The sequence below is a fragment of the Varanus komodoensis genome, unplaced genomic scaffold (genome assembly GCF_004798865.1).
Source record: "Varanus komodoensis strain SLA01 unplaced genomic scaffold, ASM479886v1 scaffold6_1, whole genome shotgun sequence".
In the NCBI taxonomy this organism is placed as follows: domain Eukaryota; kingdom Metazoa; phylum Chordata; class Lepidosauria; order Squamata; family Varanidae; genus Varanus; species Varanus komodoensis.
In genome coordinates this window covers 5,217,312-5,289,400 of record NW_025336345.1, presented here as the reverse complement: position 1 = coordinate 5,289,400, position 72,089 = coordinate 5,217,312, and the positions used below count along the sequence as shown (strand labels likewise).

Here is a 72,089-nt window from a genome sequence, read left to right as displayed (position 1 = left end):
TTCCTCGTGGCCCATGGTAAGGTTGAAAGGCGAGTGGAGCTGAATCGCTGGCAAGTTGATGGCAGAGGGTGCTGTCTGAGAACTGTCCACAAGAGGGTTATGCAACATGCAGAACGAAAATATTGGCTATATTATTTGATGTTTAACCTGCCCCATTCACCCAGATTCTACCTGTAAAGAAAACACACCTTCCAAATTGCTACCTCCTGTGCTGTTGTGGCCACCGCCGCCGCCACCTTCTGGGTCTACTATGGATGAGCAGTAGACTTCACAGTGTATACAGGGGTGATCCTCTGCAAACACGCCTCCACTTAGGCCAGTGTGAGTTTCATTAACTGCTTTGGGAGAGAGCCAGTGGCAGCGGTGCAGATGGGCTGCCTGACTCAAGAAGCAACAGTCTGTCTGGGGTCCTACCTTTTCAAAGGGAAGTTACTCTTAGGACGCTGCTGATGAATCAACATCTGCCTGCATCTACAGGGACTCATGCTAGAGGCCATTTTTATGGCGACTTTCAGTCCTTGTCCAAGTGCTCAAGGAGAATGAGGTGGCAATTCAGAGGGGTAGGAGAAGGGCAGGGCTGCACCCTTGCTGGAGCTGCACCTGGAAAACTCTGTGCACAGACCCAGATGCATTATTGTTACTCGGTCATGAACTAATGCTTTGCCTATGTTCAGGGGTACTCAGTGGTGCAGTGATGCTGGATCACACAGGGTCGAAATGCTGGGCGTTTTTGATCAGCAGGAATGCTCATGTGATTTGACCCTACCCTTCACCCCTCCCCTGAGATGTTCTAAAGCTAGCTGCCGATCCCACTGTGGCTGGGGCTGAAAAGGACTTTTCTCAGCAACCATTAATAGTTGTAAGCTATCTCTGCGGTAATGCAAGGTATTCTGAGGTGGCTTAGCATTGGATGAGCAACCCAAATCAAATAATACAACAAAAGTCCCGTACTTGGTAAAGATGAGAACTGCTCCAAGTGGTGTGTTGACAGGATTCCGCACCACTGCCTGCATCTCTGGCCTCTCCTTGGCAGCCTGGCCACGGGAACGGTCCTGACAGGCACCTGCACTTCAGCATGTGCACTGCTCTGTTGGCGGCACTCCTCTTCATTAATGCTTCACATACACCAAGGCTAAGCCTTGTGTTAATTGAGCCCTGGAATTTTTCAATTTACATCTCAATAGGACATATTTCCCACTCCCCATTAATTCCATTGCTCTTTAAGGGCCTGGAGTACACGCTTGGCAGAGTAGACAGGAGAACTCATATAGCCTATATCTATCCATCACCACCACCACCACCACATTTATAGCCATCTTTCTTCCTCTTGCAAGGAACCTAAGGCAGCTTACAAAGCAGCTTCCTCTCCCCTTTATCTTTGCAGCAGCGACCTTTTGTGGTATGTTGGTCTGAGAGTCTGACGAGCCCAAAGCCATCCAGTGAGCTGCATGACTGAGTGGCGACTAGAAGCCGGATCTCCCACATCCCTGGTCTAACTCTGACTCTTAACCATGTCACAACATTGGCTCTAGTTGTTTTCATGGAAAAAACCTTTGGAATTCCTTATAAGAACCTGCTGAAAGATCTTCACACCTCATAAAAGAGTGTCAATTACATAAAGTGAACATTAAATAGGATGTTGCTCCCTCCCTCCTCCCCAGTTGTACCGACGTGCAGTTTACATCTGAAGGCTTCTCGGCAAAATTACAGAATCTGTTTCTTCTGTCAGTGTTGTGCTTAATGCTAGCATTGATCTCATGCCAGTAGCTCAATATCCTTTGCTGGTGGACTGGAAATGAGAGAAACGTTGTTTCAAGGCGGAAGAGCTGCATGCCTGTTCAACATGTTAAAATAATAAGGGAGGACTTGTGTACGCCAGCACTGGAGAGAGGAAATGCACGGTCTTCCAATAACAACGCTTCCTTTAGAAAAGGCAGGGGAATTTTCTTGATGGGCTTTGTTTGCTCATTTTGTTGGTTCATGACTGCAGGAGGGCACTCATTCTTCCATGGTGCTGTTGAGAAAGCAAACAAAGTTAAACATTTATTGATTTAGGACAGTTACCACCCACTCTTCTTCCAGCATGGAACTCCAAGGTGACATCCCAGCCCTGTGCGAACACTAACCAGACTTGGACACGCTTAGTTTCAGCCAGATCCTGTGTCCAGCCCATGTCCTCGGCTTTGGAAACAAGGTGGAGGGAGAAAGGAGTGGATGGGGTCACTTTTCTTATTGCTGGCGATGTCGCAGGCCCTGTTCAAGAGGTGCCAGTGAGAATGCACACAACCGTCTTCCACACTGCTCACAGTTGCAGTGTCTGCAGTAAAGGGCTGTGTGCGCATGACTCACACACTGCCAGTGACAGAACACTGCAGTGTCTGTGTGAGAACAATACACTGTACTTCCCACAGACGCACCACCTTGGAGAAAGGAATCCAGCCCCCCGGCCCACATGAATACTGCCTGTACATGGACAAGCACCAAAAATCTGTGGAGTCCCCGATTCCAGCCACAGTGTGCATGAAAGTTAGCATGGATGATCCACTAGGGGGCCCCTTACACCACAGCTGACGAATGCAGGGCCACTCAGGTTGGCACATGCGTCTTGCCATCCACTGGTAAGCCGCTCAGTCTCCCAGCATGTGCTCTCCTCGGAAGGAGCAGGCCTCTGCAGCTGTCTTCCTAGAGCACTACCGGCATCTTGCATGGCAAGCAGGCAGGGGTGCCACCAGTGATGCTGTCTGAGATCCCAGCCTGGCTTCATCTGTATTCAGCAGCAGCATCTCTGACCTTCCCTGGGGTCAGGTATGATGGCAGGCGTTTGGCATCAATGTATAAAAACCCAGCCTCGGCAGTTGCAGCTGCACTGCATTCGGGAATGCTGTTGCAGGCTTCCCTTCCCCAGCCCAGGGCCCTCCAGATACGTTTTTAATGTATAAAAACCCAGCCTCACCAATTGCAGCTGCAGCCAGCAGACCCTTGCATAATGGGAGTTGTAGTCCAGTACGGATTAGGGAAGGCTATTTCAAGGTGTATCAAACCATAAATCAGGAGTGGGAAGTTATGACCCGCCAAAGGTTGTTGGATTCAATTCCCATCAGCCCTAGGCAACATGGTGCATTGTGAAGGATGATGGGAGCTACACCCCAACATCTAGAGGTCCAGAGGTTGCATTCCATTAGGCCTAAAACATTGTAAAAGATACAAAGTGATGAGCAGGCGGTTCAGGCACTAGGGAATCCAGCAGCCTTCTCCAACCTTGTGCTTTCCAGACATGTTGAACATCATCCCCAGCTAGCATGGCCATTGGATTAGAGAGTTATAGTTCAGCTCATCTGGAGAACATTAGCTTGGGCAGAGTTGTCATACAGAATGACTGACCATTTTCATATGGCTGTGTGTGTGTGTGTGTGAGAGAGAGAGTGAGGGAGGGGGGAGACAGACAGACTGACTGACTGACTGAATTTTATTGGTTAATAGAAGTTTGTCCTTGACTTCAGTTGGACTAGAAACCTTATTTCCCACCTCTTACACAGTGGCTACCACTATTGTCTCTCTCTCTCTCCTATTCATGTTCCCTCCCTCCCTCTCTCCTTTACTGAGGAGGCCCAAACAATGTTCTGTGCCTTGGGGCGCATGACGCTGTTAGCCTGTTAGAGAGCAGCAGTTCTGGCCAGTGCCTGAAGCCTCCTGTAGCTGCTCTGAGTTTCCCAAGGAAGAGCAGTCAGGTGAACTGACCGACATAATAAAATGGTGGCCACTCTTCCATGCTTCATGTCTCTCCGATGGGCATCGGATTCCACTCTGGTTGTACTTCCTGACCAGAACTGCTTAACCCTTAACAAACTAGTAGCATCTTGCACTCTACCACATAGACCATTGTTTGCAATCCCCCACACAAGGAAGGACGGACAGACGGACGGAAGGAGACAATAACTAGGATGGGTAGTTGTGTTATGTGAACCCAGACAAGAATAGTAGCTGCTACACCAGAAACAAGGAAAATGGTCCTAATTCAACAGAAGCCATGGACAAACTTCTGCCCACTGATAAAGTTGTATAAAACCTGTCAGGAAACTGGGAAGGGAAGGAGTGGGGAGGGGAAACTAGCAGCAGAAAAGCCCAGGTACAGGAAGGGTTTTACACATTGCCACTTTGCTGGAAGCTGCCCCCTCTCAACTTTGCTTTTCCCTACAAGAAGCTGTCAGCTGTATTTAAACACATGCCTTTGCATTGAAGGTGGAGAAGAGCTGGCCCTCTGGATGTTGCTGGACTGACTGCAGTGCTCATCAGTGCTTCCCAGCGTAGCCAAGAGGGCGAAGGTGGTGCGAGTTGCATTCCAATAATTTCCAGAGGGCCACACACTCCCACCCCTGCATTTTTATGTATTCTGTAGTTGGGCCCTAGGCTAGCATTTTCCTCTGCTGCTCACTAAGTCATTCCGTTGCTATAGGATGTTGTTATTGCAGGCTCTGATGTATCTCCATCAGGGTCTTAATGAAGGTGGCCCAAGAACAGGTGGAACCCAAGCCAGATTCCAGTCAGTTTCCCTGTGTTGTCCCTCCTTCCTAGTTCTGATGCTTCCAGCAGGTATGTTTTGGTGTCATCCCAGGTTTGCCGTACTTTCTGCAGTTTACACTGTACTTTGCACAGCAGCAATGCCTGAAAGACCTATGGTGTGTAGCTCTTGAAAAAGGAAAAAGAAAATCCTCACAAGACAGTTCCTGCTCCAAACAGCTTACAAACTTTGCTAAGATCTGTTTTCATGACTATGCTAAGCCATGGATTCTCTGCACGAGTCTGAGCAAGTTATACTGTAATCCTGTGGATTTATTCAAATGAGTCCCACTTAATTCAGTGGAGTTTATTCCCAAGTAAGTAAACTCAGACTGGCAGCTTGGATTGTAGCCCTTGTTCATGTACACTCAGAGGTAAGCCCCACTGAGTGCAGCCCCACTGAGTTCTCCCAGACCCAAAGAAACTTGCATACGATTGCACTGAGTCTCTTCTTGATCTGTCATACATTATATTCCCAAACTTGGTGCTCTCCTGATATTTTGGACTTCAACTCCCATGCTGGCCCAAGCCAGCATGGCCAGGAGGGATGCTGGGAGTTTTAGTCCAGAACATCTGGAAGACACTAAGTTGAAAAAAGCTGCATTGCAGTCTTAACTGTCATTGACTCGGAGGGAACCATAGATCTCCGAGAGGGACCAATCATTCTTCAAAGAATTCTCAGCCCATTAAACTACACTTCCCAAGTTCCTTCAGGGAAAACCATGAAAATCAAACTGGAATAAAAATGGCATAGTTTGTAATGCAGATATGCAATGAGCCTCCTTTCTTCATCTGCATAATACAGATTAACCATTTCATAGGATTAAGAGTGTATTTTAGTTTGAATACAAAAAGCCCACAGCAACTAGCAACGATGAAACACTAGAAAAAGGTGCAGAGCTACATGCAAATCTTCCATCTCTGGGAACCTAAGGCTGCAAACCTGTACACACTGAGTAGAAGTCTCATTCAATCCTCTGGGGATTGCTTCTGAGCAGACATGTCCCTTGTGCCTGCTCTGGACTGTACCACTTCAAAAGGCTGATGACAGAACGTTTTTCCATGCTTGAGGGGAAAAGTTCTAGCATAGCCGGTTTCTTCATATGCTTGTCTGCGGCATGAAAGTAGGAGCATGTGATCCCTTGTGAACTCACACACACAGTTGGAGGTTATATAATGCAGGCAACCTCTGGCACCCCTAAGCCTAAACTGTAGCAGTCAGAGAGATGCTTGCCATACCAAAAAGAATACTGACAGTTGTATACGGAATGTATCTTACCAACATTTCAGTTTCAATGTCGAACACTTCCTCTTTGTGCCTTCTATTCCTGGCTGTGCTGTTAATCTTTCTCCTGTGTTGACATGGAATAATTAGAGTGGCTGTGGGCCCTCAGTATGGCTTGGCCCCATTTCTGCTGGTTCTGGCACTCGGCGAGTGGGCTCTCCCATCCAAGCGCTCCAGAAACAGGTGGGGAGCCCAGAAGAGGCAGGGCTTGAGTTCCAACAACAAACAAGCACCAGTGGGGGCAAAGTCAGGTGCAAGGGCAAAGTTCGGTTGCATTTACATTATTTGTAAGTGTATCCTAAGCTGCATGATAGATAAAAGGAAGTAATTCTTTATACAGCATATAGTTAAATTATGGAATTCACTGCCGCACAAATGGTGGCCACCAGTTGAAACAGCTTTGAATGGGGATTGGGCAGATTCATGGAGGAAAAGTCTATCCATGGCTATTAGTCTTTATGGCTATGGACTACCTCTGGTCTTAGAGGCAATATGCTTGTGTACACCAGTTGCTGGGGAAAAGTTGTGCTCATATCCTGTGTATTCTGTGGGTAGCAGACTTGGGCCACTGCATGAAGAGAATCCTGGGGTAAATGGATCGCTGGTCTGATCCAGCAGAGCTGTTATGTTTGTATGCTTTACAAAGGTTTTTTGCCTGGAAAATAAGGGCATATACTCCTACATTGTAAATGTGGCCAGTAAATAATATTTGACCCCCCCCTCATTTTTCCCATGTGCCTTTGCTTGTTTTCTTATGAAACATGGAACATTGGATGATGAAATACTTTCTTTAGGGATGGGGAGTAAGGTATTTAAGACAAAACATTCTATATTGCTATCCGGTCTTTACTGCCCCCAAATGGTTTCTAAATGGTACGTAAAAGGAAAATGAAGACTGGAAATGCAACATTACTTGCAGTTTTGAAGCCGTGAAGGAAAAATGGGTTCTGAATCTTTCCTGTAAAATTTCTGACATTTTTTCCCCTACCAGCCCTTATTAAAATCATTGTTCCAATGTATCTTGTATTGATAGGGATTTAGGAAGGCTCAATCCTACTCAGTTTCCCAATATGTGACTAGAGATACCCTATTGTAGCATATGAAGAAAACATGTGTTCTTGATCATTAAGGTTCTTCTCTAGAGAGTCCCGTGTTGTGGGGCCTGTTCTGTTTGATGCTGTAGCAGTCAGCAAATGTAGTTTTAAAAATTAAGTGAGAGAAACACTTCGGGTTATCATGTCACTGCCCCCACAAAGGATGGAACAGTGTGTGAATGATCCCACTTACATGTCTTTCTTTGGCACTCACAGCCAGTTTTCAATACATGCCCCAATTTGAACTCATTGTTAGGGAATGCTACCTCCACTTTAAAATGCATATCCACTGCCACCAAAATGAATTCCCTGTATCAAAAACAAAAAACAAAAACCCCTCAGTAGTCTGGCTCCTATTGACACTGCCATTGGAAACCACCTTTCAGGATGAACAATTAAGGGCAAAAGTCCTGTTGACTGCTCTCTTGACACATGTTAGCCCAAAGCTCAGATGCTTGTGAGCATCCAGGGCAGAGCAGTGGAGCAATTCCTACCTCCCTGCTCCTCCTGCTCAGCATTTGAGCAAGACAGGCATTTTGGTTGTCAGGCTGAGCTGCTTCAGTGGAGGTGGGTGGGATGGGGGAAGGATGCTGGGGCATTGTGCAGTTACTTTGTATCCCAGCAGTGCCAATCTTCTCCTACCACCTGTAATATCCCCTATAAACCTGTGCTCCAAATTTAATTCCTCAGCCTTGGAGAGGCAGCCAGTGCAGTTCTTTCTTTGCAAGGTGGTAGGAAACATAGAAACAGTGAGTCAGAAGGGGTCTTCCGGGCCATCTAGTCTGACCCCCAGCTCCAGCCAGCTCTGCTCATGACATGCCTACTATGTCCATGTCCAGCCTATCCTTGAACACCCTCACTGATGGGGCTTCAACCACCTCCTGTGGAAGCCCATTCCGTACCCTCGGGATCCTCTCAGGAAGTACTTCCTGGCATCCAAATTGAACCTTGGTTTCTTGAGCTTGGCTCCATTGGAGCGTCCTGCCTTCCTTTACAGTGGAGAACAGGTCTCTACCCACCTGTGTGTGACACCTGCTCACATATTCTATGTTGCCAACAGATCCCCTCAGAGTCTCCTCTTCTCCAGGCTGAAAATACACCGTTCCCTCAATTTCACTTCATATGGCTTTCCCTGCAATCCGGCCACCATCCTTGTGGCCCTACGCTGCACCAATTCCAACCTGGCTATATCCTTTCCGTAATGTGGAGCCCAGAAATGAACACCATACTCCAGTTGCGGGTGCACCAGAGTTGCACAGAGTGGCAATATCATCTCTCTCAATCTAGAAGCCATGCTTCTGGCTATGCAACCAAGGGAGGGGGATTGGAGTGTGAATTCCTAGCTCTGAGTTCAGGGCTGTTTCTGACTTCATAACTGGGAATATGAGTTATCCTATCCCCACTCCCCCATCCCTGAATATGACTACAGACTGCAGGATTTTCAAGATGCTTGTTAAGAGGTTTATTTACCAAAGGGAATAAAGCACCGTTTTATTGTTTAAAGTTTCTTAAATAAGTTTTCATAGTCTTAATAGACAAGAGACTCTTCCTCAGCTAAGTGAGCTCTCAACAGTTTTTCCTTCAGACCAGATTTCCCTAAACTCCACCCCAGGCAGTTCTTCGCAAGCAGGACAAGAAGCTTCACAACATCTTTCCTCTGTCTCCTGGTCTTCCTGTTTCTTCTGACTTCTAAGATGACTGCAATGCTTCAGGGACTATCTGTTGCATTCCCTCTCATCAGATATAAGAAAATGTATTATGTTTAACTTGGTTTGCTCATAGCATTATCAGGCTTGGTATATTAAATAGCTAAGCATTGTTTATTGAGAAAATTTTAACAAATTTACTGAGTTCATTTTAAAATGCTTTCAATTTTAATTAGGATTTTACCAGCAAATCCAAGTTTCTGCCAGTGGAAGGAAATGTCCTGTATAACAGGACTTCTGTGTCCTCGGACTGACCAGCTGCCAGTGGGTCTTCCAAACCTCCAAAACACATTCGGAGGGTGCATGGGACTGCAATGCAGAGGAGTGGACACCAAAAGAGCCCTTCCGCAAACAGTGTTCTTCTGCTGGCAAAATGATCTGGAGGCAGCTGTTCCCAAAGTAACAAAGTGATATTTGTAAAAAGTACAGAAGAAAGCATCACATCCTTTTTAATACCTTCCAGATTTCTGGGTTTTTTTTCAACCTCCCACCAAAAAAAATCCCCCCCCCCCATTCCAGGCATTTTACACCTCTGGTTCTGAGTCCTGGGCTTTACAGGACTCCTTACAGTTCATGGATTATTTGATCAGGGAGCTGAACATGCTCATAGTTCAGTTTACCTAGTCTGCAGTAGGAAACAGAAGCTGGTGGAACTGGCATAAGATATAGGGGTCTGGCTGCCAGGAGTCCTACTTCAAGAGATGCATGTTCACACTTCAGATTGGCCAAAAGCCAAGGAGGATGGAGCTCCTCTGCTTTTAAGAGAATTTTCAGTAGGTGAGTATTTTGTCCCCTTGAGAGACGTGTTGCTAATACCATGGTTCCCTGCCTCATCTTTTAAACTTACAGGAGCCCTACCTTCCTTTGCTTTTGAGCACCTGACTCTTTAGTTCTTACTGCAGACATCCTTGCCTTTTCTTGGTGGTTTTGTGGCTCCGTGGTATGATGGCTGCATTTAATGGCAGTTTCTGTATCACAGGAACAGCTCTCACTTCAAATGGCCCTCATGGCAATCCACACTTCCCCATCATTCCCAGAGGAAGCCAGTTCAATCTCATCTAGCTGGGGAGGTGCTTGAAACAGCACTCCCAGCTGCAAGCTGTACCACAGAAGAAAACAACAGGGTATCTAAACATGTAAGAAATTCTGTCAATAAAGTCCTGCAAAGCATCCTTGTCAGGGAGTGGGACCCATTTGTCATTGGAAACACACAAGGGCCCATTTTCTTAGGTGTTCCCCAGACAGAGTCACATGACCTGGAGTGCCCCAGTCTCCAGCCCTTGCCTCCTTCATGGTGTTCACATCCTGAGGGCACGTGTCTTGAATCTCCTCCCACATTTCTTGAGAAGGTAATTTGAGTAGAATTGACCAGAATGAACAGGATGAATGAAAACCGAGCGGCATGAATATGTACCAAACCTCATGTAATTTTTAGTGTGTAAGAAAATCATCTTCTCCAAGAGGTGTCTTTGCCTAAGGGGACAGGGAGAAATGGACTGGGATTGAGGGGTATTAGCTGAATTGATTCTTGGCGTTGTCTGCTGTCTTGCATGCCCCTCCCCCTGGGTCCAAAACGGCACATATCTGGCTTTTAAAATCCTTCATCCTCTCTTTCCCTTTAGGAAGCAGAACTCGGGAAGGCGTTGTGCAAGGTGTGGCCTCAGGTACTGGCTTTTGGTTGCATTCCTCTCCCCGTGGGCTGGCTTTGTCTGATCAGTGAGTAGGTGGCTAAAGAGATCACAGGTTAGTAGGACAGTGATGTCACTAAAACCTCTTATATAACTGCACCCAGGACAAAGCCTTCCAGCTGCTTCTCCTGCATCTGCAGAGTCAGCTGAAGGGATTGGCTAAGATGCAGCCCCAGCTTTTGGGAGGCAGCCATAAGAACCTGAAAAGTTTGGTGCAATTGAGCTAGCAAAATATCAGGGTGAGGAAAGGAATTGGTTTTCCTAAATGCATGGTGACTAGATGGAGAGTGAAGCCCCAGGAAAGGGTGACTGCATGAAATACAAAGGTAAATAGCAGAAGAAGCTTATCTGATCAGTCTTCCCGCTACAATAGCCACTAGTCGCTGCAGCCTTCCAGACCCTTTACTCCTCAAGAGTAAGGCCACATAGTGTTAAGCCAGTATAAAGAGCTAACTGAATGGCTTCATATACTGTTGGTTTCCTTCTTCTGGCATTCATAGTTGCTGAAAAGACAAAGGAACAGGCATCCCAACTGGGTGGTGCTGTCTTTTCTGGGGCTGGCAATATCGCAGCTGCTACAGGCCTGGTCAAGAAAGAAGAATTTCCCACTGACCTGAAGGTAAGCAACTCACACTCTTCAGGGGACCCCAAGAGCTCTTAAGAAATGGACTGTAACCTCTGGTAACAGAAATCTTGAAACAAAAGGAAGGGCAGCTATCCTCAGGTTCTGCTAAGAAATGAGAACAAGTGGGATCTGGGATGGGTGAAGATCCTACTGGCCTAGATTCATCACGCAGAACCGAATCTTGGCCGCAGTACTGGGGGCAGGTGTACCCTGCCTGCTTGTGGCAGAGTACAAGTGCATCAGGGTGCCCAATGAAGGAGAAAAGAGCAGGAAGTGACAGGGACATGAGCATGCCATGTTTCCAGTCACTCTGACATCTGTCAAATTAAGAGCACAGCATGGGCAGGAACAGGCATGTCTGTGCCCAAGAACAGGCATTCATGCATGAACATGTGTATGCCATGTGACTCACAGCAACGTGTGATTTCCATTTGCCATGTGGGTGCACAGCTCCAGGCCAGTAACGATTATGCACATTCAAAAAGTGTCTTTAAGAATGTAAGAGCCCTCAGACCAAAGGTCCATCTAGTCCAGCATCCTTTTCACCCAGTGGCCAACCAGCCAGTCTTGGCATTCGTTTATGCTGGCTTCAGACATGAGGAGTGTGTCTTCATGTGCTTCATCGTAGAGGTGGCGGGGGAAGCATGTGTACATTGCTGCTGGCGTGTGCTCAGAAGCATGCCTACATGCACGTTTGTCAGTGAATGTGTTTTGCACAGTTGGGTGGGTGGGCGAGTGGGCAGGCAGCATGCATGGAATTGGTCTGGCAGCTGCAGGGCTGGTCGATCTGAGGAAGGGCTCTTGAATCTTGCAGCCAAGCTGCCACCGAGCCGTTTGCTTCCAGCTTAGCTTAAAATAGCAACAGCTGAAGACAAAACGAGGCCAGCGCAGCCGGGCAGGAGCAGGCGCTCTGTTCTACTCAGCATGGGGGAAGGGTTCTCTGCAGTACCATCTCACTTCTCTCCTGCCTTTGGAAGCTTCTGTTCTGGGATGGGAAGGGGAGTGGAGGCTGTGTGCCAATCATAAGTTTCCCTTCTGCAAGCTGAGGAGGAGTCCCATCTCCTTGGTGCCTTCAGTGGCAAAGAAGCCAAGAGTTCTAGATCCACTAGCCACAGGCTCAGGGAACATTTGCAATGGAACTGGAAACAGGGAAATAAAACAGTGGAGTATGTAAGACCTTCCTGAGAAATCAAAACATGTGTAATCCAACCAACAGACAGATCAGCCCCCCACCCATCCCCCAAAAGCTGCACTTGAGATCAGGGCTTACAACTAAGGTTTACGCCACCCCTCTAGCACTTAGGAGACTCTCCACTATTATGAACCATGTATATCCAGGCTTTGCTTCAGTAGAGGCACTACCACCACTCCATCTGTCATATTCCCATGGCTGTGAGCTTTACAAATGCAGACACAGTAGGCAGGGCTGAGAGCAAGGCATCATAGGGGAGGTCTGTGAGGAAAGAATCTGTAGGATCACAGCACAGGAGTCACTGAATATTTAAAATGGTGCTTTTTTATTCATAAGCAGAAAAGCAGGGTTTACAAGAGGGAAAGCAAGGATCAAGAGATCAAACTTCATACTCAAGAGAAATAAGGAAACACACTATAATCCCTAGCTTCACTTATGTGAATCCTAGGGTATTTAAAGGATGCCACAGTTGGAAATGTATAATACAAGCAGGCTTCGATCAGCCCCCGCCCCGCAACACCAACCACCTTCCTTCTCTCAGGCTAAGCCCCTATCTCTAGCTGACAAATCCTAACTGTTAGTGAGGCTTGTCTTCCCACTCCCTTCCCTAATTCCCTCATGAAGGAGGGGCCTCCCTCTTGACAGACAGCTCCTTGGGTCCAGCTGCAAGGTTTTTTTAGCATCCATAAAGGCTTTTTTAAACCTGAGGGCTCCTTTTCTAGGTGATTACTTTGTTCTGTAACTAGAGTAGAAAAACAAATCTGAAATACAGAAAAATAGTGACTCAAACAGATCTTATCCCCAAGACTGCTCTAAGGAATGGGGCCTACTTTAGCATAGCATTTTCTGTCAGAGGCAATTCCCCTGGTTGGTCTTTAAAAGTAGCTTGCCCAGCCCTTCACGAATGAGGCTGGTCCTTTTGCTGAGACATTCCAGCAAAGCCCCAGCAAACGTATGGCAGAAAAAGGCATACTGGGGCCTAAACCTGCCTGGGAGTTTGCCTGCTTGTCTCCCTCCAACTATGCAAAAGTATGTAACAGGTTTTTATAGGCCACAGGAGTCTGGGAGAAACAGAAGCCTCAGTGGGCCCGTGCAGGTTGCCAAACTGAATCCTTGTACAGGAAGAGGAAGAATGTTGGATTACTCTTGGGAATTATCAACACCAGTTGCCAGATGATAGTTCAAGTATGATAAAAGGAGGAGGTGGCAGATTCAACCTAAATGTCAGTAAAGCTATAGGGTAGCTATTAGCAAGGACCAACTCCTGTCCTCTTCCTAGTACTTGGCCACTTGCCTGCCCTGAGGCAAAAGACGGTGGCTGCATAACTGCATATCACTGCCTTTCAGGACAGCAGTGGAGCCCTGGCTCTCCTTCACTTAGTGGCCCTCTAGTATAACTGATGGTACATCATCCTCTCACCCCACCCATTCCTCTGTTGCTTGGTGCTCAGTGCTATCAATGACCTGCTCCTTTTGTTGTTAAATATATTCCAAAATAGGACTTGGTAAGGGATGTATAATATACCCACCTTCCACAAGTTTTATAGATTCCTGCAGCGCCCAAGGATAGCTGGTTATGGCTGTGGGGGTGCTTTCAGAGGGATGTGTCGGAATGGTGCTGTCAGCAATGAGCAATCTCTATTTCTGTCTTGGACAGCCTGAGGAAGTTGGTCAGGAAGCTGTGGAGGAGCCACTGATAGAGCCACTGTTGGAACCTGAGGGTGAGAACTATGAAGAGCCACCACAGGTGAGTGGAGTTGTTAGAACAATCTGAAGAGGAAATGGGGGTTGGGGAATACCAGGAAATAAAAGTACATTAACCCTTCATCAGTTCCCCTGAGGAAAAGAATCACACGTCCCATCAACTGCTGATCCAGGGCATGTGTGGCATGTATTAGGAGAGCATTTGCAAACAGTAGATGGGGAAGAGCCAGATTTTAAGTGGTGGACAGGTGTTCTGCATGCATGAGATCCCAGATTAAATCCCTCACATCTCTCGGTAGCTGAGGTTGGGAAAGATTCCTTCCTGAAACCCCAGAAAGCCTTCATCTATCACTGTAGACAGTACTGAGGGGGATGGACCAATGGCCTGAGTACAGATCTGTTTCCTACATTCTTAGACAAGATTCAGGTCAGGACACAGGGAAGATATATACTGAGAGGCCTTACTGTGGAATTTAGGAATAAGGAAGCTCTCAGTATGTTCACACAGGAGAGCAGAGTGGCTGCATCCCCAGAAGTTGGGCTACTCTTTGCTAGGATATATACTGAACAGCCTAAAGATAAGGTCAAATGTGGGAGCTTGCAAGTACCCAATTGTGAGAGAACTTTCAAGTGTGGTGGTTGATTAAGAAAAACAGGAAAGAGTGGATAGTAAAGACAATAGAATGCATTCAGGAGCTCTGTCTCAGATAAGTTTGTCCATATGTCCTCCACCTGGCCATTGTTCAACTCCAGTGCTGGATTGTCTTGCCCCATACAGTTCTTTAATCTCATAAAAGTCTCTTTCTTTTCAGGAGGAATATCAGGAATATGAGCCGGAAGCATAATGGCCATCCTTGTTCCTACACTTCCACCAGCAGCACAATAACAATAATGACCCTCCCCTTCCCACTTCTTATCCAGCTCTCCAAAGGAAGGCCGTGATGCAGATGGCAGTGGAGAGGACTTCCCATACCCCATTTGTCATGAGTTCTTCCTTCAGTTCTGCTCCAAGGGACCTCATCAGGATCTGTGTTTTATGTATCGTGGTCTTTAGCGTTAAGAGAAACAAAGAATTCTGAAGACAAACCCTGACCGCAGGGGTTTGTGTATGTGCGTGCATTTATGAGCCCAGTCTTACTGCCCTGTCTCCCTCCCAGCGCAGTAAGGCTAGGCTTCCCTGTGTTTGTAAGAAGCATGTTGTACCTTCTCCGTTTTTAAGCAGCGCTTTCCACCACCTCGGCTGGGACCCTGCACTAGGCCTGCTGTACATTTGCTTGCACGTGAATCACGCCAACTCCATTACCATTGGTGGAACTTTTTTTTATATCTCTGAATGGATTGTTTACGCCTTTGTGACCTCTCCCTTTCCTGACCCCTCTGATCTTGTAACAGAGACTCCCTGATTTTGACAGTGCAGAAGCTGTATCAGTGTATCCCAAACAAAAGGAGTATCCTCCCTTTCCTGTCCCTGGCGCTCTGTGTTGTGACTGTGGCATGGATATATACCTCCCACTGTCGCTGTGTGTGCAATCCTGGGACAGCTGCCAGTGACACAGCTGCCCCAGAGTCCATGAATAAAGCCAACTCTTGTCTGTAGTTGCTTGTCTGCTTCCACATTGTTCACAAGTCGGAGGAGAGCAGTTACCTTGCTTTGTGCTGTGAATAAGATGGCTTTTATGGGCCAGGTGTGCTGCAGCTTTCAGAAGCCTGAGAAAGTACAATGGGTACTTCCTAGTGGCAGCAAATGGTATTGCTTCTAGCAATACCAGCAAAGCTTTCTTGACCTAAAATACGAGTAAGCAAAGCAAAACAGAAGACTCTCGTTTGCACCCTCTTCTCATCCTTAGTAAGTTGAGGGGCCTTAGGAAAGGGCTGAAAATGTAACAGCCAGTATTCAATGCCCTTTTATTAAACTATAGTTGAAGTTGCTGTTGAAGTAACAATCTGTCATGTAGGAAAGTTGCGACTGCATAACTATATTTGGAAAGTTGGGACCACCACATTCCATTTCCACTGTACAGCTGGAAAAAGTGTTGAAAGAGGTGACCAAAATGTTCACTGGTGTTAAGCACCTTCCCCATGAGGAAATACTGTAACATTTACAGTTTGAGTCTTTTTAGAAAAATGTTGAATATAGAGAAGAAGGACTCCTGATTTATTTTGATAAACTTATATATAGTATGAGAAAAGTAGCTTCCTCACTCTTCCATAAAAATTAGTACCCTTGTTCTTTCAATGAAGCTGATTGGCAGGAGGTTCAGAACAGGCAAAAGTAAGTAGAGCATCATAGCACATATAGCTTGCTTTTGGAATATGCTGCCATAAGAGTTGTTAACATCTACTTTTTAGATGGATTTTAAAAGAGATTCACAGATAAGAAATCTTTCAATGATTACAACTCATAAGGGCTATATTCTACCTCCAAATTAGTAGTTGCTGGGGAACCTTTGTGGGAGATTGCTAGTGCCCTTGCTTCTTCCTTGTGGGATTTTGAGAGGCACCCTTTGACCACTGTGGGAAACTGAACACTGGACTACATAGGCCATTAATCTGATCTAACAGAACTCTCCTAAGTTATTAAGCTGTACCTGCCAAAATTTGCGCTCCTACATACCACCAAAGATGCAGGAGCCAGTTCCTTCTTTACATTTGGTTCCCTAAAACCCTCGGCTAAATCTTCATAGTCTTCTGAGACAGTTATTTCCACATATTAACATGGATCAATTTATTTCTACCCTGTATATACCAGCTGGGCTGTTAGTGGAGTCTTGTGCAGTTCCTCATGAGTCATACCAATATTGTACATGTGGCAGATTGTAGCGGGTGGGGGGAGACAGCATGTACAAATCTTGCAGAGCAAGGTATTAAAAGTGCACTTCTCTGTACATTTAAAAAAAGGCAAAAAGCCCACTCAAAAGCTGTTCTGCAGGAAGCCTGCACCACAAGGAAGATATTCTGGGTCCTGCACTTTTGAAAACAGGAGGTACTTTTCTGATTAAATCCCTTTTAAGTATAAGTCCTATTCAGTGGCTACTTATCCCTGATAAATGTCCAGCTATTATCACGATTGCTACTACAAGAAACATTAGAACATGCATCACAGCAGTCAATGTTCTCATTATTTTGTTCAATCATATATAGCTAATCATGTGTGCACTCAGCTATTTAAAATGGCCTGCCCTTAAGAAAAACACCCTTACCAACCTTGTCCCAGTGTTCTGTATTATCAGCAGGTCTTCTGCAATAACATTTCACATGCTCCTGGCTCTATAGTAGTCTACATTTTTCTCCAGCTTTTTTTTTCAAATGTTGAAATAAACAACTCAGGCCTGGCTTTCCCTCATGCTATTGCAACTGTTATTTTAATATGCTGTATTTGTACATAGCTACTAACTCTGAACTTTGCAGCCTGACAGACTGATTATGTCTTGCTTGTTTTGTAAGGGCTTTACAAAGGCTCTATTTTGTGCCCTTCTCACAGGCAGAGTATGTGACAGAAAGAGGCAAATTACTGCCACAGACAAACACATTTCCAAAATGGGGCTCTCTCAATCATATACAGTATATCACAGAAGTGAGTACATCCCTCACATTTTGTAAATATTTTATTGTATCTTTTCATGTGACAACCCTGAAGAAATGACACTTTGCTACAATGTAAAGTAGTGAGTATACAGCTTGTATAACAGTGTAAATCTGCTGTCCCCTCAAAATAACTCAACACACAGCCATTAATGTCTAAACTGCTGGCAACAAAAGTGAGTACACCCCTAAGTGAAATTGTCCAAATTGAGCCCAAAGATTCAATATTTTGTGTGGCCACCATTATTTTCCAGTACTGCCTTAACCCTCTTGGGCATGGAGTTCACCAGAGCGTCACAGGTTGCCACTGGAGTCCTCTTCCACTCCTCCAGGACCACATCACAGAGCTGGTGGATGTTAGAGACCTTGCGCTCCTCCACCTTCCGTTTCAGGATGCCCCACAGATGCTCGATAGGGTTTAGGTCTGGAGACATGCTTGGCCAGTCCATCACCTTTACCCTCAGCTTCTTTAGCAAGGCAGTGGTCGTCTCGGAGGTGTGTTTGGGGTTGTTATCATGTTGGAATACTGCCCTGCGGCCCAGTCTCCGAAGGGAGGGGATCATGCTCTGCTTCAGTATGTCATGGCACATGTTGGCATTCATGGTTCCCTCAATGAACTGGGCTCCCCAGTGCCGGCAGCACTCATGCAGCCCCAGACCATGGCACTCCCACCACCATGCTTGACTGTAGGCAAGACACACTTGTCTTTGTACTCCTCACCTGGTTGTCGCCACACACGCTTGACACCATCTGAACCTAATAAGTTTATCTTGGTCTCATCAGACCACAGGACATGGTTCCACTAATCCATGTCCTTAGTCTGCTTGTCTTCAGCAAACTGTTTGCAGGCTTTCTTGTGCATCACCTTTAGAAGAGGCTTCCTTCTGGGATGACAGCCCTGCAGACCAATTTGATGCAGTGTGCAGTGTATGGTCTGAGCATTGAAAGACTGATACACCACCCCTTCAACCTCTGCAGCAATGCTGGCAACACTCATACGTCTATTTCCCAAAGCAAACCTCTGGATATGATGCTGAGCACGTGCACTCAACTTCTTTGGTCGACCATGGCGAGGCCTGTTCTGAGTGGAACCTGTCCTGTTAAACTGCTGTATGGTCTTGGTCACCGTGCTGCAGCTCAGTTTCAGGGTCTTGGCAATCTTCTTATAGCCTAAGGCATCTTTAAGTAGAGCAACAATTCTTTTTTTCAGATCCTCAGAGAGTTCTTTGCCATGAGGTGCCATGTTGAACTTCCAGTGACCAGTATGAGTGAGAGCAATAACACCAAATTTAACACACCTGCTCCCCATTCACACCTGAGACCTTGTAACACTAACAAGTCACATGACACTGGGGAGGGAAAATGGCTAATAATGTCCAATTTGGATAGTTTCACTTAGTGGTGTACTCACTTTTGTTGCCAGCGGTTTAGACATTAATGGCTGTATGTTGAGTTATTTTGAGGGGACAGCAAATTTACATTGTTATACAAGCTGTATACTCACTACTTTACATTGTAGCAAAGTGTCATTTTTTCAGGGTTTCAGGGTTTCAAGATGTAATAAAATATTTACAAAATGTGAGGGGTGTACTCAATTCTGTGATATACTGTACCTATAAGCAATCACAGAGATCAGAAACAGAAAATAAAATAAAAAACTGTAACAATAAGAAAAAGGACAGAAACATAAAGTAGAAGAAAAACAGCTTAGCAGTTGTAGTATGAACAATGAACAAGAAAAGCTCTCTAGGAGGATACGACAATGGTAGTCAAAAGAGTACTGAAGGAATAAGCAAGAACCTGTTAGGGACATGTACACTGGAACAATATGGATGGGTTCCTGCTAAACATTTCTAGGCTATACAAGTGGGGTTCCTGCAGGCACAGAGCTCATGTGTGCTGCAGAGAAACCACAAGGAAGACAATTATTTGACTCACAGACATCAGGATCTCAGGCCCAGATTAACTCTCAATCTTTAAAAAGTTGTGGTAAGATCCTGCCCAGTGATCACACATTCTTCCAGTACAGAAATTTATCATCTAGCTATATTTCTCTGTTATGCAATTCTAAATTTTCTTTCTGCAAATATCTTTTTCTAATGTCTGTCAACAATTTTTCCCCAAATGTGTGACTCCACATTTCATGAAATTTATCCTGTGAAGTTAGTTAGATTATCCTTCATAACCCCTGACATAAAGCTCCTACTTACAGCAGTCTACAGCCTGATCTGCAAGACTCAAGGTCTCTTGACAGTCTCTATAGAAGCAAAATACTTTCTATAGGAAAGTTGCCCAAACCAAGTTGTCCAGTTTGCAAATATCAAAGGAAGCAAGTTTAGTAAAGTCTAGCTTTATCTACTGTGAGAAAAGGGCCATGCCCAGAATCAATTTTAGATTTTCAATGTGTTTTAAGAAGCAGCTTTACAGGGGAAATGTGAATATATACAGAAAGAGGTTCTGCATTGTGCCCAAGTGAAAAAAAAAAGATGATCCAAAAATCATGGGCAGATTTAGACTTCATGGAGATACTACAAGCAATGGAAATTCTATTTGTACATTCCTTGGTATGTTGTTCCAACAAATCATGTGTTCACTACTCTTAAAGTAACATATCACTGATGATGTTGGATAAATAGAACATCTCCATGCATACTAATATCAAAAGCAGTTCACTGCTTGGTAGCTGAGTCCTAGAAAACATTTTTTCCTAAGCAAGATGGAGAAGCTCCAATATATTAAATAACAGAGAGAACACCTTTGGATTCAAACTAATTCTCACTGAGAGCCGGTGGTTAAGAGCATGGCAATGGGACTCAAGCGATTTGGGTTCTAGTCACTGCTCAGTCATGGAACCAACAGAGTTACTATGGGCCAGTCACATACTCTCAGTTCTAAGAGGGTTAGTGTTGTGGGGATAAGATTGAGAACAGGAGGAGGAGGAGGATGTAAGCCACTTCAAAGAAGAAAAAAGGCAGAATATACATCAGATACATAAGTAAATTTCGCATATTACTGAACATCAGTCAATCCAGAGCATTCTCAGCAAATATACTACTACAAGCCAGACAAAATCAACAATGCTTCTTGTACCAAGCTATTTGCCATGCTGAGTGCATCATTTTTCTGTGATGATTTCGGCAGATTGACTGTGAAGTAGAGGTAGGGTGACAGCAAATGTCATTTCTTCCCAAAGTTGTAAGGAGAGACTCATGGCACCAGAAACACTGGTTATTTTTCAGTGATGCATTCACTCAATCTGCTGAAAAGTATCCTTTCTACGGTTTTACTTAAAAGACACTGCTTCTCAGCATGCAGCAGAACCTGGCATATCTGTAACCAACTAAATAGGCCACTAGACAAAGTTGAATATTAGCAAGCCTAACCTGTTGAAAGCCAGAATGGTACAATAGGTGGCATGTTCATCTCAATAAGGCCAAGAAATAAACCTGACAACAAGCTCCACACTAGCCACCCAATTATAAGGTTCTGTTTCCAAAAAGTTGCAGATGTATTGGAAAAGTTTCAGTAAAGATGAGATGATCTTCCACATACAAGAGAACCTCTTTTTGCCCAAATGAAGTGACTTTATATCAACTAGAGTTCAATGGGTATCCCAATCTTTTTTGAATTTTTCTATGAGTGGTCCAATCAAAGTCTAGCCCAACCCAAATCAATCAGAAAAAACATCAAGTTTACTGAAATAATGCAGGTCCAAAACCAAGATCATCCCCATCAAGAAATATGTTCAAAAGCAACCAACCCTCTTGCTTTCCAGTCAGAAATGGCTCTGCATATTTATTTCCATGACTCAGTTTAAAAGTAGGGACTTCTGGTGGCCAACAACTTTTTAACCCAGCAAGAATGGCAATTGACAGTGTGCAGAAAACTTATGTGCCAGCTGGTAAAACAGGGAGCAGCTGCCCATCACAGTGTGCCTCACAGCAATATGACTCAAATTGTATTTAAACTTGAGATTCCCATCCATCACTATTTAACACTGGGAAGACCAGAAGTGCTCATACAGTGTGAGGGTAATATTACACTTAGAATGGAGAATCAAAGTAATGGAACTACTTGGCATGCTAGTTATATGTTACAAGTCCTGCCACCAAGTATATCTAGGTTCTTAGGACATTGGTAAGTAGGACAACAATCCTTTCAAGTAGATTTAAAAATAGCTTCAACTGTTTCACAGGTAAGTGATCTCCACAACATTATTAAAGCAAAAGAAAAGATATCGCACTCACAATGTGCAGACTTTCCATATGCCTGTATTGTTGCATTACTGTTAGTTTTTAAAATTCATCCCCTACACCTAGGGACAATATGTGCTGAAGCTGAGGTTTCATTTTCTTGTCATCCTTCCCCACTGAGTCACTGTTATAGGGCAACATGACTACCTCTGGCTCCTGCTGATTCCTAAGCTCAGTATAATACTAGAAGCAACCTTCAGCCATCAGGCAGAGCTGCTAAGCTAAATGAATAGATAACATTGTGCAAACAGTACCTTCAGCAGGCTGACTAGACTACACCTATGCTACAGTGTGTATGATACTGCTTCTAGACAAATGCAGCACTGGCACCTGCCACGCCAAGCCAGCATGCATGCTGGCAATAAGTTAAAACCTTCTGAGCAAGCTACTTCATCAGCCTTGTCAGTAAAAAAGAGTGCTGCTACTGAAAACAATATGGCCACGCAACAGGTAAGCTGATGCTTATAATGATGCAAACCCAAACAATTATTTTCAGCAATTCTGCCACAATGGCAATGCTCCACACACTACTGTAGTTTTGAACTGGTAGAGTTTTATATTGATATGCTACTATACAGAAGTTTAGGAACCAAAACACAGATCTCTTACGAAGGCTTTTTCAACCCTTCAACAATGTTAACACAAAAGGCGCCATGAAGAAGTCCTTTGGCAACATGAGGGGACCTATGTAGGCTGCAACCAAAATTTCAAGTGATTCTGATAGATATGGGTGAAGTACAGGACATGCGATTTCCTTAACAAATTCAGACATCAAGAAGCAGCAAGGTGAGCACAGCATCTCATATCAAGCAGCATCATGCAAAAATTACAGCCAAGCCACAACGTAGCCACACATGGCTCATCACTAACATAAATGAAGTAGATTCACTTGTCATAATGGTTCTCAACTGCAGAAGTATCCACCAATCAGCTGGAAAGACCAAAGTTCAAGGGGCAATAAAGGATTTAAGACAAAAGTAGAGAGAGCTGCAATATGGACATTATCATGAAACAAGAGAATCAAGGCACCCCAAGAACACAATAAAAACAAAACTACATAGAATACAATGATGACTAAGAGACTTTGAGCTTCGATAAATGCTTAATTTCAACAGTTACACTACACAATTCTGTGCTGTAGCAGCATCCTCAGACTACTGGCACCATCTACAGGTCTTAGAAGAACTGCTTTCAGAACAAACATGGCTCACAGCTGTGCATGAGGGATACTGAAGGAGGAGTGAGGCATGGACAAGAAGAAAAGCTTCCAAAGCTTCAGAGCAACATCTTGAGACCATTTTCTCTCTGTGAAATTCCTTCTTTCCCAAGACAACACTGCCTCTTATTCTGTAGCCACAAACTGGTTTAACTAACAGGCAGGCAGCCTCAATAGGTGAAACTTGACTCACTGTAAACCTTAAAGACCTTTTCAATGGCGCACACATAGGCAGCAGTTCTTTGGTCCAAACCTAGGTTGTACCTTGTGGCTACATCCATGATTTGCTAGAAAATAAAGCACAGATATAAACAAACATCATTCCTGTACTTTCATACTAAGCCAAACATTCAAAGGTGGTTGTTACAAGAAATCTGGTTAGGGCGCCAATGCAGCAATGAGGACTATTTTGATAATGTTATAATAGATATTACAGAAGCAGATATACAGTTAAAAAGAGTCAGAGAACTCTCAGTTTGTGAAAATGAGGGCTTGCCTGGTATTGTTTACAAACATAATGAATCAACAGAGAAGTGGAATGCAAGGGCACCTACCCTAGCTGAACGTTCCATGGTGAAAGCTAGACCTGAGTGCACAATATCTTTCTCTGACGCACCCTGTAAGAAAATACAATCTTGAGAAGCATGCGGTACAATATTGCCATTTACAAGGGGTGTGCACAGATCACAAGAGTTGTCCCCAATTCAGCATTTCAACAAATCATCTGATTTGAAAGCTGCTCACTTCAGTTCAAGTTCAAACCCAAGCCCTCAATCAAAAATCCAGATTGTCATGTCAACCATTAACTAACACTGGAAATCAAGAAACAGCTATACCTTTTCTCTGTTTTCCAGATTTGAATGAAATCTGCTACAAAAGCAGTCCTTTATGAGCAGCCTACACCTGTCAATTATGAGGCAAACATGTGCACAAGGGTTTGTGCTATGCACATTTAAATTTTTCAAAGGAAGTCATTATTTCTTGACAGAACTGGATGAAATTTGCAGGGATCGTTGCCCATTCTGAGGGTTCTAGCCATCTGTCAAGGATCAGATGAATAGATGCAGATAATTTTGTGGAACAGCAGTTTAGGAGTTGAAAGGGGTGGGGGCAGGTAGGCAGGCATTTATCTCATTTTCCTTTACATTTCCTTTAGGTGACTATTATGAAAATGATATATAGTACAAAGGTGGCTCTAGTTAAGAAACATGCAAAATTCTGAATATGCTGTGTTTTTCAAATTTGGGGCAGGGGGAGTAAGTAGTTCACTTTGACTTCTCCTTGGGTTTGTTTGTTTTTGTTTTTTTTTAAATTTCTATGAAAACAGTATATGTCACAGAAATGTTCCTAAGTGTGCAACCTGCAAAAATTCAAGAGGAGGTGTGCAGGGTGAAAAACAGTTGAAGATTTTTTTTTTTTTTGTTTTCTCTCAATGGGCACCAATGTCACAGGAAGTGCAACCAACCAGGGGTGGGCGATGGATGTGGAGCACATACAGTGGCAGAGATGGGACTTGAACATTAAACATTTTGCATGCACCCAGTGTTTTACCCTCCCAGGTCCTATAAATACCACCAAGCTTATTTTAATGTTCCTGATCCTGGGAGAACGAACTAGTAAAAAGCACTAAACACACTAAAATTCTGTGGTATTTCATCCCTCCCCAAACCACAGGGATTAGAAACTAAAGGTACAGTTCACAAAACTAGCCCCCATTCTTCCCACAACTCCCCATACTAGGATTTTCCTTATATGGAGAGCCTTCAGAGAGAAGTATTAATTTCAGAGATATGTTGTGATGTCTGTGTCTCTCCAAATCTTTAAACAAGGTCAAATCTGAATTTGGTCTGTCTCAAAGGAGTCCTACTTTGATTCAAGCATTTCCTGAATCTGTGCAAATCATCCCATTTAGTTCTGGATTCTAGCAGAACTGATGTACACCATTAATATTTACATAATGCTATCAATCCCTTACAGTAGGGTAATTTTTGTGGTGAGATGGATGGATGGATGGTGTGGTAGACTTGGACTTTAAGCCAGGACAAATTACAATCAGTTTAATTTATTTACAGTGGCAATTTATATGGTTTGGGACCACAATATCTGATGGAGTGCATCTCTCCACTTGAATCTACCTGGACACTTTGATTAACATCTGACATTTTCCAACTGCCACCTCTGAGGGAAGCTCAAAGGATGGCAACAAAGGAACGCTCCCCACAATTATGCAATGATCTCACCAATAAGGCCTACCTACTACCAAACCTGTCATCTTTTTGGTGCCATGTTAAGACTGCCCTCTTCTTGCAGGCATTTATGGTACTTAATGACAAAATTAGGCATTTATGCAAACTGTTTTTAACAAGTCTAGTTTGTACTAAAATTGTTAAGCTGTTAAATTTTTAGACTGTATATACTGGAAAAATGTCATTTTTAACTGTATTTATAATTCATAATTGTATGAATGTTTGTGAAACAGAAAGCTTCAGGTGTTGGGGTAATGAAATTAACCATATGAAAGGAATGCCCAATGGTTCACCCCGCCCCCCCAGGGGCTGTCTTCAAGGAAAATAAAAACAGCAAGAGTTGAGACTGAACACGCAATCACTATGATTTATCAATTTGATTGTTTTGCTGGGATTATTGCATTTTATTCCATTATTTCTATTTTAGAGTCATTATTTAATATTGTTTATGTGGTGTACCCTGGGTTCTTTATGAAATAGGACGGGATATCAATAAAATAAATCAATGAAGGCTATTACTTACTGACACCCTGGCCTGGAATTCTGGCGTGGGCACAATAGGGATTTCTCCTTCAATTTTCCCAAATTTCCTCTCCAGACTTTGCTGCACTGACATCAGCAGATGGTAGTTAGAATCACGCTCATATTTGAAAGTGAGGCGCCCATAGCTGACATGGTTCAGGTTCTTCAACCACTCGAAGTAGGAAACTGTTACACCACCTGCATTTATATACAAATCCTACCCCAAGAAGACACGTAAATGTTAAGAGTTCTTTGTGACAAACTGGAGAACTATAGACCAGTCAGTCTAACATTAATCCCTGGGAAAATACTGGAGCAAATTATTAAAAATCAGTCTGCAAGCACCTTGAAGAAAATGCAATGATGAATAGAAGTCAACACAGGTTTCTTAAGAAAAAGTCTGCCAAACTAACGTAATCTCATTTTTTTAAACTTGGCAACCACTCAAATGGACAGTGGAAATGCTGTGGACATAATTTACATAGAATTTATCAAAGCATTTGACAAAGTGCCCCATGACATCATGATAAATAAACTAGCCAAAAGGGAGCTCAACAGAACTACTATTAGATGGATCCACAACTGGCTACAAATTGGTCACAGAAAGTTGACCACAGTGGCACCTTCTCAAGCTGGACGCAGGTAACAAGTGGGGTGCCACAGGCCTCAGTGCTCTTCAACATCTTTATGATCTAGATGAGGGAACTATACTTAAATGTGCGTATGACACAAAACTGGGTGGAATAGCTAACACCCTGGAAGACAAAAAGAAGATTCAGAGTGAGCTACACAAGCTAGAATGCTGGGCAGAAAGCAACAGAATGAAATTCAACAGGGACAAATGCCAAGTTCTCCACCTAGGGGGAAAAAACCCAAATGCATCAATACAAGATAAGGAATACTTGGCTCAACAGCACTCAAAAGAAAAAGACCTTGGAAATGTTGTGGACAACAAGCTAAATATGAGCCAGCAATGCAAGCAAAATATGAGCCAGGTGTAAAAGGACAAACACTATTTTGGGCTACATAAATAGAAACATCACTTCCAGAACAAGAGAGGTACTAGTTCCCCTTTACTCTGCACTAGTCAGACTTCACCTGGAATACTGTGTTCAGTTCTGGGCATTCAGGGTTTAAAAAGATACAGAAAGACTAGAAAGGGTTCAGAAGAGGGCAACAAAGATGATCCAGGGTCTGGAAACTAAGCCCCATGATGAGAGGCTGAGAGACCTGGACATGTTTAGCCTCAAGAAGAGAAGACTACGAAGGAATATGATAGCTCCCTACAAGTACCTTAAAGACCGTCACAAAGAAGAAGGGGAAGACCTCTTCTCACTCATCCCTGAATGCAGGACATGGAACAACAGACTTAAATTACATCACACCAGATTCAGGCTAGACACCAGGAAAAGCTTCCTATCTGTCAAGGCAATATGACAGTGTAACCAGTTGCCAAAAGAGCCTGTGAGCCCTCTCACACTAGAGATATTCAGAAAGAAACTGGACAGTCATCTGAGTGGGATGGTGTGACTTGGTATCTTGAACCATCAGAGGGTTGGGCCCGATGGCCTTCTTGGCCCCTTGCAGCCCCACTATTCTATGAATGGAGCTGCAGGAACATAATGCCATCTACTCAGAGACATCTATATATCATTTTACTAGCACTTCCTGCTAGCCTCCTCTTCATAAAAGCAGCATGAGCATTTAAAAGCAACATGTGTTTATGGTCAGAGAAAGGCAGAGGGCTGTTTGCCCTAGTCATATGAAATTTTGGATCAACTGGCATTTTTCAAATTGTAAAGCATGGAGAGCATTGGACACTCTTTCATGTACCTTCCTTGGACATAAGAACATATGGAAAGGCATGCTGGATCAGACTAATGGTCCATCCAGTGCAGCACTCCATACACATGGAAGCAAACCAGCTGCCCATAGGATCCCTCAAGTAGGATGACTTTAATGACAATTCACATTCAACTCTTGAGTGTGGGTTATCATGTTGTCTGAACCCAGTCTATAAATCTTCCTACACACTTTCTTCACATTATTCATAATTCTCTACACTTCTATCCTGAGCCCAATTAGTCACCTTTTTTTAAAACAAAGCCCCAAATGTGTTAATCTTTCCTTGTAGGGGTGATGCCTCAACCTCTGGTTCATTTTGGTTGCTTTTCTTTTTAATCTTTCCCAACTCTAAAATATGTTTTATGAGATGGGAGGACTAGAATGATATGCAAAATTCAAACTGCAGTGGCACCAGCGACAGCTTGCAGTCTTTTTTTTTCAATCTTTTTCTTAATCATCACTAGCTTAGAATCTGCTTTTCTCACTGAAACTGCACACTGAGTCAATGTATTCACACCAGCATGACCCGATATATACTTCCTGGTTAATCTCCACTAGTTCAGACTCCATCCATTTTCATACTGACATTGTCCCATATGCATCAATTTCTCACAGTGAACCACATTTGCTTTTTTATCATTCAGTTACTCTCTTTGGGGGGGATCCTTTTGCATTTCTTCTCAGCTTGCTTAAGATTTCATTAAGACAAATAACAAGGTAACATCCACTAACTTGGCCACCATGCTATCAACTCCTGACTCTAGATGAATTATGAATAAAAACAGACCCATTCCCAATCCAGATCCTTAATAGATTTCACCACTTACATTCCTCTATTATCAGAACTGCCCATTTATACTTTGCTTCTTACTGAGCAACCAGTTACTAATTTGCAAGAGGATCTTCATAAGCGCCAAGTCTATTCAGGGTGTGGGACTTTGTCAAAAGCTTTTTGGAAGTTCAAGTATAAGACAGCTACTTGATCATCCTTCTCTACATGCTTGCTGACAAGACTTCTCTGTGAAATGCTGTTACTATTGATCCAACCTTGGTTGAAGGAAACAGATAAATCTGCCATGAGTGCCTTATTCAGAAGACATCTCATTTATTTGGGGATAGCTCTTCAGAATCACAACAGTAAAGGGACCAGCACAGTTTACCTCTTCAGTATTCACTGCTATTGGGCAGTATTCAAATACAATTAGTATTAATATTTATATAGTATTCTCTATTCCAGTTCAACATACATTAAATGACCTCTATAACAGACAATGCATATTTACATTAAAGGAAAAAAGGATTTGACTATAGACAGTGTTCTGATTTTGGTTAATGGAATTAGTTTTTATAAAGCTGGTAAAAACATAGGAAAATAAAAGCAGTATAACAAAGCAAGACACCATCCATCTCAGAATAACTGAAGCCTCTAATAAAAGCACAGGGATCAAGAAGATACTGAACTGGTGCGAGTACCTTGTACATCCAGCTACTACCAGGGTTCTTCACACATGTCTACATCTATAACGGAGCTCAATTTAGTCATGTGTGATTGCTCTTTCCCCATTCTGCCACAAGGGAAAAGATGCTACAGAAGAGAATGCTCAACAGTGGCAGCTTAGTCAGGAGCCCAAGGATCAAGACATGAAATAAGACACACCAACAGAGAAAAGAGTTGTACAGACATACCGGAAGGACAAGTATCTTTCTCTGCAGGAAGATGTCATGGGCTTCTGGAGTTGTGGGGCCATTGGCACCTTCAGCAATGATCTGTAAAGCATAAAAAGATAGCAGGAGGCACCAGAAGAACAACACCTAATATATAAGGAAACCTCAAGCATCTTCCCTGGCAAAAGTATGTGAGCCCAGAGAATGGAAATGAGGCTGTAACAAATTATTTCAAGAACCTACTATATTTAGTACCAATCCATTTATGTTTGGCTATTACAACACTGTCTTTAAAATGGAGGAAAGTCTCATAGAGAATACTATGCTCAACATGCCCAACTCCATCATAATCCCAAAACTATTTCTAAATTGAAAGATCATACAAGACCCAGATATCTTCTATGTCTACAGGTCCACAACCAAAAAAGGCTGTTTCTTCTATTCTTCCACCCAGACCCAGAACTCAAGAGTCCTACCACATTACTCACAACTCCAACAAAGCTGCCATAGCTCTCCAATTCTACCCCTGGCATCTCAGGAGTTTCCAGGAGACTCCAGAATAAATGGCATGATCTGCTGCCTAGGTGTAATGTTATATGGGGAGGAAAACAGGCCTTTATAACCCCTAAACTATACATAAAAGATAATGCCATAATGTGCAGTCATTAAGGAGCCATGACATGCTGCTGCTTTAAAAAAGCAGAACCATCTTGCCCCAAGACCAGTTTTGGGAATTATTATCGTTATCATTATTGATTACACTTATATCCACTTTTTTCCTTTTGCAAGTAATACGGAGGTGTACGTGACTCTCTTCCTCTCCATTTTATTCCTACAATAACTTTTTAGTGTGGGTTAGTCAGAGACAGTGAGTGGCCCAAAGTCACCCAGTGAGCTTTGCAGCAGAGCAGAGGCTAGAATCCAGGTCTCCTAAGAACTGAACCAAAATGACACTATAGCCACTACACGGCACTGACTTTCTGTTAGGGAGTTTACTCCATATACAATGAACACATTTAATCAGCCACCCACTACCCAGCTATCTAGTTGCTGTATATTTAAGTAAAGTATGTAAACATACTTGGCTGATCTAAGCTGTACTGAAAAAGCCTGAACCTTGCTACAGAAACTGGTCATAATAGTTTTATTTCCCCCAGAAATAGAATGAGACCTATGCAGAAAAAGCAGCCCTCTTTCTAAGCAATACCTTTGCTCTGATATTATGAGCATTCGCCTTTGTGAGCTGTTTCTCAATAGCAGCTGCGATGAGGATATCGCAAGGCACCTCAAGAGCATTGCCTTCCAGTTTCTTAGCCTTCGGAAAGCCAACTATGGTGCCATGTTCCTGGAATGAGAAATATGTTTCAGCTTGCCAAGCCTGACAATTAAGGAGAACAGGTATGCCAGTTTTACCTACAATATTAAGCAGCACTTTTTGCTTTTCAGCAGATTGACTACTGGCACTGGTGGGTACACTCACATCAGCCTACTGGAAACCAGTGAATTATTTCATAACCAAAATCTTATGGACCTCTTTGGGCTGCTTACACAAAACTTTTTACAGAGATAAAGCACTCACTAGTGCCTCCACATGTTCCTCTGAGATTCAATATACCTGCTTATAGTCTTGTAGTTCCTTCGGGTCGATCCCATCAGCATTATAGATGGCACCATCTAGCTCCCCAACACATATACAGCGAGCTCCGTAGCGGTGCAAGTATCGCATGGAATGCAGACCCACGTTGCCAAAACCCTGGAAACCAAATTAGAAAGCATGGAGCAAGATTTCAGTCAGCAATAAAACATCTAAGAACTCATTGTTAAGGTCAGTTCTAAACGGTATTAGATAGGTCAATTTGGCATTGGCACGTAGTCTTCTAGGCACAAGTAGTCACCTTTAAAGCTAATCATGACATCCTTAACAAGGAATCAAATGTAGGCTAGAAATTGTGTTTCATTGTTGCACAATAATTCCAGTTATCCTATTTGTCTTCTTTAACATGTTTTTGTTTACCAGAACTGTGTGTTAAATTTAGTGTGGTTAACAGGCAGCATAATGATTAACTAGGCCTTGTTTGGGTGCTGGCTGTACATAAGCTGCCATTCTTCTCCTTGCCCCGTGTAACTTGAAGAACTTTAAGGCTGATGAAGACACTGGCAGAAGGCACTGCTTAGGAAAGGGTTCACTAGAAAATAAGCCAAGACTGAGAGGCCTAGGAAGAGTTTGCTTGCATCGCAAAGCAGTTGAGGCCACAAAGTATGAATGCCCAGCAGCAAGCAATCAGAAGCTCCTTCATATCAGAGCAGAGGTATTAGTGGTTGCCTAACAGGAGAACATATTTCTCTCAAATGGTATGTGTTTCATTTCCCTCCCACTGAACGGATGCCTTAAAAAGAGAAGGTCTGAATTGCCCAGCACAGCTTTTCCATTCTCCCAGGCAGCATTTCCTTTTCTCATCTTAACATCTACAGAAGGAAGCCTCTGTGCTTCAATTATCTGTGTCAACTAGCATCTTAATTTGCTATCCATTTACAAAAGTAATAGTTGTCTGCATGAACTTTTTGAAAGAAACAACTACTGCAGCACAAAAAACTAAACATGCTAACAGGGATAAAAATTTTCCTTAGGATGATGGCAACAGTGGAGGCAACAGTGAAACACACTGCACAATCCATTCTAGTTTAGAAAGCTGCCAGGAAGATAAAAATTATTACAGATGGGAAAGAACTCACAATAGCTGAATTCTTCCTCTTGGAGCAACAATTCGTAACTATTTAGCACCTAACTCATCACCCTCCTCCTGGATTTTGTTCAAGAAAACTGAAACTTGATTTATTAGATCAGAAAAGCAACCCACAAAGACAGCACTCCCTAAAGACTGGAGGGCTTCCCCTCTCAGTTTAATTTTCTTGCTAAGTTAATTAGAGTAAGCGAAGTGCTCGTCAGGGGATTGCTCAGCAAACATAATTCAATAGAGGTGACTTAGAGAGAGCTTCTTGTACAAGCTCAGCACCGCTAGCTATGTTTTTCAACCTGAGGGGAAAAATTGCTTAAGGGACAAACACATTTCTCTAAGATTGAAGAAAAACTGGCAGGTGGCCAGATTAAAAAACCTGCAGACAAATAAATGTCTTAGTAGGAAGGATAGGCATTCTGATGGAAAGTTGGTATCTAAAAGAGGTTCTCCTTGAGCAAAATATTGCTCTTGTTCAATTAATCACACTGCATGCAGTAAGAGACACAATTTCACAAAGTCCAGAGGGGTAGATATGTTATTCTGTTGCAGCAAAAACAAAAATCAAACAATCAACAAAAATACCCTATGAAGAATGCTACATTACAGAGGTAGCCAAACTTGCTCAGTGGAGGAGCCACATATAGTAGATGTCAGGTGTTTGAGAGCTGCAAGACATGAACATTTATCTATCTATCTAGATCAAACAGACATTGCTACAATTATCAATGTCAACTATTTACTGCTAGTTGCAAGTCTACATCTTGGTTGTGAGTCATTGAAAATTTCTGACAAAATCACCTGACTAATTGATCAATATGTATTTCAGCTAATGCAGCTCCACACACACTTACCTAGGAGTAAGCTTCACTGAACACAGTAGGCCTTATCGCTGAGTAATGTTCTGATAGGGCACTGCTGTGCTTTCAAGCCAAAATGACTAAAAACCTTTCAAAGTGTGGCCTTTCTGTTTCTTTTTTAGCTCTGATTATTGATACTGAGCAGCCACACATCGCCAACTTGAGAGCTCGGGTGCAAGACATCACCTGACAGCAGAAGTGACCAGAAATCTCATTGCCAACTGCCATGCTGGAAACTTCAGCAAGGACACAATCCTCCCTGGCATGCGGCTGTCATGCAGTCTCTTCAGCTTGAGTAGGGCCCGTGGAGGAAGCAGCCTGATTTCACACGCCAGCCCCAGGTATCAATTGTGCACCATCTGGCACATCCTGTCCCTTCCCCACTCCATGCCAGAGGTGAATAAAAGGTTTCCCCTTGTCTCCGTGGTCATGTGGCCGGCATGACTAAATACTGAAGTGCACGGAACACTGTTTACCTTCCCACCGAAGTGGGACCTTTTCATCTACTTGCATTTGCATGCTTTCGAACTGCAAGGTTGGCAGGAGCTGGGATGCAGCAACAGGAACTCACCCCGTTGTGCAGATTTGAACCGGTGACCTTTCAGTCAACCAGCCCAGCAGCACAACAGTTTAAACCACTACACCACATGCAGCTTGCAGGCCTCAGTTTGGCCACCCCTGCTGTAGCACATTCAAGATATGGGTAACTAACTGTAACGGGTTGTCACGTCATGTAAACCTCAGCTGCCTCCCACAGGATGGCTTGTTTTCCCTGACAAGCCATGGCTAGTTTCAGGGCTCAACTGACCCCCATTGCACTGCTGTGTTGTCCAAAGCCGGGTGAACAACCCCATGAGTTGCAGGAGACAACAAGCAGATCAAAGTCAGTGTCACTCTGAAGGAGCTGTTGCTAGTTCACTCTCCCCACAGTGCAAATAAAACACTTTTTGCTGAAAATTCAGCTTACCTTCCCACATTCTTTTCCTGGAGATTGCTTTTTGTGATTTCTGTTGTGACAGCAAGTGACAGTCCTCCAAAATGCCCAAGGCACTCAGTGGAAGGGTTGTCACTGTTTTGTCATCCCCCTTTTTTGGTGTGGCAACAATGTGCACAAACGTTTTCAGAATTTTTTCTAGTAATCTGGATTTGCACAAGTGTACAAACCCTGTCTACCCAAAATTTGAAGTCTTGCTTGGTCAATATCCTGGTACATTGCCCACTGTTAAAGCAGGCAACATCCATAGTCATTGACAAAACCAAGTTTTAAATGTTATTTTGCTCACACTTGACAGCTGTCAAACACAAAACCAAAGCACAAAAAGATCTCTGTTTGTGAAAGGGTATAGCAACTACATTGCTCCTGCTCCCTCAACAATGAGATCCTCTAGGTTTTACGTTTGAACCTATTATTAGGCTTTTCCAGCTTTTTGAGAGTGTCCAGATGCTTGGGAAATTGGAAAAAAGCAACTCCTCTATTTATAGGAACATTTTCAACAGCTGTCAAAAGTAAGGGCTCCTTTTAAAAGAGGGGTTTTGACAGGGCCAAAGGATTTTTTTTAAAAGAATAATATATATAGCCCTGAAATCTTTCTATGACTTTGTAAAAGAATTCTATTTAGCCCTGTCAAGAAAACAGCTTTAAAGGAAACCCTTGTCTTTGATGACTATCAAAAGTGAGTACTCCTGTAACTGGGATGGGCTGCACTTTTCTGTACATCTTAGAGCCTTAAGAAAGGGTGAAAAAGTGGAGAACTAACCAGGGAGACAGATATTATGAGGTGAGTCAAAGCTAGTTCTTCTCTATTTCCAAACTTTACATCCTTGTACAGAAGTGATATATTATCCATTACACATTTAAAAATATGAAGCAAGCAATTCTTCCAACTTTAATAATAAAAATCAGGAGCTTTAAATCAGTTTGGTGCATCCAATAGGTATCTGGCATCTGGGAGATCTGGCCATGTACTCATGGTAACTATGGCAGATCACTTTCTCTGTGGTTGTTTTCCTATTTATTAATATAATCTCATCTATATCCCATCTATTATTTAAATACTGACAAGAATATATGAAAACTATTTTCTTAAATATAGAACACTGCAGATAAATACCAGATAATAACCTGGAGTATTTTTAAAAAGTTGCACAATTTCAATATTCTTAGTGTCATAGTATGAAATAACATGGAAATATGTACCTCACTTGTATTGCTTGCTAGTTGCAAAGTTGCGTCCCACCCATCACGACCCCATCAACAACACTCCCCCAGGCCTTCCTGTCCTCCACCATCCCCCGGAAACCACCTAAGCTCACACCAACTGCTTCAGTGACTCCATCCAGCCACCTCATCCTCTGCCATCCCCTCCTTCTTTTGCCATCTATTGCTCCCAGCATTAGGCTCTTCTCCAGTGAGTCCTTCCTTCTCATTAGGTGGCCAAAGTGTTTGAGTTTCATGTTCAGTATCTGGCCTTCTAAAGAGCAGTCAGGGTTGATCTCCTCTAGGACTGACCGGTTTGATCGCCTTGCAGTCTAAGGGACTCGCAGGAGTCTTCTCCAGCACCACAATTCAAAGGCCTCAATTCTTCGGCACTCAGCCTTCCTCACTTGTATAATATATATCAATTTATTCATTAATCATTTATCTCATAATTTTCATATTTTTCTCATATTTTTCTGAGACACTCCTTAGCTGTAGCAGACTAAACCTCACCCTAATAGCAGGCTATAACCATCTTTGTAGTAACAGACAATTCAGGAAATTGTGTACTAAAGTTTAACTTACCTAACAAAATCACAGGAGTTTACAGTGCCATAATATATAACTTTTGTTCCAGTAGCCCCAAATATAAAAATGGAACAGTAGAGACTTAAATCATAGAACTGTTATGAAAAGAAACACCACAAGCTGAGCAGTACTATGCTGGTTTATACTCACCTGGGCACACACTATCCCTGAAAAAAATATCTTAAGTGTAAGCCCCCATTTTTAGGTATCCCAAGCAACTAGGTTTTCTTTTTCCAATCCTGAAAATAGATGATATTCTACCTTTACAGTTCAGTTTAGTTTTTACCTGCAGTACAAATGTTTTGCCAGAGAAGCCAGTTTTGAGGCCAATGAAATCCATGTACGTTTTGCTGTTGATGTAGTTTTCAATTCCATGTAAAATTCCACGGCCTGTAGCAGAGATTCGTCCATGGATTCCTCCCTGACTGATGGGCTTCCCTGTCACACAAGCATAGCAGTTGATATCCTACAATTCACAATATGAAACATTTGATGAAAAGACTGTCTCATCTTGCACATTTACTATACAGAACAGCAGACATACTGTCTCCAAAGATACACATAGTTAAGCAATTCAAAAAGATAAAATATGGTAATTTGCTAAGTAGAGCTACATCAGTAGCATTCCCACAAGCGAAGACCATTGCAGTAAAATAGTATCCAAGCTGTAAAAAAGTTGTTTTTTCAGGAGCAACCACGAATTGAGATTTTTGTATGAACAGTCAACATTACCCTGTTTCCAAGAGTGTTGGTATAAGTATCAGCAATCCAGGACATCTCCCTTTCTCCTGTACTGATGTCGGGGGCAGCTACATCAATTCCAGGACCTGTCAGAGACAATAGCTCTAGGAAATCACCTTTCTTCATCACATTATACTAATCAGAGAGGTCAATTTTTTGATAGATCTGTTCTACCCGATACTCATAAATGTTGGAGAGACTGCAGACCTTTATAGTTTGAAATTGGTAGAGGGCAGAAACAAAAAGCTTTTCTATAGATTACTATAGGGAAATGTATCATGAGCTGAAGAGCTCATACATTAGGCCTCATAAGTCTCATAATTTGTAAGTTGTGTGCACCAACACAAGGGATGTCACAAAACTAGAGAATGCAGAAATATTGTACCTATTCTGTAATACTGTTACCAACTCATTCTAATTTGAAAAATATGAATTCATCCTTCAAAGACATGAAAATCAAGAAACTGAAGAACATTTAATTTTAGGCATCTTAGAGTGAGTGGTATCTTGTGCATGTTTATTCAGAAGTAATTCCCACAGGACTAGAACTACTAGTAGATTACACAGGACAGTAGCTTTTTTCTTTGTATCTTTCAGCATTTGAGAAAGATATTTTTGAAACAATGTGGATCAGAAAAGTAAGGCTGAACTAGTTCAGTGTCAGATAAGTGGTGCAGAATCAGTTTTATTCTGTTAAGAGTGGATATAGCAGAAATATGCAGGGAACATTCTGACCACTGGAAATCTTATTTCTATCATATGAGTGTCTTCTGTGATGTCAGTAGTTATTTCCAACATACTCCAGGGGTAGCGGATATAAGGTCCTCCAGATGTTGATGGACTCCAGTTCCCATGAACTTTAACCAGCATAGCTAATGACCAGGGATTATGGGAGTTATAGTCAAGCAACATCTGAGGATCCACATGTTTTTCAAACCTGATATATTCACAGCTGTTAGGATTTTAAAACATTTTAATGAAACTGGATATTCACAGAAACAAGAATTCTGCATTGAAAACCAAATTCTGTACCTTTTCTGTCTTAGCACAGCTGTTTCTAACCCTGGTTAAAGGATGGGTGAGAGAACCAAGATTTTAGTGTGTCTATTAGCCAGCCCTGCACAATCTGGCTTCCAGCTTTGCTCCAGAAATGGAAGGTGTTGATATCATTCACAGATCCTCTTGCCTATGGGAAGTCTGTAAACCAGTCATTTTTAATGCAACCCTGAAGGAAAAATTGCAAAAGAGGTACCCTTACCTATAAATCCTTTCTTGGCCAATTCTATTGTGAATTGTCTTGTTATTTTCTCCAATTCATTCTCCTGCATAAGAGTATTAACATAGAACTGTTACTATTGTCTCTTGCAAGGATGCTAACAACTGAACAAGGTACAGAGCTATGGCATCCAAATTAAATCAGGTAGTTTTTGCAGAGATATGCTGAATTCAGAGGAGACGAATGCCTTTTAACATGGGTTCTCTGCCATAAGGGACCCTCTAGGGCTTAACAGCTGGCTTTAAGTGTCTTTCTATTCTGTATGCAAAAATTAATGCTCATTCCTTCCCATTTCACCTTTAACAATGACCACTCGTGTTCTCTGTCACCCACCTACTCTGTTAATGGGATAAACCAGCTCCAATTCTGTAACACTGTGTTTTATCACCTGTTTTGCAGAACAAACTGGTAATCAAAATTTGGTGTTTGTTATCTTTCCCTCACTAACAAGGTATCTCTGTGCAGCCACTGGGTAAGCAAGACTCAAAGCAAATTCCTGATGTCTACCTGGCACTAAGGACTAGTTTGCACATTACAAAAAGCTTCCACTTGACGTGTTGAAAGTACCCTGCTATAACTGCAGGCATAATCCATACAGAATATGAACCAAGTCTCTTATAAATATAGCCACAGCTTGTCTAAGTGAACCTGCGACTACAATAATTGAAAAGTAACTATAATAATTGCAAGAACTGACACAAGGAAGTTGTGACTCTATCTGTTCAGGGCTTGTTCCACATATACAAGAGTTCTTCATGTAAATATAATTCCCAATGAGCAGTTACAAGTTCTTTCATAATGCTTCTGAATCAGCTTCAAGACTCACTCACATCTGGAAGATGGTTATTTAGTAAACTTTTGAAATATACCTGGAAGCAAGTTGGCAAAGTATTCCCACAACTACCCCTAGAGTGAAAAGGAAAGAATATACACTTACTGAGTAATTCTTTGGATCAATAGATACACCAGCCTTAGCACCACCAAAAGGAACATCTGAAAGATGCCAGACAAATCAGCAATAGCCCATCTCTCCTCCTTGCTCCTAATTTATCCAAACTGAAGTGCAGTGAGAGCAACTACTTTAAGAACTATGGAGACTGTTTTAGTTCAAAATTAAAATCTACTCTTTTCATAATGGTTCCATGTAAGGAAATACTCCTAAAATAATGTTTAAGAAACAGCAATTAGATTATATTAAAAATAGATATAATGGCATTGCTACAGCTTGGAAAAATTCAGGCTTTGTTATAACTTTTGAGGAAAGCAATTCTAAAGCTCGGATATGACCACCAAGAACATTTACGCTTCCTGCTGACACACAATAAGGGTTTCCTCAACTGGCAGCAGTATGTTGCTGTACTGTAGAGCAAAAGCCCAACGAATTTCTCAAGATAGGAGGGAAATTTCTATTTCACAAGCTTCTCCTTAGCTCACAGATCACCAGACTGATGCAAAACACACTATTCTAAAACCTGCCCATTCTGTCACACAGTCATACTCGCCCTTCCAGTTCTTGTAGCCCCTTGTACACAAGAAAACATCCTGCCCCAACAACAGCTTTTCATTACTCCTGGTAGATAAAACAGCTCTACTTGGAATCCCCTGCTCCCACTATGCTAACTTATCTCTTTCAACATCATAAAGACACACTCCCATGTCTATGTACAGATGGAGTCCAAGAAATCCCACTGGTAGTACTGGCATGTCCCACCCAACATTGGCTACTGAGTCACTTGCTACTGACTTCAATTAGTCTAGGTTACAGAAGCAGTGCCACTTTCTGACCAGTGTTGTAGTATGCCACTCTTAAAAGGGTCAGTTGCTATGATCTATAAGATTTCAATCTATCTTTTCAGGCTCCCCGTCAATCTGTCTACAGGTCTGGAGTGCTTGCTAGGAGGGTGGACAGATTGGTGATTCTGTTGGTGTGGCACCCACCCTGCTGCTCAACAGACTCCCAATCTCAGCTGACAGATGGTCTTGCAGATGATGCTGCTGTCTCCCAGTCTATCGATCTTGGGGGATACCCGGCCACCTTGACTGGGATGGCTCAGGATTTCATGGACTCTGTAACAACCATATGACTGTCCCAACATGTCACTGGCGCAACACATGTATTGGAGCACCCTTTGGAACTTTTTTTTTCAGTTGGGCATGGGGATGATCTGAATGTGGAGGATTTTGATTCCCTTGGTCCCTTTGTCAGAAAACCACTGTTGAGGTTTAGACTGATGAAAGCTTTCCCCTCTGCAAGGGTGGGGGAACCTTTAAGATGCTCCGTCCTTGGAGGCTAATGGGTTCAGAGAGTTTGCAGAAGACTCTTGAGGTTTTTCCAGCTGATATAGTTAGTGGTCCTGATGAAACCCTGGTGGATCTTTGCAACACAGAAATGACCCAGGCAGTTGACATGATCACGCCTGAGCACTCTCTCCATAGTATAGCTTGTATTGCCCCATGGTACACCCTGGAGCTGAGAGCAAAAGTGAAACAGGAGAAGGCTGGGGTGCAAATTCTTAGTGGTGGCAATTGAGCCCTGGTATATGCCTATAATCAGTTATATGTAGGGGCAATAAGAGCAGCAAAGAAACAGATCTAACTGCCTCTGTTCAATCTTCTATTTGCTGCTCAGTGGAGCTTTTCAAAGTTGGTCAGGACCTAGTATGTACTGGCCCCAAGAATGTTGTAGACCCATCTGAGGTCTGCTGTAACATACTTGCTATGTTCTTCCAGGGAAAAAATCTCTTGAATTCATCAGGCCTTAGACTCCAGTGTTACAGCAGTTGAATCTGGTGAGGTTCCCAGAGAACAGCCTGATCATTTTATTGGATAGGTTTCAATTGGTGCAGCTTGAGGATGTTGGCAAGGTGCTTTGACACATTCATTCAACTATCTTTATTCTAGATCCTTGCCTCTCTTGATTAATAAAAAAACAGCGGAGAGGGAATTGCTAGCTGAGCCAGGGAGATGACTAATGCTTCCTTGAGAGAGAGTGTAGTCCTGTGCCACCTGAAAGAGGCACTGGTGAGGCCACTCTGTAAGAAGTCCTCTCTGAACCCAGAACACCCTAAAAACTTCACGCCGGTGGCAAATGTTCCCTTCCTGAGCAAGGTTCTTGAGTAGGTAGTAGCCAATCACCTTCATGCACTCTTGCATGAGACTGAATATATGGATCCACGTGAATCAGGGTTCAGATCTGGTTTTGGCATGGAAACAGCTTTGGTTGGCCTCTACAATGATCAGTTTTGAGAGAAACGGGGAGTGCAACCATGTTGATACTCCTGGATCTCTTAGTGGCTTTCAATACCATAAACCATAGTATTCTGGGAGCCTGTCTGAGTTGGGAGTGAGTGGTACTGCATTACAATGGATCTTATTTGGATGGCCAGCTCCAGGGGTGGTGCTTGGGGAATACTGCTTAGTCCCATGGATTCTCCAGTATGGGGTTTCTCAGGGGTTGGTCTTATCCCCCATGCAGCTAGATGAAGCTGCTGAGTGGGGTCACCTGGGGTTCTGGACAGTGGTTGTCAGTACACTGTGGACATGCAGCTCTATGTCTCCATCAGGCAAGGCTGTTGATGTGCTAAGCTGGTGTCTGGTTGCAATAATGGATGAGATGAGGACTAATAAACTGACAAGACTGAGATACTTTTGGTAGGTAGTCCCTCTGACCTTGAGTGGGTAATCAGTCTGTTCTGGATAGGGTTGCACTACTGCTAAAGGAGCAGGATTTGCAGCTTGGGTGTGCTCCTTGATCCATCTTTGTCACTTGATGCTCAGATGGCCTCAATAGCACAGAGTGCCTTCTATCAGCTTCAGCCCAGCTACCCCTATTTGGAAAGGGATAGCCTCATTTCAGTAATCTAGTCTCTGCTAATGTCCAAACTAGATTACTGCAATGCAATCTATCTGGGGCTGCTTTTGAAGACTGTACAGAAGCTGCAGCTTGTGCAAAATGTGGCAGTCAGATTAATAACTAGGACCAAAAGGTCTGAACTTATAATACCAATGCTGGTCTATTGCATTGGCTGCTTCTGTTTCCAAGCACAATTCAAGGGGGTGCTTTTAACCTATAAAGTGCCACACACTTTAAATGTTAATACCTGATGTAACACCTCTCTCAACCTCAATCTACCCAGATCCTATGGTCTTCATCTGGAGCCTTCCTCCAATTGCCACCTCCAAGGGAGAACCAGAAAAAGGCAACAAGGAAATGGTAGCCCCACACAATCGTGGTCTCCTTACTAATGCCCACCTGGTGTCAACATGGTGATATTTTCAGCATCAGGTTAAAACTGCCCTCTTTCCCCAGGCATTTAATGGCATATGACGCATTATGTCTGTTTTAATTAGGACTGGCTTTTCATGGAAATATTCAGATGTTAAAACTGTTTTATATGTTTGTATATTGGAATGTTTAGCTATTTTAAATTTGCACATTGAAATTTTATACTGTGTTTTATTGTTTCTTTTGTATTTCATTAATAATTCTGAACTACCCAGAGAGCTTTGGATACTGGGTGGTATAGAAATAAAATATATAAATAAGAGTACTCATATGTAGAAAATTTGTTTTCCAATGTTCTCCTACACTCTATTGAGGAACAAAAAGACCCATAATTTATATGAAGACCCTCCCAGGTTCATTTCCTAGCACAAGAGTTCCTAATGTGGTACATACCAGCACTATGACACCCCACAGACACCCCCACAATAATCATGACTGGTTCTCCTTTTTAAAATATATGCACATTGATTTGTAAAAAATGCCTACAACTTTCTAGCAATTATACATAGGCTTTAACAAAGGTTATCCAAACAGCCAAGTAAGAATTTATTTGAAATTGGCATCCATATGCCACCTGTTCATACATCAAAAGCACTGTACGGTCTTGTTTGCCATTCCAATTTGGTAATATCAGTCCTTTAGTGGTCAAAAAGGCATAGAAAATCCATTCGCCCTTCTATTTATTTATTTCCATGAAGCAAGTAAATTAAAAAACTGTATACATCAGTGAATCTTATGGGCTGTTTTAGAACAAAATTTATCTGTGTAATAACCTTGTCCCTAAAGAAGCAAGTACTGGACATAGCCAAATGTATATTTAAACAATACATTTTGCACTGCCAGCAATTAGATGTATTTATTTATTTAAGGCTTTTCTAGACCGTCCATCCATAATTAGATAATCCCTTATTAAAGAGATGTAACACTGTCTAATAGATACAGACTAACATTTGTTGTTGAACAAGATACAGCTGAAGATTCATAAACAGTACATGGAGACACCAAAGCAGCAATCTACACATGAGGCATTTTGAGATGGTGCCTGTAGCAGTTTCTCAGATTGCAAGATGCTCCCACGTTATCTCTCTATCCCCTTCCAGCACAGACTGTTCAATAACTCACTTGCTCCTTTTGTTGCTGCCCCAGACTCATTACCATCTTCCCTTGGTGAAAGTGGCGAAAGGGTTCTGATTCAGACTTAGAGATAGTTCAGTTAAATTTGACCAACCAATGTGACCTATTCTACCATCTCTCCTTATAACCACAGACTCACAGTCTTGGTGGGATTTCTGAGAGAGCATTCAGACCAGCACCCTATCCCCTAATCACTTTACACCATTTTCTCACCACCCCTACATTATCAGCTCAAGGTTTACCAACAATACCAATTCCATTGCACTTTGTAAATGCTTCAGACTGTGGGACTAAATGTCACAAAATAAGATACTTTTTTCATTTCTAGGGTATTTTTTCCCCCATTGGAATGACGTTTTGCAATTCCTTTAAGAGTTAGGTTTCCTCCATCTCTTTCTCTCTCCCTCTCCTCCTCCCTCCTGTGTGTGTGTGTGTGTGTGTGTGTGTGAGAGAGAGAGAGAGAGAGTGAGAGACAGACAGACAGACAGACAGACAATGGATGGTAAGCTATGATGAGAGAAAATACGATGGGGTGGGAGGAAGCTGGCTAGCAAAGGTTAGAAGATAAAAGAAGAGTTTACTTTCTGTCACCGAGGTTTCTGTCAGTGGTAAAAATTATGAGTTCAAAATAGCTGGTTAGTGAGTTGGAGCTCAGATCTTACCTCTGACTTATACTCAGCCTTTTGAGCAGGTTACTAGTACTTTGTGACTAGTCATGCATCCTGTTGCAGCCATTTTGTGACCATAACGTCTGACAGAATGCCTCTCCCTCCTAAATCTGCCCAGTCAATATGGTCAACACTTGAAGCCTTCTTCAAAGTACCACCTCCAAGGGAGACTCAGAGGATGGCAAAAAGAGAGTGGGACTTCTCAGTGATGGCCCCTCATTTATGAAATGGTCTCCTCACTGAAGCCCACCTGACATCAATGCTCCCACTTTTTGGCACCAGGTTATGACTTCCCCTACTCCCAGCAATTTAGTGTTAGGCAGTGACATATGACAGGGCATTTATGTGAGCTGTCTTTTTACTGTATCTAGTATTTAAATAATTTTAGCAGTTTAAATAGCTCTAAATGTTGTATAATGAAATATCATGTTTATTCTACTATCTGTATTTGTGCTTTCTAATTCTATGAATTGTTGTGTACTATCCAGGCATCTTTGTCTACTGGGCAGTAGAAAACTGAAATAAATAAAAGCCTAGGACAATTTCTCAAACTATCAAATGTACTCACATGCCCCAAAAGATTATTTACCTGACAAATATTAGCATTTGCTATTCTAGAGGGAGAAAGAAGGGCTGGAAAGATAAGAATTTTGCAAGTGTGTCTCAAAAGGTGGGTCCTAGTAAAAATAGGTCCCAATAAAAATGTGTGAGAAGCATTGGCATACTATCTTTCTGAGATATGCACAAGCTCTCACATGAATCCCATCACTAGTATATTTCAACAAGGCCACCCCTAGCTTGCTCACCATATCCTAGCATTTTACCCTTACAAGGGTAACTTACCCACCACTGCACATTTGTATGTCATCAAAGCAGCAAGGGCTTTTACTTCATTAACACTAACTGACTCGCTGTAACGAATCCCTGAGGAAGGTAGAGAAAAACAAACAGGGATTTAGTCAATATATACACAACACAAATTTACCAATTGATTTACATTTATTTGTAGCCGTCCCTACCTATTCTAGTTCTAAGAACTCTGCACAGCACATATAAACACTGTTTATTGTTCCTGGTGGTTCTGAAACTCCATCTTTAGATAGAGGTTGTTGTACTGGTATTATCACTTTGTGAAAATGCATTCCCATAAATATAAGGCAGCTCAGGCATTATAATTTGGCTTGAGTTATCTGGAGAGATAAATTTTTATTTATTCCAGCCACAAGTCATCACAAAATAAAATAAAGTGCAGAAGCAGCCAATTGGAATTATCTGCTCCAAAGTCACCTTAGTTTACTCACATTCCTCCTTGCATGGCACACTGATGATTAATGAAACTCATGTGTTGATGGATACTCCAGCAAAAAGAGAGAGCAAACAGGGAGACCCAGTGGCTCTTTACTATTTATCAGTGAACATAATAGTCCCTGGTGTTTCTATTCCCCCACCTGCAAACTTGTTAGCTGGCAAAAAGGTATGCTCATATACTTGATGGTATAGCACTTTAAAAATCTTTAATACTGGGTAAATCTGCAATGAATTGAAGTTATGATCAATAAACAAAACAGTGTTGTATATACTCCAATTTCTTCCCACATATTGAGGGATGGAAGGGCCCATGGCTTCCAAATGCCTATATTTTTTCATATATCTTTTGCAATGTCCTTCAATCACTGTTTAACAGACAGTAGTGCCTTTCCACTGAGCTAGATGGTAGCATTAGCCAAGCAAAAGAAAAGAAATAGAGTGCAGTGGCATGCTACATTTCAAAGAGATCTATTTTCACTATTTTCCTTCCATTCCCATTTGTAAGCAGGATGTCCTAAAGTCAACTGCCTGTTTTCGAAATCAACAAATTAGATAAAAGAAATGTGTTTATATATTTATTAAAAATTCTTGTATGCATCTTTCTTTACAACTCTAAGCAGTTTATAAGCATATAAAATTGAAATGCAACTACTATAAAATAGGCAGCAAAAACTGAAACTCTTTTAAGTTAAATGGCAACAGGAAAAAAGAGAGGCAAGTTCAACCACAGACTTGACTAAAAGTAGTGAGTTTTACAATCCCTCTGAAAATTCAATAGAAAAAGTAGCTTTCATGAAGGTCTTGGAGTCATGTCACCTTCCAGCTGTTGCCATACAAGCCTGTCTTAGAGAATGAAAACATATATATTATTGCAACAATAAACAGTAATTGCATGGAATTTTGCATAGAAATTATTAGGACAATTATCGTAACAATTATTAATTAGGACATTTGGTAACCCACTGTTTAAGAAGTTCCCAGGGAAGGTTACAATAGGTTAAACTTACAATAAAACTTTAATTTGGCCCTAAGTTTTCCTCAAGCCTTTTCAGATGAGAAGTCCAAAAATTCAAAGAAAGGAACAAGGGGTAGGATACTGCATGATGACACAGTTACTAAGGAAGCAACCGTATGTCTAGAAGATGCTATCTGGCTAGCCACTAGAAAAGTAGAGTTCTTGCTGTGATCTTATAAAAACTCTCTGAGGTAGCAGCATCTTTGCATGGCACTTCCCCCAGGCTTATGGTTGGGGCAGTTTTCTGTGCCAATGCCGCTGAGAAGTTGCAGAGGGCTATCTTCAGAGCAGGTGCTGGGTGGGAGAGGCATTCCAGGGGGCATGGAAGGGAGAAGTGAGACACCCCCAGGGAGGACAAAAATCAATGTTTTTTAAATAAAAAATTCAGTTTTTTCATTTAAAAATGGATTCTTTAAATAAAATGCTTCCAGAGGAAAAATCTATCTGAAGATTGTTTTCTATTTATTGTACATTATAGTTCAAAGGTTATTCATCATGAAATAAGAATTAGTTTTTAATTATGTAGCATGAAGGTGTATATTCAAGCAATGTTTAAAAATTTTGGTAAATGAATTCCATTAATCCACCCACAATGTCAAGTTCTTCCAGAGGTTACTGTTAGATTATTGGGCAATTTTCTATCTAGAAGAAATGATCACAGATGCTTGGTTTTACCGTTCCCAAAAATGTGAATTTGTGCCTGCAGGGATCACATGCCTCTTCTTCACAGCCAAAATGTTATAAAATAAACATACGAAGTTGAGAAAAAGACCTTAATCCCATTGTTCCTTTGCAAGTCTATGTACACAGAATCAACCCCTTAAGTGCAAAGTTTCAAACAATTCAATGAATAGAAGACTGATAAGGGGGTGTCAGAAAAGTGGGACCAGAGAGATGGTATAGCTTTGAGGCTAGGACAAGAACACCTTTGGGGCTTGAAAAGGAAATTATCTACTGTGTGAGCATGCTAGAACTGCATCCACTACTGCCCTTATTTCTTTACTGCATTTTTATCCTGCTCTTAGTCAATTATTGCTGCCCATACCTTCTCATACCAGGTAATTAGACTTTTCATGATTTTCCTTTCTGTGAAAGAGGTAGTCTGACTTGAACATGGGAAACCATTTCCTGTTTTACCTCATCCTGCAACCATTCCCAACATTTGTGTTTCGAACCCTGATCCACTGCCCCCATACGATGCTGAGCTGCACAGGTTGTGCCAAACTAAATATACTTGGCCAGTCACATACTTTAGCCTGCTAGCAACTTGATCAACCCCACTTGTTTTTGCAGTTTCACCTTTTCATAAATGGTTACCAGTGTTTGAGGTAATATGCCTAGCAGATCATTCTTTCTGCTTTTAACAAATTCTGCATTAGTCTGTTAAAGCAAATATACATATTCACAGGAGCACACATACAGGCTCATGGCATCCTAAAGACAAACATTCATGATGACATTTATGGACTAAAACTCCGTATATACAGTGAAGCAGACAACTGAAGATAACATTTCATGCATCTAATGAAATGACACCTGGTCCTTAAAAGCTTCTATTACAATATTGTGTGATCCCACGCATATTCTCTTATAGATTCCACAGTCTTCCATGCCACTTACTGGCTAATAAGTTGCTAAGTTTAGAATTGTAACCTGGCTTTTCTGGTCTCTCGAGTGCTACTAAACTCATTTTGCATGTTTGCTTTAAAACCTGTGCAGCAAAGGAAACGCCATGGGCTCACTCACCCCCTTTGCAAGGCAAGCGGTGCTGGCTGTGTTGGGCCCGAAAGCCCTTGATAACTTCCCAACTGCCACTGTCCCTGCGAATGGGGAAGGCCACCTCCAGGACGTGGCCACAATTCCGGATCGTTTCGAGGATCCCGCGAACCCGCTCCTTTCGCTCGTTCTCATCCTTGGGCGTGCGGAGCCGCTCCACCAGCTCCTTCTCAGCAACTCTTGCCGCCCGATCACAAAATGTCTCGACCATGCCCAGGAAGCTGGGCTCCCCGTCAGCCTCCTTCGTGTGTTTCCACCTGCCATGCACGAGCATTTTCCCGCTGCCTCCGCGCAAAACAGGCCCGGCGACGCCGGCTTTCCGCCGTTGCCATGGAGACGCGGCCTGGCCTCCCTGGAGTCCTGCCAGAAGCCTGATCCCCACTTGGGGCTGGCACGGATAGCCTTCCACTGAGGCCGTTTCCCAAAACGCTCCTCGCACCCGCAATAACCACCGCATTTCAAATTTGGGGGGCAGCGAGTGAGGGGGCGCCGCCGTCCCAATCCCAGATAGCACCCATCACAAGAGTGAGGTTCTTGCCTGAGGCGGGAAGCCAACGGCGACAAGCGGTAAGACCGAAAGGGGCACCGATCAGAGAAGCGCCTGATTGGCTAGTCGCTTGCCCAATGGGATATAAAGAATATTGAATGAGAGGGCCGTGCTAAGGGCTCGTAGGGACTGATGAGGTGCAAACGGGGCTGGTAGTTGCCGAGGTGGCGTCGCAAAGGGTACAAATACAGTTTAAATTGGGGACGGGGAAGGGGTTGGCCTCCAAATGTTGTTGGGTTGCAGTTTTCTTCATGCTTCACCAGTCGCTATGTTACCTTGGCTAATGAGAGTCCTTCTCAGAAGGTGTGACCTTTCCCATCACTGGTTTAAAAGGTGAAAAAGCTCCTTTCAGAGATTGTCTGCACAACCCTATGCTGTCCCTTTCCACCTGAGGACTAGTATTTTTACTTTGAAAAGTAGAAGCTGGGTGAGAGGCCTGAAAAGATCTGGAGTTGCTAACAAGTTTCATATTATATACTGTTCCTTGTAGTTTTGCAAAAGCTGAAAAGTGAGAAGACAATTCCTATAACTAATAAATAAACGTACCCTCTTTCTTGTGGTTCATCCTTTTTGACAGCAATGTTGCTCTCTTTTGCACGGATGCCACAGCAGTTCTTCAGTGTGACAATTCAGTAAATGCTTTCAGGTTCACCCATTTCTCTATCTCAGTCCTACGAAATGCCACACCTGTTGATTTTTTGCTCAGTTGTTTTCCTGTTTCAAAATGATGACTTTATAGAGGGCTTCTCAATACTGAATGGGGATAGAAGGCACATCTGCAAATGAGCTATCTTGCTTTTGACAAAATTGCATCTGCCTTGGTCCTTTTAGTCTTGCACTGGTAACTTTGTGACATCTCCAGTATACTATGAATATGGGTGGCAATACACAAATGCCATGTGATTTGCTGAATACATGCATCTGAGCCCAAAAGCAGACATGCAGAGCTACCCAAAGGTACATTTAGAAAGAAAAACATGGTATACATTCAGAACAACCTTCTTCATTATGTTATGCCCCTATGCAAGTGTTCCTGCATCGTGTATCTCTTTCCTCCCCCCACAACTGTAAGTTCAGATTTTAATTATTTTCTAAAATAAAATTATTCCCTAAAATAAACTGTATTTTTAAAATATTTTTATACTCGCATTTTATATTTCAGCTGAGATACAGGAACTGATCTGGCAGCCAGGTCATTTTGGAAAGGGCAGTCATTCCTTCTTCCATTGCAGTCCATGGATCTGAAATGGTTCCTGTATCTCTCAGCAGCTCACTGATTCTATACATCGGATTGATCATTGTGACAGTTAAAAGGTTCTGTGTACCAGTGATCAATCCAGAAGGCACAAATCCCTGTGCTTCAGTGTGTGTGAGAGAGAGACATTTCCTGCACTGGTATTATTGCCAGGAAAACAGTTATAAGATTGTGGACACAACTATTGAGAAGTATTTCTAAGATAAGAACTTCAAATGCTCTTAAACTCAATCGATCTTTTTTGCAGTTTAGAAGTGGGACTTAGGAAGGATTTTGATCTCATCTCCTGAAATCTTTTATTTATCTATTCATTACATTTATGTCCTGTTGTTTCTCCAAGAGTTCAAGACAGCATCCATAATCTTCCTCTCCCTCTCACAAGAAGTCAGACTGAGAGTCACTGACTGGCCTAAAGTCACCCAGCAAACTTGACCATTCATTGGGAAACCAGACTTCCCCAGTCCCAGTTACACACGGTTAACTGCTACACCACTCTTTCCCCTAGCTCAAATGGTAACTCTGCCAGCTCCTTCATGCCATGCAGCACCAGACACTTCATGCTATTAACCGTGACATGCTCTTTGGTTAAGCGAACCTGGGCAAGTCTCTGACTCACACACCCATCTCTTTGATCCGCTAAAAACAGTTCACATACAGAAGCAGTTTTTCCTGGGTAGATGCACTTCCGGACCTATTTCTATCTGTTCAGAAGGGTGCTGAACACATAGATCCTGTCACTGGAACACAGTCTTCAGCCCCTAGAGCTTCAGATGTGGTCTCTTTCAATAATACTGAGCATCAGAGAAAAAGGCAGAATCCATTCCTACTAATTCAAAACCTAATAGGTGATTTCAAACTGACAGTGCCAGTGATCTCAAAGCTCTCTGCAGCTTTTTGTGTTTGCTTCCTTAATTGTGTTAAGGGGCAATTTTATTATTATATTGCTTTTATACTGTGCCTTTTTTCCCTCTTGTGAGTTACCCAAGGTGGTTTACATAGCTCCATTTTATCTTCACAACAACAAACAACATTCTGTAGCTTCCTAGAACAGTGGTCTTCAACCTTTCCACAGCTGGGGACCTGTGAAAACAGGAAAAACACCTCAGGGACTGCGAAGGCAGAAACAAAAAGCACTATACACATAACACAGTATTCTGCGTATTAATTTCCAAACACAATACCAAAAAATGAAAAAATTCCAAAACAACCAGAAACTGAGCAACAACAACAAAAAAGCCAACAAAAAACCAAAATATTGAAATTGGCACAGTGTGGCTACCAGCCAGCTCCCACTGAGCCGTCTCTCCCCTTCCTGCCTCCCCCACTCCCAGCAGCACTAGCACACCCTTCATGAATGCAATGCCAACTAAGGAAGAGATGGTGGAGCACAGCCAGCCCCTGCATCAATCCATGGTGAGCAGGATGTGCCCCCCCCCCATGGACTGGCAGGAAATCTCCTGCAGACCAGCACCAGTGCACAGACCGGTGGCTGAAAACCAGTGGACTAGAGAGTCCATCTGGATTAGTCAGCAGCATACAAATTCAAAGATAAATAAATAAAATAAACTCTGCGGGGCAGGTTAGGCTGAGGCTAGACTATGTGACTAGAACCCAGATCTCCCAGGTCCCCAGTTCAGGATTCCAACTACCATATGATGCTGGCTCTCAATTTTCTTTTTTTTTTTTTCTATTTTCTCTAAAAGCCAGATATTATTTCAGTAAGCTTTGGCCTAACTGTAAATCACATTTATTAGTTATCTTGTGATTGTGCAAGCACACATTAAAACTGAGAGTTGCTGGTGGTGGTCTGTTAGTAGAGGGCTGGTAGTTTCCTAGTCAGATCTTTTGAAATAGAACTCTGTTTATTTATTTAAAATTTCTGTATGCCATTGCTTATGCATGGCATCTGTTGAGAGAGCAGTAATTATAATTCCCTGGGAAGGCACTGTGACATAAGTGTCTTGCTAAATGTGGTAATTTAGAAACTTTAATTCTTTAGAGCTGTCAATTGCACACTGCTCTTTGACACCAAGTTGATCATCAAACAGTTTAAAATAAATAAAATTGCTTCATTTCAAGATGTCAAAAAAAAAAAGCTCACTAGTTGATAGCACAGTGTAGCTTAATGAGGCATCACACAACAAGACTCAAAGTTTAGAGGGTATATTTTGTAGTACTAGGTATTAAACCTAAATACATTAATCACTTGCTATTACAGTTTTTATTTAAATATTTTGCTAAAACATTTGCAGAATTCTCTCATTAAATTAGCAGTTTTTCAATTCTGCCCAATTAAAAGTTGTGTACAAATCAAAAGATGTCATGATATTTACTGTCTATACCAAATCCCACCTTTGCTCATTTGCCAAGTTCTCACTTTTAGTACTTGGAGGGCTTGGCTACATGGTATTTCTCAATCAAACATAATAAAACCTATAATTTTATCTAACACAAATGCATTCCACCAAGCACCCAAGTTGGCAAACACGACCATTTGCATGCAACCCTGCAAAGGATATTAGGCAGAGAAAAATAGTGACTAGTTCAAAGCCATCTGATTAAGGATTGTAACCTTCATCTTTTTTATTATGATTAACAGTTTTGTGTAGCTAAATGGCTTGCACACTTAAAATTGACAAAGAATACTATGGCAGAGCAGGAATTTGAATCCAGGTGACCCTGGAGCAAATCCAGGACTAAATATTATGTATAGTGTGTCTATAGCACACACCTGTTCACAAATGCTTGGAACATTTCACATTTAAAAATATTTTAAATCCATAGAAATATGTTTTCAAGTGAGGGGGGAGATTTTTTTATTTTAAATAAATGTTTATAAAATAAATGGTTTGGGAAAAAGGAAATGCACTAAGGAGAAACCAAGAAGGGACTGAGAGGAAAAGGCACAGAAATCAAAAAGCGTTTGTGCCAGAATTAATCTGTTCATTCTTCTACCCTTCTGCATGCTTTTGGATGGTATACAGTGAATTGAAACATTAATTGGTTCACTCAGATACAGGTCTTTCCAAGCCATTTGGAGCCAAATGCAACCAACCTGTCACGCTTTGCCATAGTGAACATATTTACATTAAGTAGTGCATTTTATGAGTTCCTGTGATGACCTGGGGACTGGGAGTTCTTATCTGCAAAGTGCAAGAAGCTCAGCTTTCCTTTGCACAGAGTTACTTATTCCAACATTAGAGTAAAATCTGAAGATACGGAAGCAGTTTTTTTTTTTCTCTTTTGGACTTATGGCTGCTGTGGACATCCTCGCAGTGATTTTCACTTTCACCCAGTAGCATGGCTAGGCTGCTTGGCTGCAGTCAGGAGTGCACAACCTGTGCCTCCATCAAGGCCATAACTTCAGCTCTTCAAGGTGCCCTGAGCCCCACCTGTTGCCGCTATCACCACATTCTTCTCTGCTGCTTTGCCTCTGGTTGTACCTTTGTATTCCTGGCTGTCATTGCGTCTGTTCTCACAGCTTGCTAAGCTGCTTTCCTCCTCACCTCCAGTGATCCTCATACTGATTGCTCTGCTGCACTGGTTGAAGCAGCAAGGAAAGAAAGACCAGGATGATTGGGGAGGAGGTGGATAGGAGGCTGCCTGCTCCCTCCCCACAGCCATCCACATACAGATTCCTGTTTCTTCGCTGCTGATAGCTATGAAGACAGAGTGATCACGGATCTGTGCATCCCCACCCACTACTCAGGAGCCAGCATCACGTGCAGCCCTTGGGGCTAAATCGGTTGTGCACCCTTGGTTTGGATCCCATGTGCTGGTTTCAACAGCAGGGACTAACCATTTCTTCACTGTATTTACTCAACCATGCAAGCGCCACATGAGCCATTGGCAAAGTCTATGTTTCTGAATAGACTCACAAGGACACCTTTTACTTATTCAAGATAATGTCTGCAGACTTCATGATGGATGAGCGGCTTTCAGCAACATTAATGCAAGCTTTGTCGCTTAGACAATGCATCCAAGCTGCAAGGCATTCTGTCCTTAACAATGACTTCATCATTCATAGTCTATTGCTTGCCACCACTTATCATTCCCCTAGTGTTCTGTGAGTATTTGAGGCCCGATGTTTGTGGGATAACCAAAGCTCTAGAGAAGCAGAAAAACAACTAGCGACTATACAACCGAAGCAGAAATTGAAGAAGGCATTCATGAATATATCTACACTGAATCTGCTGTGAGGGAACAAGCTATTTTTAGGGCATTTAGCTTTTTCAGATCCCCTTGGTAACTCTCAGATCATCAAAAAATGTTTCGGTACTCTCCTGACAAACGCCAGGCAGAGCACTCTCTTTCTGACACTGTCATGTTTCACTGCCTGTTGCAGTCTAACAGAATCTGGTGGAAGATATACTCATCTTTCATCTGAAATTTGAAAGCAACAGTTATGGATATTTATTCCACTATAGCTCTTCCATCTTAACAGGGGAGATAGTTCATGTTACATTGGTTTAAAAGAAAAAATGGAAAGCGCTCTTAATTTATCCTTGGAAGTGAAGACAATTCAAGGAAGCCTGTAAAAGTACTAATAATAACACATGTCAAATAGCTGTATTGGCCTAATTAACATTAAGTACAGAGTTTATTAGTATTGGGTGACAACAGAGCTTTGGGGTCAAATTTAAGACTTATTGCCAACCAAAGAGGAAATAATGTCTTCTGGCCTTTGGTTCCTAATTATCTGGATGTCTAACAACATAGCCAAAAGTTCCTAATTAAAGCTGCAGTAGTTATGTCAAATTAATGATCCATGACATCCAAGGTCCTGTCTCTAGTCAAAGCCACTATGGAAGATGGTATTTACAGGATCATTTTATAGGAAGACCCAACTTTAGATGTTTTTGCACAGTGTTAAATAGTTGCATGAAAGATAGGCTTGCATTAGACCATCCCCCCCGAATGGAAGTTAAGTAATCATAAAGGAGCTAAACAGAGCTACACAAATGGTCCTGTTGCAAAGTTCATGACTACTGGTGTATTAAGATTATTCTTCACTATTTATTCCAAATCCAATCCATAAGGCCAGGAATGAGCATGTCAGAGTGTGTCTCTAACAAGCATAAATTCTTCCAGTTCATCATAGCACCACATTCTCCCTTTAGAGAATTTACAGTTAGATCTTGTTTTCTGTTACATTCTCCATTGGGAGTGATGGAGCAATCCTAACATTTTATAATTAATTATAAAAGTACACTCTCTTTAATATATTCTCTTACTAAAGTTTTTAAAAAACCTCCTTCTCATTTCAGAAGCTTAAGACTCTCACTCTCGCATCTTCCTACACATGGTCCCTGTCTGCAGAGGTAGGATCTATTAATATCCCCAATTTTTTACATTTATGTTAGAAATTCTTGTTATGGTGGTGACAAGCCATAGCTCAGTGGCAGAGCACTTGCTTTGCATGCAAAAGGTCCCAGGTTCAATCCCTGGCATCTCCAGATAGAGCTGGGAGCAAGCGTGCCCCAAACTCTGGAGAGCCATGGCTGCTGGGCCAGAAGGACCAAGGGGTGACTCAGGGCAACACAGTTCCTAAGATTCTCCCTCCACGTAATGTAAACTGGCTCTGTTGCAGCAGGAAGATCAATGTTTTGCTGCATCCTTCCTCCTGTCCCCAGTCCACCCCCCCCCCCAAGCAAATGAATGTGGAAAAATATGTGTTAGAGCCACAATGATCTACATACGTACATCTTGCTAATTTTACCCGTCTGGTTAGTGTTTACCTGAATTTGAAATATTTGTTGTTTGGATGTGGCAGTTCCATTAAGCCACTTTTTTGGCTGGTGGCATAGGGGTCACGTGTACAGGTGGTAGGTCAAACTTGGCCAAGCACCTTGTCCACATCCTCAGGCCTCTGTAACTGAAACTTATCCAAGAAAATTGGACCAGACGATGCTCTGTTCCAGTGTAGAAGCAAATAAATACATACAGAGGTAAAAAGTGGGTATAATTGAGGTTACCTGGTTCCACTTCTACTTGGTTCTGTACAGAGACCATATCATGTCTTGATAAGCCATTTTCATATTAAAAAGGTGTTCTGTGTCCACATTCATTGAAGTATTCTCAAGCAAGTGGATGGATAGAAATGATGTTTGGACATAATTTGTTTCTATTATTCTTGTAGATTTACTTCTCCTTTTCTAAGTTTCTCACAAAGATTGTCATTTTTGCACCTGCATATCCTACAATTACATCTGCTTTTGAGTTAACATAAGCAGCAAACCCCATGTCATTTCACTGTTGGAAATGTGCAGCCAATATCTAGCCTTGTACTAAGTATCAAGAAGACAGTCATCCAAAAACTTCACCATTTAAACTGTAGAAATCAAGACTTCTTAGGAGAAAATGCAGCTACTTCTTAGATTACATTTTAAAGACACAGTCCTATGTATGTTTTGACAGAGAAAATCCTGAAAGGAGAGGTGCTTCAGGTGGGGGCTAATGATGCAACTTGACTGGTATATCTGTTTGCATGTTGCCAGAATGTTTTGGCTGCCCTTGAGGTGTGAAAGAGACCTCCTGGCTCTCTGTGCGAAGACTGCTCTCAGAGAAACGCCACTTCAGGGGATCAGAGAGTTCCTTGTCAGAACTGTTTGAAGGTATGAATGGAGGAAAATACTTCTGATGGCACATAAAGGCAGCACATAAGCAGACCAACTTCCCCTTGTGGTGTTCCACAATTCCTGGGACTATTTCTGCACAGCACTTCTCTCTCCCCGTACTATGCTGTATACAAAGTAACTGCAACAAAACCTCTTTCTGTTTCCATGTCCCCCATGTTGTGATGCTATGTTATTGTTTGGTACAATTTAATCCTTTATAAATACATAAGCAGGTCTTAGCCAATCTCTCAGACAGACCACTTGCTGGGCCTTGTTCTGGTGCCAACAGTCAAAGATCAAAAGGATCACCAATCATTGATGTGGTCAAAGGAGGAGACTAGTCCAACAGCTGGATGAAACTGAAGAGAATCAGAAAGGCCTGAAGCTTTAAAAAAGAGATATACATATTTAAAAAGGCTAATGTCTGATTCGGAAAGAGGCACCGGCTGCATACTCACTGCATGAGACAAGTTACTTAGACTGAGGAACTGACTTGAATGTGGAGGATTTAAACAGCTTGATGTGTTCCCATTGGCCTGTGAAGTCACTCGTGGGATCACCTGGCTGCATTTGAACTGGAACTACACCCCAGAGGGCCCCTCTAGACCTCAGAGCTTAATCAGGCCAAAGTTTTGGTGCTCCAGAAGCAAGTGGCCCTAGACTACTGCCAGAGGCGCTGGTTCAAGAAACGCAGACACACCAGAGCCTTGCAGCTATTAAACCTTGCTGTGAATCTGTCCACATGTACTGAAATTTCTTTTCCCACTTCTGACAGCTGAGTAGCATTCCTAGTGCTAATGAACTTAGTGAGGGGGTTTGTCAGTTAGCACAATGTGGATGTGGGTGGGGGAACTGGACTGGTATTGATTTGAGAGAGCCTGAGGAATGTGCATCAGAGGCAAGAATACACTTCTCACACTCTGGGTAATGTCAGCCGGTCCATCTGTACAAGTGAAAACCAAAAGTGTGTGGTGTTGATGCACTTGGGGCCAGATACAATGCCCGTGCATTTGCAGAATTCTCCTTCACTGGCCCGGCCCACCCTTTCTTCTTGGAGACTTTGCTTTCCATCTGTCAGCGCCACATCTGCTTTGGAGCTTGGCCTTTCTGCATGGCTGCCTGCAGGACCTGGCAGAGCACTCTTGCAGATAAAGCAAGCAGCCATCTGTGAAAGGACAGGATGGGGAGCACAGCCGCAGCCATCTCTGTGCCTTTCCACAAGAAAGAAAGCACAGCGCCAACACCATGCAACCCCAGCCAAGCCAATCAGGCCCAGGACGTGCCTCCCACAGGCCACTCCTGCCCTGATGTTTTTTGCTTGCTTCTCCACTCTCCTTTCCAAGGGTTTCCTCGCATCTGTTGCAAGTTCAGATTATCTGTGACTGCTAAGATGAAAGGAGGGGTATTTTATTATTGATTTAAAACATTTCTATGCCGCCCCATTCTCCGAAGCCTCGGGGCGGCTCACAACATAAATTAAAATATAATACATTAAAAATATAAAACAAATTAACAATATAAAATAAGTCGCCCTGGTACAACTCTTTACTACCGATTCTGCAGCTGCAAGTAATTTTACCCAAGGAGTCCACAAATATCATCACAATTTAGAAGCTAAGGATATAGTAAAACACTGGTGAGCACATGCAAAGCATGTTTGCCTCCCACCCAGCAAATAGCAGCTTGTCCATCCCACAGAATTAACACAAGCGAGTAGCGTTCCAGATTCTCTTTGCTTCCCTGCAGGAGCTCCCCTTCTCAACACCGTCTTTGCTGCTGTTAAGAAAAATGTAACTGGGGGAACTATCTGGAGCCGCTTTGTGGCAGGCAGTACGTGTGGAAGGGGGATACCTGCTGCACCTTTGGGCAGCTGGTTGGCCACGAGGGGAACCCTTGGTCTGATCCAGCATGGCTCTTCTCATGCTCATAGGCCATTGCTGGAACTGAGGCTTCAGATTCCTGCAGCTGTACAACTGCAAAAGTTCACCCTTGCACAAGCATGGCTACAATTTTAAAGAACTTTTTTTTCTGCAGACTTTTGTGAAAAGTTTCGAATGACATTGACAGCTCCTCCAAAGTGTTGCTTTGGGCACTTCAAAGGACGTTTCAGTGGTTGTCAACGTGGGGATTGTGAAAATGAAAATTCACAATTTCAGAGGGAGGAGTTAACATGAAAGAATGTTGTGGCAAACCGAAAATGGCTTGCAGTGGTGATGCGGGGGGGGGGGGGGGCGACAGACAAGTGAGGCCTGTCATGACTTTAGTCAGGATACCTGCAAGAGGACTGAAGGGAAAGAGGGGGAGGGAAGGGACCAGCAGCCCACAGTGAGCCTTACTGTCTCCTGCATACACTGTGGGCTATTTGGGAACAGCCGATCTGCTCTGGCTGATGGCCGGGGTGGGCTGGCGAGATGTGCAAAGCCCCTGTGTGGGGAAAGCAGCTCTGCACATGGCAAACGAGGGAATCTGCAACTCAATAGTAAGCAGCGCTAGGATAGATGGAAAATGATTCAGACAGCCCCCACTCCCCAGTCACACCTGTAGCCCTGTCTATACCTGTGAATAAGGCGACTCACATATAATATGGGGTCAATATTTGGGCTGTTTTTCTGAGGTTTGTCATATGTCCAGTGTATAAGACAAACCCAATTGTGCTTCACTATGTTTCATTTCAAGGGGCTCGTATATGCTGGTATATATGGATATTTGTCATCTGGAAGCTTCTAGTGATGTCACATTACCATATTCTAGCTAATAGTCAAGTTATCTTTCCGATTTGGAAGCTGATGGTGGCCTGCAAGAGGGCTGGCTGGCTGGGGTTGGTCTGAAGATGGTCAGCACCAGTGCTGTGGGCCAGTGTGGTGGGGCAGGCGAGAGGGAGGAGGACTGCATAGACAGCACACGGAGAATGCTCCCCTTCCCAGCCACTGCTGCAGCCAGCCCAAAACAGAATGCTGTCCCTTCTGACAAGGCCAGGCAGGCACTGGACTTGGGACCGGGCCTCCAGCAGCATGCAAGACTCGCAACGAGATGTAACGTAACACAGGACAAGTTACCCTGGTACCAGTAAGAAGTTTTAAAAAAAGATTATTAATCAAAACCAGCTTGTAAACATAATTGTTTTTATTATCTATTCATTACAATTGGGATGTAGGACATGAGAAGTATGAATCAAAGCAAACTGGACATCCTAAAGCAGGAAATGGAATGGCTAAACATCACAGCACTCATGTGAGTGAACTAAAGTGGACTGGAATGGGGCGTTTTCAATCTGACAAACACAAAGTGTTTTAGTCTGGAAATGACAAATTAGAAGAACTGGAGTAGCTCTTATACTGAGGCAAGGTGTAGCATAGGCAGTAAGGGGCTATAATGCAAAATCTGACCAAATAATGCCAATCAGAATTTGTGGGAAACTATCAACATAATTCAATCTGTGTTGCAACAGCAGATGCAGAAGAGGAAGAAATTTAAAAAATGTTATGGAGGTTTTCAAGTGGAAATTGATAACATACCAAAACAAAACCAGGGGCAGACTGCAGCAGTGACCATGAACTCTTAATATCAAAGAGTTTTTATCAAAAAGTCAAAATGAAAAAGATCATTAATGGAAACACAGTGCCAAAGTACAACCTAAATAACATCTCCAAGAAATTTAAAGTCCCATAATGAACAGATTTGCCTAACAGACCATGAGCTGGAAGAGCTGTGGATTGAAACCAAGAGACATTGTTAGGAAAGACTGCCAAAAGACAATTCCTGTAGTAAAAAGAAAGAAAAGCCCTCATAGTTGTTAAGAACAGGTGAGAAGCAAAAGGTGGCAGAAACAGGGTCAGAATCCTGAATGTACCTTTTCGGTGACTATCACATAAAGACAAAAATAACTATTACAATAACAAGTGCAAGGAAAAAGAAGAGAACAACAAAAGAGGAAACACAAGAGACCTCTCCAAGAAGATCCAAGAAATCAATGGGAAATTCAAACCTAGATTAGGAAGGCTGAAAGACAAACAAGGGAACGTACTTTCTGACAATGATAAAATAGAAAGAAGATGGAGACAATATATAGGGAAACTATGGAAGAGATAAAAAAGATGGCAGACACCTTCAAGGAGGAATCCTGTGAAGAAAAATCCACAATATTAGATGACAAATGAAAGCTGCTCTGAAAGTACTGGGAAGGAATAAAGCACCAGGAGTTGGAAGGGTACCAAGAAAACTGTTGCAAGCTGTATAGACGGAATTAGGATAAATCCTGATGAGAATATCTCAACAATTATGGGAAACAAAACAATGGTTCATCAACTGGAAACATTCAATTTAAATTCCATTCCTCAAGAATGGAGATGCTAAGGTGTGCAGCAACTATAAAACCATTGCACCAAATTCCCATGCAACCAAGGTGTTGCAACAAAGGATCCTAGCTAATGGTCAGGCTGGATTCCAAAAAGGAAGAGGTCATATTACAAATATTCATTGATTGCTGGAGAACATCAAAAGTATTTCAGAAGATCTGTTTATGCTTTCTGTTGTTGTTGTTGCTGTTGTTAGTCACGAAGTCGTGTTCGACCCATCGCGACCCCATGGACAACATTCCTCCAGGCCTCCCTGTCCTCCACCATCCCCCGGAGTCCACCTAAGCTCACACCAACTGCTTCAGTGACTCCATCCAGCCACCTCATCCTCTGCCGTCCCCTTTTGCTGTCAATTGTTCCCAGCATTAGGCTCTTCTCCAGGGAGTCCTTCCTTCTCATTAGGTGGCCAAAGTGTTTGAGTTTCATCTTCAGTATCTGGCCTTCTAAAGAGCAGTCAGGGTTGATCTCCTCCAGGACTGACTGGTTTGATCACCTTGCGGTCCAAGGGACTCGCAGGAGTCTCCTCCAGCACCACAATTCAAAGGCCTCAATCCTTCGGCGCTCAGTCTTCCTTATGGTCCAGCTTTCACAGCCATACACTGCAACTGGGAAAACCGTAGCCTTGACTATACGCACTTTTGTTGGCAGGGTGATGTCTCTACTTTTTAATATGCTGTCTAGATTTGCCATAGCTTTCCTCCCCAGGAGCAAGCGTCTTTTAATTTCTTGGCTGCAGTCCCCTTCTGCAGTGATCTTGGAGCCCAGGAAAATAAAATCTGTCACTACCTCCATTTCTTCCCCATCTGTTTGCCAGGAAGTGAGAGGACCGGATGCCATGATCTTAGTTTTCTTAATGTTGAGTTTCAAGCCATCTTTTGCACTCTCCTCCTTCACCCGCATCAAGAGGCTCTTTAGTTCCTCTTCACATTCTGCCATTAGAGTGGTATCATCTTTGTTGATATTTCTCCCGGCAATCTTAATTCCAACTGGCAATTTATCTAGCCCCGCCTTTCTCATGATGTGCTCTGCATATATATTAAATAGGCAGGGTGACAGTATTCAGCCTTGCTGAACTCCTTTCTCAATTTTGAACCAATCAGTGGTTCCGTGTCCAGTTCTCACTGTTGCTTCTTGACCTGCATACAGGTTTCTCAAGAGACAAATAAGATGGTCTGGTACTCCCATCTCTTTAAGAACTTGCCACAATATGTTGTGATCCACACAATCAAAGGCTTTAGCATAGTCAATGAAGCAGAAGTAGATGTTTTTCTGGAACTCCCTAGCTTTTTCCATGATCCAGCATATGTTGGCAATTTGATCTCTAGTTCCTCTGCCTCTTCAAAATCCTGCCTGTACTTCTGGTAGTTCTCGGTCCACTTACTGCTGGAACCTAGCTTGTAGGATTTTGAGCATCACTTTGCTAGCATGTGAAATGAGTTCAATGGTGCGGTAGTTTGAACATTCTTTGGCATTGCCCTTCTTTGGGATCAGAATGTAAACTGACCTTTTCCAATCCTGTGGCCACTGTTGAGTTTTCCAAGTTTGCTGGCATATTGAGTGTAGCACTTTTACCGCATCGTCTTTTAAGATTTTGAATAGCTCAGCTGGAATACTGTCACCTCCACTAGCTTTGTTGTTGCTCAGACTTCCTAAGGCCCATTTGACTTCACATTCCAGGATGTCTGGCTCGAGGTCAGTGACCACCCCATCGTGGTGATCAGGGACATTAAGCTCTGCCTTGTATAGTTCTTCTGTGTAATCTTGCCACCTCTTCTTCATATCTTCTGCCTCTGTTAGGTCCCTGCCATTTTGGTCCTTTATCATGCCCATCTTTGCATGAAATGTTCTCTTCATATCTCCAATTTTCTTGAAGAGAACTCTGGTCCTCCCTATTCTATTGTTTTCTTCTCTTTCTTTGCACTGTTCATTTAAGAAGGCATTCTTATCTCTTCTAGCTATTCTCTGGAATTCTGCATTCAGTTGGGTGTATCTTTCTCTTTCTCCCTTGCCTTTCGCTTCCCTTCTTTCCTCAGCTATTTGTAAAGCTTCCTCAGACAGCCATTTTGCTTTCTTGCATTTCTTTGGGATGGTTTTAGTTGCTACCTCTTGTACAATGTTGCGAACCTCCGTCCATAGTTCTTCAGGCACTCTGTCTATCAGATCTAATTCCTTAAAGCTATTTGTCACCTCTACTGTATATTCATCAGGGATATGAGTTAGGTCATACCTGAGCGGCCTAGTGTTTTCCCCTACTTTCTTCAATTGAAGCCTAAATTTTGCAACAAGAAGCTCATGATCTGAGCCACAGTCAGCTCCTGGTCTAGTTTTTACTGACTGTATAGAGCTTCTCCATCTTTGGCTGCAGAGCACATAGCCACAATCTGATTTCTGTTGACCGTCTGGTGATGTCCATGTGTAGAGTCGTCTCTTGGGTTGTTGGAAAAGAGTGTTTGCTAGGACCATCATATTCTCTTGACAACATTCTACCAGCCTGTGCCCTGCTTCATTTTGTACTCCAAGGCCAAATGTGCCTGTTATTCTGGTTATCTTTGGCTTCCTACTTTAGCATTCCAATCCCCCATGATGATAAGGACATCATTTTTTGCTGTTAATTCTAGAAGGTGTTGTAGGCCTTCATAGAACTGGTCAACTTCAGCCTCTTCAGCACCGGTGGTTGGGGCATAGACTTGGACTACTGTTGAATGGTTTGCCTTGGATTCAAACTGAGATCATTCTGTCATTTTGGGGATTGTATCCCAGTACTGCTTTTCCTACTCTTTTATTGACTATGAAGGCTACTCCATTTCTTCTGAGGGATTCTTGCCCACAGTAGTATACCTGATGGTCATCTGAATTAAATTCACCCATTCCTGCCCATTTTAATTCACTGATTCCTAAGATGTTGATGTTCAGTCTTGTCATCTCTTGTTTGACCATATCCAGCTTGCCTTGATTCATGGATCTTACATTCCAGGTTCCTATGGAGTAGAGATCTTTACAGCATCGGACTCTCCTTTCACCACCAGATACATCTGCAATTGAGTGTCCTTTTGGTTTTGACCCAGTCACTTCATTCTTTCTGGCACTACTAGCACCAGCCCTCTGCTCTTCCCCAGTAGCATATTGGACACCTTCCGACCTGAGGGGCTCATCTTCCAGCGTCATATCTTTTTGCCTTTTGGTACTGTCCATGGGGTTTTCATGGCAAAGATACTGGAGTGGGTTGCCATTTCCTTCTCCAGTGGATCACATTTTGTCAGAGCTCTCTGCTATGACCTGTCCGTCTTGGGTGGCCCTGCACGGCATAGCTCACAGCTTCATTGAGCTACACAAGCCCCTTTGCCACAACAAGGCAGTGATCCATGAAGGAGTTATGTTTTCTAGACTACAGCAAAGCCTTTGACTGTGCAGATCACAGGAATTTGTGGATGATCCCGAAAGAAACGATTGCCCTGATGTATAACCTGTATTAAGGACATGAAACTATTGTTAGGACAGGATATGGAGAAAATATGTATTTTATTTCCCTATCTGTTCAATATATCATATCATAAGGAATACTGGAATGGGATCAGTGAAAATTGGCAAAAGACATATCAATACACTTGAATGTTAGGAAAACAAATATCATTAATACAGAAGAATTACGGGACTTCAAGGTCAACAATGAAGAAATTGAAATTGTGAAAGATTTTGCATACCTTGGCTCTATCATCAGTTCACATGGAAATTTCAATTAGTTCAAAGAAGACTGAAACTTGGACAGCATGGAGGAACTAAAAAGCTCATCAAGTGTTAGGATGTTTCACTGGAGACCAAGGCCAAGATTATCCACACCTTTTTTATTCCCAATCACTATGTATGGATGTGAAAGAAAGCTGTCAGGAGGAAAATTTATATATTTGAAATTCATTGCTCACTGAAAGCTTTGCAAATATCCTAGACTGACGGAAAGACAAACAAATGGATCCTACTTCAAATCAACCCGAGACTTTCGCTGCCAGCAAAAATGACAAACTTGAGTCTGTTGTACTTCTGGCACATCATGGGAAGGAAAGATTCACTGGAGAAGACAAATCACGCTAGAGAAAGTGGAAGGCAAAAGATGAAGAGGAAGACCAATTATAAGAGGGATTATTTCCATAGAGGAAGCCACAACCTTGAGTTTACAAGAGCCAAGTAGGGTTCTCAAGGGCTGGATACTTTGGAGGGCATTCATTCACAGGGTCACCATAAATCAGAAAGGACTTTGGCACAGAGCAGCAAGAGCAACTGCGTGTCTTTCACTTGTCAAGTGCACTGTTACCTGTATGCCAGGACACTTTACTGTCCCAGTTAAATACTGTGTACATTGTCTCTCTCCCTGCATCTTCGTTTTGGTCACTTGATTAAGGACACAATCCAGTGCATTTGTAGACAAAACACAGCCCACTAGCACCCAGTTGTTAGGTTTTTGGTTTTTTGTCTAAACCTACATTAAATTGTTCCCTTAGATACTTAGAGCACTCAGCAACCTTCTTTTCAGGTAGATGCCCAAATTGGCTCTAGAAAATCAGAGTGAGATTCAGGTCATTCGGATCAGCAACAGTTTACTAACTGCTTTAATGCCAGAGGCCTGGTCCAGCTAAGGCACCTCCCTTCAGATCTGGGGATACGTAGGAAAAATCAAAACTGCCTGTGGCAACCAGGATATACAGTTTACTGAACACAATACAAAATTGGTATATGGATACAGATTAACAAAAGCAAGCAAAGGAAAACTTGCAGATGTCCTCCTAGTCAAGAGGGCTTCCTGAACTGGCAAACTGGCAAACGTTGCTCCCAGAGCACTACTTACTCCAGCACTTTGTGTGCTTTTGGTTCCCAGTGGAAGTCAGAGAACAAAGCACCCTGTGAAGGAATTTACGCACTCCCTCTCTCAGCATATACAAGTTATTTCCCTTCCAGGGAGACAAGGAAGGAGAGCGTGAGAGAAGGTCCTCCCAGTTAACTTCAGCAAAGGATATCTAAGCATCTCTACCTTCAGGATGAGACCAAGAATTTGTAGCACCTGGTAGTTGGTGTGCTCTCCCTTCTCTACAGGTTTCTCACAGTGACTAAGCCTAAGAAGTATCTGTGGCTACACTCAGTACCTGTGCTGTGCGCTGGAAACAGTTTAGACACTTAAATCCTTGCCTTGTAGTTATTGGTCCCAGTGCACTGTCATGAGCCAGTATTTTAGTTCATACATTTCTATTATAGTCTATGAAAGTTTCAGTAAACTTGGCTGATACGGAGGAGCAGGATTCAATGTGTTTGTGTGTGTTTTTTATTATATTTAAAACCTGCTCTTTGGTCTCAAAGACTCCAAAGTGCTGAGTATAAAAACAATTATCAATATGAGACAGCAGAATGTTAATAAATAGCACAGGACGTTAAAAACTACAGAAATCAGGACCCCTTCAGATAAACAAAACAGTTAAAAGGCTTAGGCAAAATGTAAAAAAAGGTTTTTTCATGGCAATAAAACAATTGCGTCAGGTAAAATTTTCTGGAATGGTGGGGGGCATTCTTGAGGTAAGGTGCCAATGGTTTTGGGCTACCATTATCCAGATGGGATGGGGGAATCAAATTAGAAGGAACAGACATCTTTCTTGGTAAAGCAGATACAATGCAGATTAACAATAAATAAAAACATGTACCAATGAACATTATAAAATGCAAGAAAAGAACAGATAATTAAATGAATAGTAAAACAGTACGCATGTGAGTATGGGGCATTGTGCAATGAGTGGCATGCAATGATGAAGGTCGCAGTGATGCTCGATTCTGAGCCCAATTTGTTCAGACTGTTTTTCTCTGTGTGGAAATAAACCAACCTGTGCATTCATGGGAGCTTAAGTGCATTTGAAGAACTCAGTCTTGTTTCATTTGCAGGGCTGCCAAGTCTTGCTTTTGAAGTACTCACATTCACAGCCTCACATTTTGAAATCCCACTTTTTTGTTTTGTTTTAACGAATGAAGGAAATGAAAAGCTAACAACCATTCCAGAGCAAAGATGCTATTAATATACATGCAGTGTTCCATAGGTCCATCTCTCTCTCTCTGTCTCTCTCTGTCTCTCTCTCACACACCCCCAGAACACCTAATTGTTGTACCTTTTCACCACTTAATACCTTGATTTTTTGAGGTTCTCACTCATTTGCTTGAATATTTGGGGATGTCAGTCCCCCATTTGTGGATGAATTAAAGCAAAGCATGCATAAAAATCCTGTGAAACTGTTGCACTGTGTGTGATCTCCAGCATATGGCTGTAAATGAAGACTCTTTATGGTGTTGATGTGGGGGAATGTGTTTTTATGTTTCTTTTAGTACTAGGGCGAGGGGACTCTGGGGGATGGATATGTTTTTGCCTGAGATGCCAGCTTTCTATGGCACAGGATGGGGAGCAGCGTTTCCAAGGCAATCAGTAACATCTTACTCATCCTTTTCTCCTATTGTTATCCTGCCAATCTCACTTCTTTTAGCTGAGAAAGGAGGATGGACCAGCTGTTGGTACAAGGCCCCATGCTGGCTGAACCAGGAAAAGCACCTCCAGTTAAAGCAGTTTTCCTCTTGCCACTGTGAATACCTCTCTACAGAAAACGCAAGCTTCTTAACAAGATCAAAAGGGCTTGCTTTAGCAGAGTCTTTTAGTGTTATTTAAAAAAGGGAAAAAACAGGGAAGGGAGGACTTGAAACGTCTTCCTCTGCCACGGCAACAGGAATGGGCACGATCAGGACAATTAAGAGAGGGGGTTCAAGGGGCATATCATCCCTGATCCCCAGCTGAGCTTGACATGCAATAAACCAGGCAAAACTATAAGCAGAATCCTCAATTAATTCTGGGGAGGAGCTTACTGAATGGAACTTACTTGTGAGTCACATTTATAGGATTTTGATCAAGGGGAAAGGCATTGCTGGAAAGCATGTTGTGATCTGCAGATCCAGTAAGAATCCACCTCGGGTGGTCCTCCATGTGTCAGTTTCTGTTGCTGGGCTCCTTGTCCATGCTCTTTTCAGAGCACAAGTCCTACACAGATCAAGAACCAGGTCAGAATCTCGTTCCGGGTTTTCCTAAATTTCTCCCTTCCCTGGATACTTGGGTCACTTTCTCAGTCTTCTTCAATGTACAGAGGCACAACAGGATGCAGATCCAGTTTGAATCCACATCAGGTAGTCCTTCATGTCTTGGATTTGTTGCTGGGCTCCTTGTCAAGGTTCTTTTCAGAGTACTGGTCCTACCTGGATCCAGATCCAGGTCAGAATCCGGTTCCGGGTTTTCCTTAATTTCTTCCTTTCCCGGTCTCTTGGGTCCCTTTTTCCTTCTTCAATGTACAGAGGCACAATGGGATGCAGATCCAGTCACACTCCGCCTCAGGTAGTCTGGTATATTAGGTTTTGCCTGGAACCTCTGCATTAATTTCACTTTTAATTACAGAGAATCGATCCCCCGGCAGCACTGCAATGCTCCTGTGTGAAAGCACCTCCAGGTTCCACCAGACTGGAAGTGAGGGATCACATGACTGAATGTTCTTCAGTATTAAAATAAATAAATCCGAGCACACAGAGAACTAGGGGTTCTTCCTGATGAGGTTTCTATTATGTTATTGCACAAAATCAATGCTTCCTGCCTCAGATACAGAATTTTATAGACTGTGTGTGTGTCCACATGACATCATTTTGCATCTGTAATTCTAACACAAAATTCATAACAAGGCCAGTAATAAAGACCTTAGGGGCTTCCAGATGAGGCTCTTATCGCACCTTCTCCCTGCCACACTCACAGAATTGTATGTGGGTGCAAGGGGGCTGTCCTCTAGATGAAATTGCCTTCCCAAGTCATCAGAAAACCCTTCTGTGTTTTCTCATTGCTTCTTCCATCTCTTTTGACCACAAACAATCAAGTAAGGCAAGAAAAACAGAATAGCTGCCCAAGGCCTTTTGACTGGTAGCACTCGAAGCCCTGCATCTGGAAGCAACCCTGTTGTCGGGCAGGAAAATTCCTTTTTGTTGTGTTTCAAGGCTTCACCCAGTTCACATGGAAAGGAAGCCAGGTTTTCATGAGCTTAAGCAATCAAGCATGGTGCTTCTGGCATGGGATGGAGTGCCTCTCACTTCTACTTGCATTTTACCGAGTTGACAAATCAAAGGTTAACTCCGAGTTGTTTAAACCATGGCTTGGACATCTCAAGAGCAACTTATAATCAGAGCAACTGGGACCTGTAAAATGAAAGTGGAAGTGAGGAATGTACTGGAGGCGGCACATGTGCTCATTCCCACTTGCACTATTACATGCAAACTAGGTCTATCTCTGTATCAAGCAATTTGCAGACAGAAAAAGTAATCTTAGTTTAGTCGTGTGAAGGGATTTCTCTTTCCATGAGGAAGCATTCAGCCATATGAACCTCAGCCTGCAGTCTGGAGTGTAGCAATCCAGGAACGTTTTTATTATTATGCGATCCAAGCCTTTGTCCTGAACATGTTGGTACAGGCAAAAAGATGACTGCAGCTGACCTTTCTGTTCAGTGCCAAGGGAAAATCAATGACAGATCCTCTGCCTCCTGCCTCCAACCACCTGGAATTATAAGCTAAGCAGAGCTCCAGAAGAGCTGGCTGTATCAGATCACTAGTCCCTATGGCAAAAGAGAATTGCACAGGTAGCCTAAAATGAAGGCAGCCAGTTCAGGCTCTTCCCATGAGCTGCAGACTCTTTTAGCCACACTGCTTAATTGGTTATTTCTGCTGTTCAGCTTTGCCTCTCAGGCTTTCAGCTGTGGGCAGTTGCTACTCAAGGCTGTCTGGGTGTTTAACAAAAGTTAAAATTAAACATACGTTAAAAAGACACACACATTAATTGAAAAGAATTACAACAGCAACTGTTGTTGTAACAGTAACTGCAACTACTATGATTCAGCACAGAAGCATGGCAGCTGTATAGAATAAAATGAAATACATAAAAACACAGCTTAACAGTTAAACTATTAAAATATTGGGAAAATAAAAAGTGCTTAACCTGGTGCCAAAGAGAATACAAAGTAGGTGCTATACACACTTCTCTGAGGAGCGCATTCCAAAGCTAGGGTACCACAACTGAAAGGGCCCTCCTGGTAGCCACCCACCTCACCTCCTTTGGAAGGGGCTCCTGGAGAAGGATCCCTGCAGATGACCTCAGGGTCCAGGCAGGTACATAAAGCAGGAGCCGATCCTTCAAATAACACACACACATATATGCATGGAAAACACTAAGCCAGTTATGTAACTCAAGGCTACCTCTTTCACAAGCAGAATATGCCTTTACAGTATATGCCTTGCTGTAAACTGCCCAGAGAGCTTTGGCTATGGGGCAGTATAGGAATGAAGAAGAAGATGATACAGGCACGGAGTTGGAATCCGCTTATCTTTACCTAAACATCCATGCCAAGACAATGGCTGAAATGGGATCAATTGTTTGTCCTTCATGATCGTGATATGAGGGGTCAATGGCTAAAAATATGGGTGAAGGGCACACAGCCTTGTTGAGCAGGTTCTCTTCAAACGCCTCAGAGGCCCATCACCGCCAACACCCCCCCCCCCCCGGTTAAAGTCATGGGCTGGGTGCACCCCTTTGATGCTATTCCGAGCTCCTGGAAATGAATGGCCATTTATACTTCACATCCTTCTTGTGTAACACACAGTTGTCATGGTGATTGTAGGACTGCAGCACCAGTTGCTCTGATCTTAACACAGGCAGGTCTGTTGTAAGTATATATGAAGCTTTTTCAAAGAGGTAGAGCTGGATGATGGAGGTGGAAGCCAAGAGGTGGGGCAGGGTTTGGATTTGGGTTGGTTTATCATACTATCACTTGGCTAACAAAAAGACAGCTGAACAATAATCTGTGTTAAATCTCACAGTGTGTGTCCTCCCTGTGTGAATTCTCATGGTTTGGTTTATCGCTTTCGTTGGCTACCAGAGCTAAATTCTTCTTTGTCACCTCTCAGATAGAGGAGGAGACCGAGCAGACAGAAAACAACGAGCACTGGTTATTTAGAGATCAAAACAAATGAGGAACTGAGTACAAGATAAATTCAGATAGGTACACAAAGATGCTCATATGGAATTTGGATCACTTCTACAGAGATAAATCTCAGCAGGGGAAGATGTGCACTGTACCTTTCGGGGTGAAGTGTGAGTACTTTTCTACTACAAGAATTATAGTCATGCTGTCACAATGTGGGTTGTGCACCTATGACAATTATCTGCCTTGCACACTGAGAAGTCTGAGACTGCCAGCAAGATGTGTCAAGCCTATGTTTTTGAGGAACTCAGCAAAGGAAGCACAGGCTGAAGCCATTCCTAGATGAGGGATGTGCCAACCCATGGAAAAGATTCCAATATTTATTTTAAACCTCCCTGCAGATTCCTCTGCAGGAAGCTAACTTTTCTTCCTGTATCACTAGACTTGCAACAGACTTCCCCAGACTTCTGGCTAGCTCAAGAGAGCAAGGCCTCCTGGGAAAAAATAAGGAAGAGCTGGTGATAGGTCATGGGTGGGTGGCCAGACCCCCTTGGATGAAGAAGCAAGGGTAGGAGATGGGATGATGCCTTGATGGCTTGGGCCAGCCAGTAGTACACCAAACCCAGCAAAGATGTTAGGCACAGCCTTTCTCCTTATGCACCTCCCTTAGGATCATAATAATACCTAGCACAGTTGTTAGACCATTTTTTGATCTTTTGGTTTTGGGGGGAAATGCGTTACTATTGAAAGCTCTCCCCAGGTTCTGCCAGAAGGCATATTTGGGAGGACTACCACAGAAACCCTGACCTCCATGGCCATAAACTGAACAGATGGTTAGGGGTTTTACAGGGCTTCTTCTTGCCACTAGGGCTATAGTTATTAGGTATGTGTAACATTGCCTGCATTCGCATTGCCTGGTTCTGTCCTCTGGTAAGGAATGAAATCCCAGCAATGATGATACAGGAGGCAAAGTACCACGCAGCAACAGTTTAATACGTTCTGGCCAGACCGGGCACTCCCCGCAAAGGTAGTGCTCTACTCCAAAAGCATATTTAGAATCCGTGTATATGGTTCCCTCTTTTCCACTTCATAACTTCAGAGCTTGATCTAGTGCGTAGAGCTCACAGGTTTGTGCCGACCAATCAGACGGTAAGGCCCCGTGTGCCCTTATGGATCCTCCAACCCCCTCTATTATGGCGTATCCGTTTCGCCGCGGTCCATTGATCACCCTAGAGGACCCATCGATAAACAATCTTTCCCCTGAAGGTAAGGGCTGCTCCCTCAAATCTGATCTCACCTTGGTTTGGTATTCAAACAAATCTAAGCATTGATGTCCCAATTCATGCGTTTTTTCTTCCCCTTTCCACAGAAAAGTGGCTGGATTTACCCACTTTGAGTCTACACTCAACACCAAGTCTTCTCTTTCCAATAGTATAGCCTCATACTTCAGGATCCAGGAGTCCGTTAGCCACCTCCCTGCTCGCTGAGTTAGTACGCTCCTCACTTGGTGAAGAGTGCTGACCACTAAGGCCCCTC

The 72,089-nt window shown here is 42.8% G+C and overlaps 2 protein-coding genes and 1 non-coding gene across 3 annotated transcripts in view; 2 read left to right on the top strand and 1 right to left on the bottom strand.

Annotated features, from left to right (window-relative positions):
* The window catches only part of SNCB (synuclein beta), a 27,712-nt gene extending 12,265 nt beyond the window's left edge, over positions 1-15,447 (top strand). The window contains exons 3-6 of the mRNA XM_044450990.1: positions 10,265-10,306; positions 10,831-10,949; positions 13,805-13,894; positions 14,664-15,447. Coding sequence (XP_044306925.1) covers positions 10,265-10,306; positions 10,831-10,949; positions 13,805-13,894; positions 14,664-14,696 — 284 coding nt within the window. The 3' untranslated portion in view covers positions 14,697-15,447. The remainder of the gene's footprint in view (positions 1-10,264; positions 10,307-10,830; positions 10,950-13,804; positions 13,895-14,663) is intronic.
* A 7,625-nt stretch (positions 15,448-23,072) lies between these two features.
* LOC123033985 (glutamate dehydrogenase, mitochondrial-like) lies at positions 23,073-48,220 on the bottom strand. The gene is made up of 12 exons (XM_044450973.1): positions 47,734-48,220; positions 44,508-44,588; positions 38,515-38,570; positions 37,560-37,623; positions 36,293-36,387; positions 35,847-36,026; positions 30,796-30,933; positions 30,388-30,525; positions 29,202-29,282; positions 25,672-25,887; positions 23,457-23,519; positions 23,073-23,189 (listed from the first exon to the last, which is right to left on the bottom strand). The coding sequence occupies exons 1-12, from the start codon at positions 48,218-48,220 to the stop codon at positions 23,073-23,075; spliced, it is 1,716 nt and encodes a 571-aa protein (XP_044306908.1).
* A 6,721-nt stretch (positions 48,221-54,941) lies between these two features.
* TRNAA-UGC lies at positions 54,942-55,021 on the top strand. Its single transcript has one exon. It is a non-coding gene; the product is annotated as a tRNA-Ala (tRNA).
* Positions 55,022-72,089: the final 17,068 nt, after the last annotated feature.

Excerpts from the sequence above, each read along its gene's own strand:
- LOC123033985 (XM_044450973.1), bottom strand. The coding sequence starts at position 48,220 with ATGCGGTGGTTATTGCGGGTGCGAGGAGCGTTTTGGGAAACGGCCTCA. Across the intron at positions 37,624-38,514 it reads TTGATCCAAAGAATTACTCA|GAGAATGAATTGGAGAAAAT; the intron begins GTAAGTGTATAT and ends ACTCTTATGCAG. Across the intron at positions 23,520-25,671 it reads AATTCCAGGCCAGGGTGTCA|GGTGCGTCAGAGAAAGATAT; the intron begins GTAAGTAATAGC and ends ATTTTCTTACAG.